The sequence below is a fragment of the Corylus avellana genome, chromosome 5 (assembly GCF_965113065.1).
Source record: "Corylus avellana chromosome 5, dhCorAvel1.hap1.2, whole genome shotgun sequence".
Classification (NCBI taxonomy): domain Eukaryota; kingdom Viridiplantae; phylum Streptophyta; class Magnoliopsida; order Fagales; family Betulaceae; genus Corylus; species Corylus avellana.
The window spans coordinates 15293965-15365532 of NC_142494.1; the positions used below are offsets into that span (position 1 = coordinate 15293965).

At 35.4% G+C, this 71568-nt stretch overlaps 7 protein-coding genes and 4 pseudogenes across 15 annotated transcripts in view; 8 read left to right on the plus strand and 3 right to left on the minus strand.

The window, feature by feature from the left end:
- Positions 1-7419: 7419 nt before the first annotated feature.
- Positions 7420-8031, minus strand: LOC132181887 (tetrahydroberberine oxidase pseudogene; annotated as a pseudogene).
- Positions 8032-12992: 4961 nt separating this feature from the next.
- Positions 12993-13985, plus strand: LOC148585833 (uncharacterized; annotated as a pseudogene).
- Positions 13986-13995: 10 nt separating this feature from the next.
- Positions 13996-16516, plus strand: LOC132181888 (uncharacterized). The gene is made up of 3 exons (XM_059595117.2): positions 13996-14500; positions 14583-16154; positions 16275-16516. The coding sequence occupies exons 1-3, from the start codon at positions 13996-13998 to the stop codon at positions 16514-16516; spliced, it is 2319 nt and encodes a 772-aa protein (XP_059451100.2).
- Positions 16517-16867: 351 nt separating this feature from the next.
- LOC148585834 (uncharacterized) lies at positions 16868-17479 on the plus strand. The gene has a single exon (XM_088516781.1). The coding sequence runs from the start codon at positions 16868-16870 to the stop codon at positions 17477-17479; it is 612 nt and encodes a 203-aa protein (XP_088372907.1).
- A 112-nt stretch (positions 17480-17591) lies between these two features.
- Positions 17592-18810, plus strand: LOC132181889 (replication protein A 70 kDa DNA-binding subunit B-like; annotated as a pseudogene).
- Positions 18811-19936, plus strand: LOC148585835 (replication protein A 70 kDa DNA-binding subunit B). Its single transcript, XM_088516782.1, is given in 6 exon segments — positions 18811-18957; positions 19052-19132; positions 19134-19210; positions 19296-19416; positions 19518-19673; positions 19763-19936. Coding segments are annotated over 6 exon segments (756 nt in total).
- Positions 19937-25063: 5127 nt separating this feature from the next.
- On the plus strand, positions 25064-39443 carry LOC132181068 (uncharacterized). 4 transcript variants are annotated; one of them, XM_059594120.2, is made up of 9 exons: positions 25067-25361; positions 26197-26838; positions 30047-30235; positions 30403-30494; positions 32305-32364; positions 32489-32558; positions 36764-36967; positions 38140-38567; positions 39055-39136. In XM_059594120.2, the coding sequence occupies exons 2-8, from the start codon at positions 26197-26199 to the stop codon at positions 38524-38526; spliced, it is 1644 nt and encodes a 547-aa protein (XP_059450103.2). In that variant the 5' UTR covers positions 25067-25361; the 3' UTR covers positions 38527-38567; positions 39055-39136. The 4 variants fall into 4 exon arrangements, with proteins under 4 accessions (XP_059450104.2, XP_059450105.2, XP_059450103.2 ...); XM_059594119.2 differs by having other exon boundaries at positions 25068-25361; positions 38140-38485; positions 39055-39443; XM_059594121.2 differs by lacking the exon at positions 38140-38567 and having other exon boundaries at positions 25064-25361; positions 39055-39443.
- Positions 39444-40478: 1035 nt separating this feature from the next.
- On the minus strand, positions 40479-42382 carry LOC148585836 (uncharacterized). Its single transcript, XM_088516783.1, has 3 exons — positions 42080-42382; positions 40697-41978; positions 40479-40561 (listed from the first exon to the last, which is right to left on the minus strand). The coding sequence occupies exons 1-3, from the start codon at positions 42380-42382 to the stop codon at positions 40479-40481; spliced, it is 1668 nt and encodes a 555-aa protein (XP_088372909.1).
- A 5786-nt stretch (positions 42383-48168) lies between these two features.
- On the plus strand, positions 48169-51577 carry LOC148585837 (uncharacterized; annotated as a pseudogene).
- A 9598-nt stretch (positions 51578-61175) lies between these two features.
- LOC132181521 (two-pore potassium channel 3-like) lies at positions 61176-64648 on the plus strand. The gene is made up of 2 exons (XM_059594773.2): positions 61176-62224; positions 64084-64648. Exons 1-2 carry the CDS (start codon positions 61179-61181, stop codon positions 64226-64228), a joined length of 1191 nt encoding a protein of 396 aa, XP_059450756.2. The 5' UTR covers positions 61176-61178; the 3' UTR covers positions 64229-64648.
- Positions 64649-64689: 41 nt separating this feature from the next.
- The window catches only part of LOC132181522 (forkhead-associated domain protein), a 13032-nt gene continuing 6153 nt past the window's right edge, over positions 64690-71568 (minus strand). For 3 of the 6 annotated variants that reach the window (XM_059594778.2, XM_059594777.2, XM_059594774.2), the window contains exons 3-4: positions 68382-68857; positions 67989-68245 (exon numbers count right to left, since the gene is read on the minus strand). In XM_059594778.2, the coding sequence (XP_059450761.1) occupies positions 68206-68245; positions 68382-68857 (516 nt within the window). In that variant the 3' untranslated portion in view covers positions 67989-68205. Of the gene's footprint in view, positions 64875-64951; positions 65096-67988; positions 68246-68381; positions 68858-71568 lie in introns of those variants that run through there. The other 3 variants (XR_009440268.2, XM_059594776.2, XM_088516883.1) reach the window with 3 other exon arrangements.

A 71568-nucleotide genomic window follows, 5' to 3' on the forward strand; every position in this document is an offset into this window, starting at 1 on the left:
CAACATAAAGCATACAGCTCTAAAAATTATAGCTAAAAGTTATGAAGGTTACAAAGTCATAAAAATGACTTCAAGTTTCCACTAATCAATGTACAATTACATTTAAAGAACAAATCTGCTTCGTTGACATAGGTAGCACAAATACAAAACAAAAATAAAAAATAACTAGAAACTAAAAATCCAGCAATAAGGGTTAAGCCCCCAAGCTGATCTACTACATCCTCAACCCGAAGGCCAGGACAAACAAAATAAAAAACAAAAAACAAAAACCCCACAAGCAGCAGCAGAGGAGCATGGCATCGTAGATATCCTTTTAGAAAACACGTCTTGGCCGAAGAAGACGATCAAATTTAAGGTTGAAGAAACTAGATCTGGATGTAGATCTAAACATAGATCTACAAACTAAATCTAAAACAACCTGTCATAAGCGGAGACCAGTGGAGCCTATAGAGAAGACACCGAGCACTACTATCGTGAAAGTGGAGGATGGAAGATCTAGATCTAAAACTTAAAAGAATATATATATATATATATATATATATATAGAGAGAGAGAGAGAGAGAGAGAGAGAGCATGTTGGTGTAACAAAACAATATCATAGATATAATGAGAAATTTCTTCTATCCAAATTTAATCTATACTTTGTTTAACTTTTGAATGTCATCATTCCAATCAGTTTCCAGATCTATAGCATATTATGGTGAATCATGTCTCTGGTCGCTGCCCGATCCATCACAACTTTCTTGACTAGAGAGTGATTTTTGGGGTTTTCCATCTTCATTACAAGTGCATTCTCAAATGCAATCTCCTTCGCTACCTCTACCATCAATGACAATTATTTCATATGCCTAATAATTCATTCGCTATCAGCCAATGATTGACTTCCATAAAAGAACCAGAGAGAAAACAAAAAACAGACCAGAGATCTAAAATCGTTACTCTTAAGGAGTTCTACCACCTAGTCTAAACGTGTCCCATCTATTGAGAAACCACCTTAAATGTGGGAAGGAATTATGAGCTAGACTCTCAATCATATTAACTGTAAAAGAATCGTTTGCATATGAAGCTTGTTGACCATCATTGAAAACATTTAGTTTCATTTTCATACTTCCAAAGGATAGCTTCATAACCATATTCCAACAATTTATGATAACATTGGATGTAGCAAAAATGGACATCCCAAGATAATAAGAATATGATTCCTAAGATTTTGAATAGGTTGTGTAACACCCCACTCCATGTGGTATAATATTGTCCACTTTGGGCCTCAGCTCACACGATTTTTGTTATTGGATTTACCCTAAAAGGCCTCATACCATTTAGAGAAAGCATGCTCTATATAAATAAATCCTCTTTCTCACACCCAAGCAATATGGGACGCTACAATCACCCCCCTCTTAGGACCATCATCCTCTCTGACAACTCTTATGGGCTTCTGCACGTTCCCCTTATCTCAGGCTGGCTTTGACTTTGATGCCATATGTAACACCACATCCTAAATGATATGATATTGTCCGCTTTGGATTAAGTCCACCCTAAATGATATGATATTGTCCACTTTGGGCCAAGCCCGCACGGTTTTGTTATTTTGTTTACTTCAAAATGTCTCATACCATTTAGAGAGTAGCATGCTCTATATAAGCACATCTCACTTTCTCATACACATCGCAATGTGGGACGCCACATAGAGGAGATGTGGTTATGTATCAATGACAACCATGCCAACATGGAGTTACTTGACAATTACATCGAATCTAATCGATGGTACACTTGACTTGCATAAGGTATTAATCTTCCAAATGAGCTATATTATCTTAAAGTTAGAGACTGCAACAAGACGGCTAGATTTTAACATCATGGGTTGCTAATTATGAGATGATAGTCTCGTCTAGATTATAGTAATTAATAGTGTTGGGAATAGGATTGCAAATCAGATATTTGCGTAGCGAAAGAAATCGAATTCCCATGCAGCCACTCCTAGCTTTGGGCAAAAATCTTTTTGCTTTTCCAAGAATATGTTTTTTCTTGTTCAAGAACACGAAGAACAATTTATTCTTTCTTCAAGAACAAGAAGAACAAGTTCTTCTTTCTTCAAGAACACGATAAATCTCAAGGATATAGAGACATCTAGATCTTCTCACCAATGACTGATAATAACCAAGAGAGTGTGGGCTCTTACTTGGCTCTTCAAATCTTAAATTTTTGTTCTTCGTGAGTTAACACAAAGAACTATTAATTCTCAGAGAGAACTTGATAGATTGAATTAAGTAATTTGAGAGCCTAGGCTCTTCTCTATTTATAGGCTTAGCAGGGAAACAGAGAATTAGATTTAATCAATGTGGGACAAAAGAATATTAGAAGACATAGTCCAACTAAGACTACTATAGGGGAGTGGACAACTAGGGCTAGGAAAAACCCTAGCCTCCAATCCTATAAGGGCCATGCATTCCCATGCCCTGGAACTAGGTTTTACCCCAGGCCTTTCTCCTTACCTCTAATACATAAACCCAGTGAATAGTCTCTGGCCTTATGTTTTCCACTTATGCTCATTGGGCCTCTAGGTTTTATCCTAAGCCCAATTGCACCAAATCTCTATAGCCCATGTTTTAAATAAATAAAACACTTAGCCCAATAAATAAGAAATCTTGAAGGTTAAATAACATCAGCTTGGTGATGGACCTAAAGGAAAAAATATTATTGGCTTAAATATGTTCGTAATCATGTCTTTTTGACATTTATTACGCAACGATATTTTAATCACAATTAATTCCACTAAATGATTGTAACTAAAATTCAATAAATATTTTTTATTAGACAATTAATCCCTTGACTTTGACTTATGATTCCTCCATGAAATATTCCGCAACAAAATTAAGGCTAAGGATATTGTCACTTAACTCTCTACATCTTTATTTTTGAATCACTGATTTTATGTTTATTCTCATATATGTGAAAAACACATGTATATATTTTGGTATGCCAACCAAAATGCTTCGAGTGAAGACTCTGAAAGGAAATTTCTTATCTCTTTATTCTCTAATAAAAGATTTGGATTCCCTCTTGAAATCGGCATTCCCACAATGGTAGATGTGATTACCCAATGTACTGAGCACTATTGACCAATGATAGGTCTCACCCTTTGATACATCTAAGTAATCAACACTTCACATTTTAGTTCACGAACTTCTCAAGATTTAGAATCAAAGTCTAAATAGTTTTTAAGAAGTTTATTGTCTTTCCTTAATATACAGTATCTTTATGAAAAGACAACACATATATTCATTACAAACATTTGAATGTCAACATAGATATAAAATCATTGGGATTCAGGGCATAATCACAAGAAACAGTGTATCGCCTTGGCCATGGGCCCTGCTCCCTACGGAGGGTGTTTTTTAATTGCATAGATTGAGTTGTTGTTACATTATCATAATATATGTTTTATTTTGGGTTTCATATATATTGATTTGCTAAATAGATATATGACCTAATATTTTTAGTTTATCCATCATATGATCCTCATACATTGCCTGCATATTATATTAGTCCTATATTTGTTATAATTGAATTATATCAGAGACAAGAATATTGTGATGCCCTGAAATTCAAAAACCCTAAAAAGAGTTTACTAATTAAAAACAATTATTGTATTCAAATAATTTCATAACATTCCATTAATTTTAAAATGTTTTAATTACAACCATGCAAGTGTTACTCCTTTCAAGGAAACCTTTTTATTTGAAAACAGCCCCCCAAACCCAACTTCAACCTTTGACCAAACATTTGATAGGGGACCACTGAACGTTCAAGCTGAACATTTAGTGCGAACGTTCGACAACCAACCTTAGAACTGTTGGATATTGACCAAACTTTTGACCTGCAAACTTAGAACCACTATGTAATAGTACACCGAACGTTTAAGCATAGTATAGAACGTTCGATGCAAGTTTGAAAAGAAATTTAAACCCATTATCCACTTTTTTAGGCCATGGCACGCCTCTCATGTAATGCCCCCAAAATTGGCCTTAACCATTCTGGTAGGGTTACTGACAATTCCTCTAATTGAGTTAATTGGTAACTAACTGAAGGGATCGTCTGTCTAGCATACTCAGAGTAAATGTAGTGGAAGGTAAAATTGACAAATATGAAATATCTAAAATAAATCATAAGACATGCATGTACTATCATTAGTCACAGATTGTGAGCTACTAATCGAAATATAGTTATTCTATTCAAACTTGATAGAGTCTTCATGCTTCTTTCCTTTAAAACCCCTCTTAAAATAGATAATATGACAAGCTGCAAACGCTACGTAAGTCTGAGACTTAATAAGTAAATTCCACAATTGAGTATAGAAGGAGCTTCAGCTTATATGCAGTAATAGACATGTATTTACTTTGGTAAACAACTGAGGTGTTGCATCTGTTATTATACTGTAAAAGTATAATTTTGGTTTTAGAGATGTGTATGTGTAATTTCAGCGACAATTGCCTATACGTTTTAATGAAGAAAACTAATGCTTTGATAAGTCATAACTATCATATATGGTTTACCCAAGATATTACCCATTCTCAACAGGGTTGGCACTATCCCGAGGGATTCGTAATACAACACCAATGCCTCGGCTATTGTACACTACCTGTGGCATCCCACATCGCCTAAGTAAGGAGATGGAGATGTGCTTATATGTATACTTACACCTTTCATGACAACAATGCATTTTAAAGTCATGATGGTCATGATCCTATCAGAACTCCGCAGTTAAGCGAGCTTATGCGAGAGTCGTACAAGAATTGGTGACCTCGTGTGCAGTCTAGTTCGAGGGAGCCAAAAGCAGACAATATTATCTATCAATGGGGTGGTATGTTACAAATGGTATAAGAGTCATTGCCTAGCCTGAGATGGGGGAAGCGTGCACAAGCCATGAAAGTTGCTAGCGGGCACTCACTGGGACGCCAAGAATGGGCTAATCCCATTGCGGTCCCCAAAGGGGACATTGGATTCTAAGAGGAGGTGATTGTGGAGTCCTACATTGCCTGATATAGAGATGGAGATGTGCTTATATGTATATTTACACCATTCATTACAACAACGCGTTTTGAAGTCGTGCTGATCATGGTCTCATCAGAACTCTGCAGTTAAGCGAACTTATACGGGGGTAGTACAAGGATGGGTGACTGTAAATCGTATATATATATATATATATATATATATATATATATATATATATATATATATATATATATATATATTGGTTCTAAAATTCGGATTCTCAGAAAAGTTAACTTAGATACTTCAAAATATACAAAGGAAATATTTGTTTTTAATGGAAACAACGTTTTGAGTTGGAATAATCTTTAACACCAAATGTAATAACCAAGTCATAAGAAATGATAGTTTAAAACTTGCATAAGGTAGTCAAATTCATTTTCGCTTCAAATTCATTTCAAAATACAAGAGTACCCACTACCCAAAAATACAATTACTAAGTGCATCGGCGTAACCTAGCTACCCTAACTAATACTAGCTAACTAAATACCCAATTCTAAATGAAAACAGCTATTACTACTAGATTATTCCTCGGCAGAATATTCCAACGAATCTTCCTCAACCATAACCATAGCCTCATAGTCACTATTAATACTTAGAAAGAAAGCAATTCTTTGGCAATTTGTCCCTGTCAGCAGTGTCCTAGCTTTCAGCAATCGCACTTCCTCTCATTCCATCTTTGTGTACTAAGATAAGGATTATGCTCCCCTAGGATTGGTGGAAAATCCCATATTCTTGATACACTACGGTGCTTCCACTGCCATTGTCTTCATACCGTTGTGATTCTGCTGTCCATCCATCTTCTAAGTATCATTAGTAGCATGGGCCACCCAAGGTCGAATTTGGTCGGGCTATTAGTGTTATGGATGGTAACAAACAATAGTCAGGACATCAGTATTGTATTACAGGTCCCTCGGGACAACGTCAACCCTGCTGAGAATGGATAATATCTCGAGTAGACCATGCATGATAGTTATGACCTAATTATGACATTGGTTTTTTTGCATTAAAACTTACAGACGATTGTCGCTGGGATTATACATACACTTCTTAAAAACAAAACAATATACTTTTATGGTGTAATGGTAGAGGAAATACCTAATATGTTTGTGAAAACACACATTTACTTCTACATTAATAACAGAAGCTCATTTCATACTCAACCATGAGATTTACTTATTAAATCATAGATGTACGTAGTAATTGCGACTTGTTAGGTTGTCTGTTTTAGATGTACCTAGTAATTACGACTTGTTAGGTTGTCTGTTTTAAGATTTAGAGGATCTACTAAGATGAAGAAGCTAAGAGTATGTTTCGCAGTAACAAGTTTGATTGGAATGACTATTTTGCTTAGATGTTCCAAGTCTATGATTGATTGTATTACTTGCATATTTTATGATTTTTAGATATCCCAGATCTTTTATTTTCACATTCCGCTTCTATTTACTCTGAGTGTGTTAGATAGATGATCCCTTTTGTTAGTTACTAGTTAACTGAACTAGAAGCATTGCCAGTAACCCCACCAAAATGGTTCAGTCCAGTTTTGGGGGTGTTACATGGTTATCGATTATTAACAGTTAATAACCGCCTATCTGTGCATTTCTAGTTCCTTCGTCTAGAAGAATGTCGGGGTGTGAGGATTGGGTATGACATAGTTGGGATACTCGATAGATGTTGTCTTCCGAAGAGTCCGTTTGAAATTGCGATTTTAAATCGTGCGATTTGAAAACATGATTTTAAAAACACAGTTAAGTGTGTGATAAAATCGTTGTTTAGCCTTTGAAATTGTGCATTTTTAAAAACACATCTCATCGATTGCGATTTGAAAACACAAATTTTTCGATGTTTCCAAATCGAAATTTTAAGGAAAAATTACACTTTACCCCCCCCCCCTCCCCCGACGCAGCGCTGCTTCAATTGGCTGGAAAATTCGATTAGTGAGAAGGAAGAATACAATGGTGTTAGATTATGGTAAATCAGAAAGTTGTTTGAATGAGGTTTTGAGGAAGAAGAAGCTCTGGATGGGGTGATGATGTTGAGTTTGAGCTCTGTTGCTTGAAGTTCATATGTTTCACTACTGTAAATATTTTTCTATAAATTCAGACGCTGCTACCATAGTAATCATGGGAAGCAAATCAAAACAAATTTTAGTATAAATCTTTTATAAGGAATTCTTTGCACTAATTTTGTGCTGCATGAAGTTGAAAAGGGATGTGAAAAGTTGCATTGATCATGCTAGTAAAAACAAGGGCTAATAGAGGACTAATATGGGATCATTTTTAGTTTCGAATTCTTGCTTTAATTAAGCATTGGTGACTGTTAATGGTATAATCACCACACATGCAACAACTCTAAGTGTTAGTGGTATAATCACCACGCATTCTTGTCCGCAACATATTGCCATTGATGAACAATGTCGGTGGCACTGTGTTCCAAGGTTTTTTCTACTCTAAAAACCGTGACAATTTCTGGGACAACAGCCAGCTTGATTTTCCAAGAAAGTACTTCGACACCTACTGTTGGACAAACGCCGGTCGGGAAGCGATGGATCTTGCTCTTCTCTACTATTCTATAGAAAAGCTCGCCGAGCGTTGCTCCAGACTCAGCCCAAGCACTTTCATATTCGATGTTCACAGTAATAGATCTTAGATTGAACATGTCGAGGATTATGAACGGGGCGTTCGACACATATGAAAGGCTGTCGTAGTCGTGGTCACCGCTGCAGATCCGGATTTTGAGGCTGTGGATTTTAGAACAGAGTATCGATGCTTGGATGTGAGAAACGTGGTTGGGGGCTACTATGAACAATGGTTTTGTGGTTGTCGGTGACGTGAATCTGAGGTTTCTTATGTACGACTGCAAGACAGTTGTGAAGGAAGAGTTGATAGGATAGAAGGTGACTAAAGAGATTGGCAGGGAGGACTGAGAGTGGGCAGAAAGACATTGAAGAAAGCTCTCTTGGTCTGTATGTGAAGCTGCCATTGAAACTTGTAGTCATCGAAAGTCGTTGAAGTCCACGTCTTTGTCTGAGATGGAAGAGATGAATGAGTTTGGAGAGCAAGTTCATCGAGTTTGGAAGCAACCCGGTTAAAGAATTGTGAGAAACGGCCAGCAGTGACGTTGGAAGGGATGGGGGTATTTTGGGTAGTAAAAGGCCATAAGTGATCTCGTGCAACGCACGTGATCATTGTTCTGTTAGTCAAAGCGGCTTTGACTGACGGAATAGCTGAATTGAAAAAAATTGGAATTTTGTGGGGGTAGATTGCAAAAATTGAAACTTTAGGGGTCAAATTGAAAATCATTGCCAACTTGAAAGGGGTAAAATGTAATTTTCTCAAATTTTTTTAAGACACTTCTAACTATATATATATAAAAGCCGAGTTTTGACGTAGAAGTGCTTAGAATTGCGACACATGTCCATATTTTTTAATTGTTGTTTAATTTTTTTAAAAATAAAAATCTTAAATTTTATTTTGTATCATTAATTTATTAAAAGATTTGGAGGTTCAAAATTTTATTTTTTTGTTCACTATGTATGAACCGGAAAAATAAAAATCTTAAATTTTATTTTGTATCATTAATTTATTAAAAGATTTGCAGGTTCAAAATTTTGTTTTTTTGTCCACTATGTATGAATTGGAAAAATAAAAATCTTCAATTTTATTTTATATCATTAATTTATTAAAAAATTTGAACCGGCGTTTCAAATTTTATTTCGGTTAAAAAAATTGAACCGGTTCAATTTGTTAAAAAATGTATCTCTTCTTCCAACGTTTCTTTCTTCTCTGTTTTCCTCCTCTTCCTCAAGGCATGCTCTCTCTCTTTTTCCTCTTCTTCCAACGTTTTCCTTTTTTTCTCTCTTTTTCTATCTCTCTGTTTTTAGGGTTTTCTGTTTCTTTGTTCAAAGAATGGAATTGGGTATCTCAGCAAAGCCTTTGGAAAGCCTTTGGGTATTTCTTCCTCAAGGCATGTGCTCTCTCTCTCTCTCTCTCTCTTTCCTCTTCTTCCAACGTTTTCCTCTTTTTCTCTCTTTTTCTATGTATCTGTTTTTAGGCTTTTTTATAACGGTTTGTTAAAATTTACCGCTTCATTTATATTTCCCACCCTCTCTAGGATGTTCTCCACCGACCTCAATTTCTCAATTTCTACTTTTTCTATCTCTCTGTTTTTAGGGTTTTCTATAACGGTTTGTTAAAATTTACCACTTCGTTTATATTTCCCACCCTCTCTAGGATTTTCTCCACCGACCTCAATTTCTCAATTTCTAATCAATCCCTCCTTCTCTAGGATTCTCTCCGCCGACTTCAATCTCTATATAACTCAACCTGGGCTTCTCCACTCTCCACCGTCTCTTGATCTTGATCTCTGCATCAGGTTAGTTTCTTTGACTGTGTTCAGATATGGATTTTATATATTAAATTTGCGTCTTTATATATATGAAATTTTATTGAGTTCAAAGATGGGTTTTATATATTAAATCTTTTAGTTCAGTCTCCATATATGCATGTCTTCCTGTCAGTTCCAACATGTCTTTTAAGATTCCCGATAGTGCTCAATAGGATCCATCCAACTCTGCAGAAGCTAAATCCACATATAAGATGTTTGTATTGGCAGGGAACTTTGCCTGCAAACTTGAATACAGAAAATATGGTTTTTAATTTGGTTTATGAGAGGAATGTAGAATTAGTTAACTGTTTTTTTTCTGAATCGTTTCAATTAGGACATTATGTAAATTTTGAATTAATATGATGTGGAACTAAGAACTTTTTAGGATTAAGAATTTGATTTTGGCAAATAGCAGAGATTTACTATGATAAACCGGTTTTTTTATTTTTTTTATTTTTTTTTATTTATGTAGTTTCTTTACTTTATTTTGTATCATTAAGGAAAATTGGGAGTTTGAAGATGGATATGTGATTTAGGGTTCCGATTTTAGGGATTTTGGGCTTTGAAGGGGTATGAGAAAAAGAAGATAACCTAGGATATACCTATTACTCTGTTTTTCTAATGATTAATGGGAATTGGGATGAGTATTAAATATGCTTGATTCTATATATGGGTTATATAATTTTAGTTTATTTGGAAGCAAACATATATTCCCGATAGTGCTCAATAGGATCCATCCAACTCTGCAGAAGCTAAATCCACATATAAGATGTTTGTATTGGCAGGGAACTTTGCCTGCAAACTTGGATACATAAAATATGGTTTTTAATTTGGTTTATTAGAGGAATGTAGAATTATTAGTTAATTTGGTTTATGAGAGGAATGTAGAATTAGTTAACTGTTTTTATCTGAATCGTTTCAATTAGGACATTACGTAAATTTTGAAGTAATATGATGTGGAACTAAGAACTTTTTAGGATTAGGAATTTGATTTTGACAAATAGCAGAGATTTACTATGATAAACCGGTTTTTATTATTATTTTTTATTTATGTAGTTTCTTTACTTTATTTTGTATCATTAAGGAAAATTGGGAGTTTGAAGATGGATATGTGATTTAGGGTTCCGATTTTAGGGATTTTGGGCTTTGAAGGGGTATGAGAATTATTCTGTTTTTCTAATGATTAATGGGAATTGGGATGAGTATTAAATATGCTTGATTCTATATATGAGTTATATAATTTTAGTTTAGTTGGAAGCAACCATATATTCCCAATAGTGCTCAATAGGATCCATCCAACTCTGCAAAAGCTAAATCCACATATACGATGTTTGTATTGGCAAGGAACTTTGCCTGCAAACTTGGATACAGAAAATATGGTTTTTAATTTGGTTTATGGGAGGAATGTAGAATTATTAGTTAATTTGGTTTTTAATTTGGTTTATGAGAGGAATGTAGAATTAGTTAACTGTTTTTATCTGAATCGTTTCAATTAGGACATTATGTAAATTTTGAAGTAATATGATGTGGAACTAAGAACTTTTTAGGATTAGGAATTTGATTTTGACAAATAGCAGAGATTTACTATGATAAACCGGTTTTTTTTTTTTTTTGTTATTAATTTTTTTATTTATGAAGTTTCTTTACTTTATTTTGTATCATTAATTTATTAAAATATTTTCACGTTCAATTTTTTTTTTCTCAGTATGTATTTGTGTATGTTCAATTTAGAATTAAGATAATAATTTGTTTTTTAATTAACACATATTTTATGATTCGGTATTAAGTCTTTTTTGTTTTTGTTATGTTTTTTTTTTTCTTCAATTAGTACTCTTTTTATATGTTATTTCTTAGATAAAAACTGCAACTTCATAAGTAATACATTGTTTCTATTTTCATTATTCTTCTTACATTTTTTATTTCATTATTCTTCTTACATCATACGTTTAACTTTATTGTTTGTTTTAACAAATAAAGAAATTATATTTTTTGTCTCGCATGGATATGTCTTAAGCTTTATTTTTAATGGCATGGATATATTTTAAGCTTTATTTTTAAAAGACAATATATCAACCTTTTTTAACGGCCCATAAACTGTTGTTGTTTTTAAATACAACAATAAAAAATAAAATAAAAAAAGTTTAAAAATCAAAAATTTTATTTATATAGTTTCTTTATTTTTTATTGTAAATTTAATTTACTAAAGGAATTGCATGTTCAATTTCTTCTTTTTTCTTTTAGTATGTATGTATGTTTTTTTTTTTTTTTTTTTTTCATTAGTATTTTATTTGTATGTTTTTTCTTTGATAAAATTTTCAACTTCGTAAATAATAATTTGTTTCTATATATATACTTTATATTTTGTTCTTCTTCTTATTCAGTTTTTTTTTTTTTTTTGAAACATTAATCTCTTAATTTTCCTAATTTCTTACTGCATAAATATTCTAATTTATAAATGAAGTGTTATTTGACAATATGGTGTTAAATGATACGATTTAGAAATTTATTGTTCAAAATATATCAGTCTTTTTACTTTATTGTCTGCTAAAACAAGACTAAACAATTAGATGTTTCGTTTTCCATGTATCATTTATAAATTTTAAAATAGTAGTTTCTTAGGAATTATAAGACATTACTCAAAAAACATGAAAATACACCAATGCACACTACTATCATTTATAACATAAATCACAGAAACTATTTACAATCTGCATTATAATATTATGTAAATTGTCTCTAAAATTAATGTTTGTAACTCTTGAATACAGGTGATTACTTTTGCGTTCTTTGGAAATAATTTGCAATAGGAGTTAAGGTATTTTCATTATTTTTCTTAAATTTTTCATTAGTTTGTTTACTTTGTTTTGTAGCAGTAATTTCTTTTTGTTGTGAGTGTACAAATTTCTCAATATATTTTGTATGTATTATATTGCATTATGTTGACTATACTCTTTAGTTAAAGTCCATATTATATATTTTAGTTGAATTTGATGTACTAAATGATAGGATTTATAGATTTGTCATTAATTTTTTTTTCCTTGCAATTATGCAATAGAAACAAAATGGAAAATACAAGACTTTCACGACAAAGAAGGCGGACGATTATGAATGCAAAAAAAAATCGAGAACGTAGTAGTGTGGGTAGTGAAAGTATCTCTAGGCAAGTTAGGGATTGCGACAACGTTCAACCAACGGATTCAATTGGTCAAAGTATGACAAATAATAGGAATGAAATGGAAAATACAAGACTTTCACGACAGAGAAGGCGAATGATTATGAATGCAAAAAAAAAAATTGAGGACGTAGTAGTGTGGGTAGTGGAAGTATCTCTAGGCAAGTTAGGGATTGCGACAACGTTCAACCAACGAATTCAATTGGTCAAAGTATGACAAGTAATAGGAACAAAATGGAAAATGAGAGACCTTCACAACATAAACGTTCAAATCGAGGAGTTATTAGTGTGGATAATGGAAGTGGATCTAGCCAAGTTAGGGATTTCAATTGCGTTCAACCAACATATTCAACTGGTCAAAGTATGACAGAAGGTGGATCCAGCTATGGCTCAGGCAGAGAAGATGTTCCAAGTAAATGACTTAACTAAATTTATTTGATAAACAATATGAAAAGTTTAGAACAACATTAAATTTAATCCAATATTTCTTTCTTTTTTTACTTCTATTTCATACAAGAAAATTTGTTGAACCTTGGAATTTTGGTGAACCATCATGTGTATGTGAATATTGTGGTGCGATAGTATGGTATGAAGAAAGAACAACAAAATCTAGGAAGCCTCCTAATCCTAAATTTTCTCTATGTTGTATGGAAGGTCAAGTCAAGTTGCCTTTGCTTAAGAAACTACCTGTTATTCTTGAAGACTTGCTAAATCCTGCTGGTGGGCAACGTTCAAAAAGCTTTAAGGCACAAATAAGAAGTTATAATTCTATGTTTGCTATGACATCAATGGGTGGGAATGTGGATAATAGAATTAACGATGGAGGAGGTCGTTATATTTTCGCCTTAATGGTCAAAACCACCATAGAATTGGATCATTACTCCCAGGTGATGGCTTGAACCAGCATTTTGCGCAGTTATATTTTTACGACACTGCAAATGAAGTTTCGAATAGAATGAATTTCTTGAATCGCTCTGACAATAACGTTGATCAATCTATTGTTGATGTCTTGGTCCAAATGCTAAATGAAACAAATGTATTGGTGAAGGTCTTTCGTATGGCTAGAGATCGTTTTAGAGGAGATAATGTGCACCACTTAAGATTACGTATTATTGAATCACGATCAACCGATGGAAGAGAGCACAATCTTCCCACATGTTCTGAAATTACTGCAATTATCGTGGGTGACATTGGTGTTGAGAATGCACACCGTGATGTTATTGTAGATTATAAAGAAGGTGGATTACAGAGGATCAACGAGTTGCATCCGTCATATATGGCATTGCAGTATCCTCTTCTATTTTCATATGGAGAGGATGGATTTAGGCTTGGCATTTTACATAGAAGTGTTAATGAAACTAGACATAACACAAAATAGTTATGTAACAATGAGGGAGTACTATGTGTACCGGTTGCAAAACCGTCAAGGTGAAGGAAATACTTTGATATATGGTGGCCGCTTATTTCAGCAGTTTGTTGTTGATGCATACATATGTATTGAAGGAATGCGGCTTATGTGGGTAAGACGTAACCAAAGTGCATTGATGATTGAATTGTATAATGGATTGAGGGATGCAGTTATGAGGGGAGATATCACACCTGCTTCTATTGGGAAAAGAATTGTTTTACCTTCGACTTTCACGGGAAGCCCAAGATATATGATTGAGAATTATCAAGATGCAATGACAATTTGTAGATGGGCAGGCTATCCTGATTTATTTATTACTTTCACTTGCAATGCGAAATGGCCGGAGATTAAAAGCTTTCTATCTATGAATCTTGATCAGAAACCTGAGGATCAGCCTGATATACTTGCAAGAGTCTTTAAGATCAAGCTCGATCAGCTATTATATGACTTAAAGCATGGCCGACACTTTGGGAGATTACTAGCTGGTATTCTAAACTAACCATTTTTGTTATCTTCTACTTTTTAATTTTTATACGCAACATAATTAAATTCTTATTGTGCTTACAGTTGTCTATACTATTGAATACCAAAAGAGAGGATTGCCTCATGCTCATATATTGCTTTTTCTACATCCTGAGAACAAACATCCAACACCAATAGAAATAGATAGGATAATCTCAACAGAAGTTCCAGATTTGAACAAAGATCCTCAAGCTTATGATGTTGTCAAACAATTTATGGTACATGCTCCTTACGGCTCTATAAATCCAAAATCAAGTTGTATGATTGGCAACAAATGTAGCAAGCATTTTCCAAAGAGATTTTACTCTGAAACTACAGTTGATGAAGATGGCTTTCCAGTGTATAAAAGGAGGAACAATGGAAGATTTGTTGAAAAAAATAGTGTCAAACTTGACAATCGATTTATAGTTCCTCACAATATTGACTTACTGGTGAAATATCAGTCACATATAAATGTTGAATGGTGCAATCGTTCAAGGTCTATCAAGTACTTATTCAAATATATAAATAAAGGACCTGATCGTGCAACTTTAATTCTTGAAGAAAATCTACATGTCGATGGATCTACTGGAATGCAACATGCGACAGATATTGATGAAATAAAAGCATATTTAGCTTGCAGATATGTGTCGGCTATAGAGGCATGTTGGAGAATCTTTCAGATTGAAATCCATTATCGAGAACCTACAGTTGAGAGACTGAATTTTCATCTTGAAAATGAACAACTAGTCATGTTTGATGATTTGGATTATTTAGTTATTGTTTTGAATCAGCCGAATATTAGAAGGACTAAATTTACTGAATGGATGAAAACAAATGCTTTGTATGAAGAAGCAAGAGAATTGACTTATTCTGATTTCCCTTCCAAATGGGTTTGGCATAACAAAGACAAGGAATGGAAATTGAGGAAGCAAAGAATATGTGTAGGACGGATATTTTACTCTCTTCCTGAAAGTGGTGAACGATTTTATTTGCGAATGTTACTTAACATTGTTAAAGGACCTCGGTCTTTTGAGGAAATAAGAACTGTAAATAGTGTGTTGTACCCATCTTTCAAGTTAGCATGTTACGCTCTTGGTTTGCTTGATGATGATAAAGAGTGGCATGAAGCTTTAAATCATGCATCATATTGGGCTTCAAGGAAGCAACTTTGTGAACTTTTTGCAACAATGTTGATTTTTTGTGAGGTTCTTGACCCTTACAAATTATGGATTTCAAATTGGAAATTGTTATCTGAAGATATTCTGCAGCGAGAAAGAAGTATTTTACGATATAATGACCTACATCTTAGTGACTCGCAATTACAAGACTATGCACTTTGTGATATCGAACGGTTATTGAACAAAAATGCAAGGTCTTTGAGAGAATTTGAGACAATGCCATATCCAAACACATTACTTCTTAGTCAAAGTAACAATAGATTATTGCAAGAAGAATTGGATTATGATAGGGTTGTTTTGGCAGAGGAACATATCAAACTTCTTAAGGGTCTAAATTATGAACAAAGAAAGATATATGATGCAGTAATTGGATCAGTAACAGAAAAAAAGGGTGGTGTTTTCTTCGTTTATAGACATGGCGGCACTGGAAAGACTTATCTATGGAGAACCTTGATATGTTGATTGCGCTCAAAAGGGAAAATAGTCATTGCGGTTGCATCATCTGGGATTGTAGCATTGTTGTTACCTAGCGGAAGAACTGCTCATTCAAGGTTTCAAATGTCGATTAATGTAACAGATAGCTCAACTTGTGGGTTTAAGCAAGGTTCACAACTTGCAAAACTAATGGCAAGAATGGATCTAATAATTTGGGACGAAGCTCCTATGACTCATAGAAATTGTTTTGAAGCTGTTGATCGTTCTCTAAGAGATATTTTACGTTTTAGTGATCCACAAAGTGGAGAAAAACCCTTCGGAGGAAAGACAATTATTCTTGGTGGTGATTTCCGACAAATATTACCGGTTGTATCTAAAGGCTGAAGAGAAGAAATAGTTGAGGCATCAGTTAACAGGTCTTCATTATGGAAGTATTGTACAATTTTTACTTTGACAAAAAATATGAAACTTGAACAAAATCCCGATGATAATGCTGTAAAAGAATTTGCATAATGGATTTTGAAAATAGGTGAGGGCGAATTAAATGATAGTGAAGGTGAAGCGTTAATTAAGATACCATTTGAGTTACTAATTCCACATGGTAGTCATCCTATTAATGATATTGTCAATGCTATCTATCCCGAGTTGCAAACTAAATACACCGATGCAAAGTATTTAGAAGATAGAGCGATTTTAGCTCCAACAAACGATGTCGTGCAAGACATAAATGACCACATGATTAATCTTATTAATGAAGGTGAAGAAACATATCTCAGTGCAGATTCAATATGTAAAGCTGCAAGCAACATTCAAGATCACGAGCTTATGTATCCAGTGGAATTCTTAAATTCATTGAAGTTTCCAAGTATTCCAAACCATAAACTCAGACTCAAAGTTAGAATCCCTATAATGTTACTTCGTAATTTAAATCAGAGTGCTGGACTTTGCAATGGCACTAGACTTTTGGTTACTCAATTATCAAAGTGGGTGTTAGAAGCTAAAATCATATCGGGAACTCATGTTGGACATAAAGTATTCATTCCACGAATAATTTTATCTCCTTCTGATTCTAAATTGCCTTTTGTACTGAAAAGAAGACAATTTCCAGTATCTATTTGCTTTGCTATGACTATTAATAAAAGTCAAGCTCAGTCATTGCAACGTGTAGGGCTTTTTCTACCTAAACCTGTCTTCAGCCATGGTCAATTATATGTCGCTATATCTAGGGTTACAAGTAGAAATGGCCTTAGAGTATTTATTGCAGATGAACATTATGGTGACCATTTTCATACAAAAAATATAGTATACAACAAAATTTTCAATAATTTACCTAGAGGTAACTTTTAGCATAGATTTGAGTCTTACATTGTAACTTGATTTGAAATGCCAAGATTTTTTCCTAGAAATATAAGTAAACCTAACTAATATGAATTTTGTGTAGGTACAGAATCATATCAACATGACTTACACACCTCTGAATCAAATATCAACTGAGAAAGACTCATGGAATGTGAAAGTTAGAATAATAAGGATGTGGGATGCAGTTAACGTAGCGAATGGCAATGAGCTTATTAACCTTGATATGATAATGGCATGAAAATGTAAGTTGGTATTCATTTTTTTCTCAATTAAATCATTTTCAAATATGAAATAATAAATTCGTGAAACAATTTTTTTTTTCTTTCTTTTTTAGGGAACACTATTACATGCATGTATTAGAAAGAATTTCGCTCAGCGTTTTCGACCTCTCTTCAATGAAGGATGTATTTATGCGGTCAAAAATTTTATAGTCGAGGAATATAGAGCGAAGTACCGTCCAGTGCATAACCATGTTAAACTTCTTTTTATGTCGACAACATCAGTCTCTAAGATTCATGGAGTAGATCATTCCATACCTCAACATGGATTTAAGTTGGCTGATTATGAAACCATAACGAGTCGTTACAATGACGTTACTTATTTGACTGGTATATCAATCCTTTATTTTCATATATTTGAAAATATATTTACAAATTATTCAAAATGATACAAAATGAAAATTCAATACTAACTTTATTTGAATCAATTTCATTGATTTGCAGATGTAATTGGCAGGTTAGAATCAATTGGAGTTATTGAGGAGATTAATTCAAAAGGTCATCTGACAAAAATTCAAAAAATTAAGTTGTTACTGGAAGAGTAAGACATAATTTTTATTTTCATGTCAAATACATTAAGTTATTGAACCCTAAAAACCATAACTTCATATCAAATAAAGATAACAGAAAGTAAAAATTGAGATTTTAACTTATAGTTATCTACCATGTCAGAAACATATCTTTGCAAACAACTTTGTGAGGATCTACAGCATTGCAAATAGATGAGGATTTCTATAATAATTATACAAGGCCATTCATTGTAATAGTAACTTCAACTACTGTGAAAACTTTCAGAGGTAAGTATTTTACTCACTATATTTAAAAATCATATAATGTGTATTTCATTTTGCATATGTTAATGGATTTATCTTTGAAAATTTTGTAGACGAATACAACTTATCATCAACAAGCGCAACAAGGGTGTACATCAACCTTAAAATACCTGAAGTTTCCAGAGTTCTTGACAAGTATAAATATTCACAAATTATTTTATTTCTTTTACAAAGAAAATGGAAACTAAACCAATATATATATTTTTGAATGAATAGGTTGAACAATGTCACGATAACGGAAGTTAAGGAATTGAAGAAAGAACGGCCACCAATTATACCAGACAAAGAACTAGCCTTGCATAATAGAAAGACTATTGCTGAAATAAAACAAATGGATTGGAAACCAGAGATAAAGGTATGAGCCCTAATTCTAAGATCTAAATCTTAACCTATAATATCACAATATTGTATCATTTATTTTTACTTTTTAAAAAAACTTAATATCGCAGGAAGTATTAATTACATGTTTATGCAATGTCAATAGAATAGACACCAAGTTTGGATGGTACTATATTGGGTGTCTTACATGCAAAAACGAAGGTTAAGATTATAGGAGGATCTTTTTGGTGTGAACGTTGTAAAGCAAAACCTAAATATTCTGTACCAAGGTAAAAAAAAAAAAAAATTTACCATTTAATATATATGTATATAAATATATGGTTCCGACTAATAATCAATTTGGAAATGAAGCAGGTATAAGATACAAATAGAAGTATTCGATACAACTGATTCAACAACATTTATTGTGTTTGACAAAGAGGCTGAACAACTTATAGGCAAGACAGCGAAGGAACTTGCAAACATGCAAGATGAGGTAACAAAAAACTAAAAAATTCACATTACCATTACATAAACAAAAAACAATACAACATACTCTAACCTATTATAACATTATTCTCTTTTATATTTATATAGGATTTGAAGGACAATATGTTACCAAGAGAAATTGAAACAATTGTTTCCAAATAACATATATTTCAATTGCGGCTCAATGATTATAATTTGAAAAGATGATTGGAGAATTATACTGTTTCAAGAATTTTTGAACCACATGTTTCAAATATCCAAAAGGTACCATTTCATTCTATGTTTTTTTTTTTAATCTACACATTATTTTCCTACAAATTTATGCATCTTCTAATGAAATTTAATGATTACAGGAAACTCCATTAAATCAACACATGCCTCTAATTACAATACTTGAGGGATCCAACTCTGAAAACGAAGACTTCACTCAAAGTTCTTCAATGTCTTTTTCCTTACCTATCAAAGATATAGAAACAGATGATGATGAGCCGATCAAATTGCTTTGCAAAAGAAAGCGACATACTTAACACAAGACTTTGATCAACAAAAAGTTCCAAAACATTGATTGAGAAATAGTTCAAGAATTTTTTTTTTAATGCATTCTTTTTCTTTTTTGCTTTAATTAGAATTCAGACTGTTGTCAATTTATCTTTTTAAGGTTCAAAAGCATCATGCTTACAAACTAAGTAAATTGTATGGGACATTTTGATCGAATATAATTACTACAATATAATAGTTGCAAATGAAGATGTTGATGTAATTGTTCTTAATATTAATATTACTGTAATTGTTCTTAAGTTTTCTCAGCACTCAATGAATCGACAAAGTTTCCTACCAGTTTAAGTTTTTGGGGCTTTCGGGATAAGTGAACAACCCCGCGCATGGTGCAGGCTCTAAGCTAGTATAATATATAATAGGAGAGTTTTAGATAGGAGTCTCTAAAATTTTAACAAGTGACATCACATATGTTTGCCACGTGTCTCTTTTAAGAGAGTTTTAAACAGGAGTCTCTAAAATTTTGACAAGTGCCAATCCTGTGCATAACGGTTTCCACAATTCTACCCTGCCAAAGTTTTTAAACGACAAAACATCGTTTCAGATTTCTATAAGTCAATCATTGGGTTTTAGAAGAAGAAGAAAAATTGCCTGAAGCAAGAGGTTTTCACAATTCTACCTTGCCTGAAGACGCCGGCGTTCCTACCACCGTAGCAAGCCCAAAAAATCAAGAAAAGGTCCATGTCCAGTCCAAAAACTCTAGAATGTTGAACTAGCAATTCTGACACCTCCACTTAATTCCGCCCCTGACAATGCCTTGATCAGAAGAAAAGTCGGAGATTTTCCTCCGATGCACACCAAGGTTAGATACAAAATTGATGCTAGGGGTGGACATTTTATCCTTTTACCGCCTACCAATTTGCCACTGGCAAATGCAGATTAGCAGGCGAAAGAAAAAACAAGATTTTCGACTTTGTGAAATTGGAAGAAGGAAGAAAATATAAGTTGTTGGTTTTCTGACTCGACATGACAACATAATTATAAAAGAAGTTAAAAATTATTTATTCAAACTGCATCGTTTAACTCTTTGTTGATCTAAGTTAGTAAGTTTTGCATTTATTTCATCAACGGGTGTTTAATTGTCCCCTGTTTTTTTCAAGTAACTTTCGTTTCTTTGGAAGATAAAAGAAGGAGAAGAAGAAGAAGAATTGCCTGAAGCAAGAGGTTGTTGCAGATATCAGTGATCTTTTCGGAGTAAACTATAGAATTCATAGAGAGAATATGATGAGTATTGAGACGCCGACGTTTGTACCACTGTAACAAGTCCAAAAATCTCACGCCTACTGCAAATAGATTTTGTTTCGTTCAGCTAATTTTAATGGCATTTTGGTTCAGGGTATTTCGCATCTTTCTCACTTCCGCTTTATGTTCTTTTTTCCTTTGTAAATGGCAGCTATCATCTGGGCAAGGATTTACATGTGCAAAAACTTTGATTTCCTGCTTCTGCAATTCAGGTAAGACCTAAGTCTTCTTTTAAAACCATGCTTGGCTCCTGAGAAACCAAAAAAAAAAAAAAAAAAAAAAACAGAAAAAGGAATATATATATATATATATATATATATATATATATATATATATATATATAGTTTGATGCTTATTTAAAATGGTTTTTTGTTAGTGGGTAATGATGGAAGTTGTTTATATATATAATAGGAGAGTTTTAGACAGGAGAGTCTAAGAGTTTGACACGTGGCATTCTATTTATCTGACAAATTATTATATTAAATAAAACTGTGCGTTTGAAACTACCCTCTTTCTCATTCTCAACTGCCATATCTAATCTAATATATATATATGATGATTAGATTAGATTAGATTAGATAATATATATATATATAAGCCGAGTTATGACGTAGAGAGGCTAATATTGTGACATGTGGCGTCTTTTTATGAAGACAATTGTCCATGTCCATGTCCATGTTTAAGTGTAAAACAAACGTTTAGTTTTTTTAAAACCAAAACAAGGCTTTGGTGAAACGTTGTACCTTCAGTTATTTTTCAAAATAACTTATCCAATAAATAGTAAATCAAACCTCTTTTAAAACAACGTATCTAAATCAAACCTCTTTTTCATACCTCTCTCCTCACTTTGCTTCTCTCCTAAATGTCTATGGCATGCGGTTATTCCAATATAGAGCATCTCAAGGGGACAACTATGGAGAAGAAGATGGCTTCGAGATGTTCTACATGGACATCCCTTTCTCTGCATTCTCACCGTTGCTGGCCACCACGAGCCACCGGCAAATGTACTCAACTTGATCGCCATGGTCGTTTGAACTGCTTTCTCTATTGGTTTGGATCCTCCACAAACCAAAAGTTTTAGCATACTTAGCAGACTGCACTGTTTCATTGAAGTGTTTCGCGTAGGATTCAAAGTAGTCGATAAACTGATATTTTGTGGGATATTCCGAAAACTCCTCTGGGAATGGAAAGTTGGGTAGTTGGAAAAATTGTTTGGGGAGATGAAGCAAGCTTGAGGCGATCATACGTTTGGTTTTGCCACAGAGAGGCAAAGCAAAAGCAATTAGAAATTAAGAGAGAAAGAAAAAGATGAACCATCACGGTTTGGCTCTCATCCAATCGAGTTTTGAAGGTTCCCATTTTTTTCACTTAAATAAATTTTGATTTTGATTTTTTTTAAATTCTTGTGATGTATATTTTCGGTTGTTGTTGGTGTCAATTTGACTAAGAAAATTACTCTTTTCAAATTCATCAGTTTTTGACTTGGTTTAAAACTCCATGTTTCACACTTTTACGCAAACACCAGTCCCCTCTTTTTCACGAATACAAATTTGGATTTTTTTTTTCCTATTCTATTCTTCATTGTGATCTATATTTCGGTAGTTTTTGGTACTAATTTGATTAAGAAAATTATTCTTTTTAAATTTGTTTTGGACTTGGTTTAAAACACCATGTTTTTCATTTTCACTCAAACACCACTTCCCCTCTTTTCCACGTATAGAAATTTGGATTTTGTTTTGTTTTGTTTTTGTTTTTGTTTTTGTTTTTTTTTTTTTTTCTATTCAAAGCGGGAAAGGGGGATTTGGATTTGGTTTAAAACACCATGTTTCACACTTTACCAAATTCCCTCTCATTAAACGTAAGTTTTAAACTAAATGTCAGATTTACATTTCGAATGTAAGTTTTGCTTTGAACTCTCTTCGACGACGAATTTTCAGTTTCTTTCCCTGATCAATAGAGATTCATGAAGATGTATTTTGTTTGTTAAATGTAGGTTACTTTACATTTGCAGGCCGTCTTAAAATTAAGAGAATGATAAATAAACCATTTGTTTCTTTATTTTTTGTTGTTATGTGTTATTTTTTCTATTTATTTTTTGTACTAACTTTTATATTATTTTTTTAACTTCTGTTCTAAAAGTAGTTTCATTTATTATTATATATTGAGATTTGAGAAGATGTTTTTTTTTTAAAAAAAATCTGTATTTGGCAAGACTTTTTTGTATACATGTGAATTTAATTGAAACCAAGAAAGTACACAGAAAAGAAATTAATTTATTTTCTATTACATTACTATTTTTTATTTTTCTGCAACAAATACAAAAAGACAATTAATTTTGATGAAGTTCTGAAAATTGTATTTGGAGAATACAAATACAACTGCTCTAACAACCGATCAAGAATATATATAAAATTCTAATCCATATTGCGACGCATTCCATGCATGTGAATGTAACTTTTTTTTTTTTTTTTTTTTTTTTTTAAAAAAAAAATTTATTTATAATTTTTAGATTTTGTTCATCCATTTTAATGAAGATTTTGTTTATTTTATATTTCTTAAAAAAAATTGTTTATTTTGTTCTGTATTTATTTCGAATGTTCAAAATTATATGAGTTTTATTTGTATTGAAATATAATAGGTCTATATTTTAATTCATTTGAATGTTTTACGGGATTTTTTTTTTTTTTTTTTTTTTTTTCTCATTATGTGCGACTTACTCGGATTTTCATGCATTTTTGGAATTTTTCTTTTCTTCTCTTCTTAAGAGCAAAAGAAGGAAAAAAAAAAAGAATTATTTGATTGTTGTACATAAAAGGAACATAAAATCTTTCAAAACACTAATTGTATAATGAAGCATTGAACCTGATGTGAGATGATTTATTTGATTGCCTTAAATGTTGAGTGAAATTATTTGTTTTTGTTTATTTTGCTCTATATATATATATATATTTTTTTTTTTCTAAATGTTCAGAATTTATGAATTTTATTTGTATTAAGATATAACAGATATCACACCATGTGTTCTCAATCTCTTATCAAGGATCGATTTTAATTGTTGTTAATTTGCAATTAGTTTATTTGATGAAATATGTGTTTTTCTTTAAAAAAAATGTTTGGGTTTTGAAATTTGCATTTGAAGGGGTGTGTTCCGAGAGAATGATAAATGATGTAGCAAAGAAGTAAATAGTCTATTTAAATTTTATTTTTTGTGGTTATGTGCTTTTGATTCCATTTTTTGTCTCTATTTTTTGTTTTAATTTTTATAATATTTTTTACTGTAAAAGTAGTTTTTTTTTTTTTTAACGTTATTATATATACAAACGATTGTTGAAAGAAAAAATATCTAATTGACATGGCTACTTTCTATACCTATGAATTTCATTTGAATTGAGAAAAGTATATGGAAAAAAAACTTTATAATGCGAAAGTATGATTGGAAGAAAAAAAGCTCTATTTGATTGGACTTCATCCTATACCTTATGAATTCCATTGCTTATGTTTTTGTTTATGCTTTTGAGTAAAGAAGAAAGATAAATGATATAATTCATTTATTTTTTAACCATGATTTAATGACAGTTTTTTATTTTGGGTAGCCAATTAATTAATTGAATGAGGAGAAAGAAATTGGTTAGTGTAATTTCTCAAACTTCTCTATTTGAAAGTATTTTAAATAAACTTCTCTCTCAATGCTTTTTTTTTTTTTTTTTTTTGTCATTTATACATCTTATTATTTTCTGTCCTATCATTTTTTAAAACAATCCGTGCATTGCACGAGGTACAAGCTCGTTTTATTTAAAATGCACTTTTGAATTAACTATACACTAACAAAATCCCAATGCAAATTAAAAAACGATCTAAAACTCATACACCAACTCAAGACCAACTGCCATCCTATAGCATTCATTCAGGGTGGGACCTGAGGACATCACTTGGCGGGTTGCTCTCGGCAGCACCATCTACCATCCTGAAGTTTCTCAAATGTGATCGTCTAAATTCTGCATGGCTAATTAAGTAGCAACCCCACCGAGACATGCCGCTATCTAATATCCAAGCGCTTCTTGGATTTCCTCTTTCTTGAAGACATTTGTTTGGGTTTGGCCCTTTCATCAAGTTGCAAAACTCGTCAGATTACTAGTTACTCTCGCTCTCTCTCTGGTAAGCTTTCTTTGATTAACATACCCTTTATCTTTCATTGGGAAATTCAGATTTGTGAGGAGGAATTTTGTTTTTGTTTTTATGTGTCGTCTTATTTTTTGGTTTCCAGGAAATGGGTATTAGACTAAGTAAACATTTTCTTTCTGATTGTGTATTTTCTGCTGAAATTGCTTTTACATTTGTATGCTTTTGCATGTGAAGGATCTTTGCTTGAATTTGATTAAATAATTAGTAGTAGATGGAGTGAAGCAGTTGAAGTGTAACAGTGTCACATTAGACAAAGAACGTTCTGGATGCAATTGAAAAATCCTATCATTTGTTGGTTTGCTTGTTTGAAATGAAGCTACCTGTGACTTCCTCATTTTTAGATTCTGATATTCTATTATTTTGATATTTTTGATGTTGTTTCCAACAATTTGGGTGTCTTACTTCTAATTGCAAATTGTTACCTTTGGCTTAGAATATGCTAATTGTAAGCAACTTAAATAGTGGTCATTAAGCCTCATTGGTTATATTTCCCCTTTTGGCAAAGGAATATCTAGTAACATCATTGTGGTTCTTTTTGTTATTACTATTATTATATTATACTTCATTGGTTAGATTTCCCCTTTTGGCAAGGAATATCTATTAACATCATTGTGGTTGTTGTTGTTATTATTATTATACTAAAAAGCTTGGTCGTGATAATTAATTTTGGGCTAGGTGACAAATTAAGATGGAAATTGGCACATGATTGTGGTCTTGGTTTAATAAATTTCTGTTTTTCACCATATGCATTTCGGTTTCTTTTAACTGAATGTTGGGGTTCCTTAACATGCTTTTACTTGCTCATTAGATGAAAGGCGATGTGAGCAATGAAATGAAGAAGCAAGAGAATCATAGAAACCACATTAGTAGAGATGCCACACTGGGGGGTGATCTTTGGACTGATGGACTTATTTGTGCTTTTGAATTTGTTCAAGGCCATGGGAAGATCCAGCTAGGACAAGATGCTATTAGAGAGGTGCCATCAAATGAACTAAATAGTCGTGTACCCCTAAAGGAGGAGAAATTTTGTAAATCTTCACCCCAATTAAAATATGGAACTGGTGATACCGATATGCATGATGATCATAGTTATAGCCAGGACAATCTCTCAAGCCATTTCCATAAGAAGAAAGATTTTCCAAGAAGTTACTGGATGCCAATAGGCTGGGCTAGAATTACTGAACTTATCCAGAAAGTGCAAGTTTATGCTGGCTGGGCCTCGCAGTTGGTCGACTTCACAGATAATGAAGATGATGTTCCTGTTGCAGACGTGGCAACTCCTTACTGGGAACATGCGGTTGGGCCCACTTGGTGGTGTCATGTAGCAGCAGGTCATCCAAACATCAATGACTGGCTGAATAATGCTCAGTGGTTGCATCCTGCTATCTGTATTGCTTTGCGAGATGAAAGTAGGCTGATAAGTGAGCGAATGAAGTACCTTCTTTATGAGGTAAAGCACTTGTTTTATATTCAATGCTGCTGCATGGTAAAACTAGGGAAAGAACAGAAAAATTTCAATTTGATATTAGCATTTGTTTTAGGGGTATTTAAGCTTTCGAGGGGAAAGAAATCATATCATTTTTTTTTTAAGTATAATCTAAAAGGACAGGCCTATCTTATAAATTGAATCATAGAGCTATCCATATAAATTGAATGATTGTCCAAAAAGGTCGTCATTGCTAATTCTGATGCCAAGAAATTGGTTAAAAATAAAAATTAAAAGATAATACCAGTCATAAGAAATCAGCTCATATGCAGAAAATAAAGGGTAATTACACTTTACCTATCTGTGGTCTTGGTTGAGTTGGATTTGTTAACCTATGGTTAAAAAACTTTACACTTTCCCCTATATGAAGGGACATCTTTTTATCTTTTTCAGCTCAAAACAGAAATTCAGATTTAAAATGCATGCCCTGAAAAAAAAACCTAGAAAACAAAATAGCAACCTATTAAAATTTGAATAAATTACACTGATGAGCCAAAAGGAAATATAATTAGACCTTCTGTGAGTAAAATGTAATTTGTTAAATCACAAGTTAGCAATTTGAACTTGACTCAAACCACAGGTGGGTGAAGTGAAATTTCTGGAAACAAAATTTGGTCATTCCTAGTAATATGCTACATAAAAAATGGTATAAGCTCCATTCAAACGCATAGAGTTGGAAAACAGCTTCATTGCATGTATTAATCTTCAAATGCATTCTAAATCTATACCTTGGTATGGATTTAATGTGAAAATTGTTTGACAATAAATATGATGCGGTTATTTTTGTGAATGTTAGAGCATATCATGGCATGAGGTGCCCATAAAGGCTCTCCATTGCTTATTTGAGTATCTAGGGGATGTTTTGTGGATAGTCAACTTGATGGATGACGAGGTGAATGTGATTGCAAATTTTTATTTTTATTTTATTTTTTTTTAAATTAAAATTTTATTTTTTTTGTGTTGGGGTAAAAAACAAATTTCAAGTTCTTATACAAAAACATGCTTTTATGTAGTATTACTCATGTCCAAAATTTACAATATAACTCAAAACCAGATATAGAAATATAGATTATCAACTTTGAAAGCATATGTTAAAAAAAAAGAAAAAAAAAAAAAGAAAAAAAAAAAAGAGAAAAAAAAATACGTAAGGGAAATCATGGCTCAAAAGACTTATAAAAGTAGAGTAAAACCTGGGTTTTAAAAGGTAAGTCGGCTCACAAATAAAACAGTTTGTCGCACCTTCGATCAATGGAAGATCAATCAAGTATGAATCGAATTGTAGGGTTTCAGAATCACATATGTTCGATCGATTGTACTATGATCAAAGTGTCGATCTAACTCTTGAGTTTCAGTATGACACCTGATGCACACATTCTTCGATCGTGGGAACCTTTGAACTTCTCCAGAACTAGTATGACACTTGATGCACATCTTCGATTGACCGAGCATCGACTGTGAGATCAATTGAACTTCTCTAGAATTTGTATGAGGGCCTTTTGTAGTCGATCGAACCTCTTTGGAATTTGTATGTGAACTGTCATAATGGTTCAGTCAATCGGGCATCGATCGTACATCAATTGAAGTCTTGAATTCTTCAATTTTAGCCTTCTCTTGATATGACATTTAACCCTAACTCAAGACCTAAACATTACAACCCAGATTCCATTTTTTGACACATGAATTTGCCAACAATTAAAACTGAACAATATGTATGGTCGGGAAATGACACATCATGTTAAATAAAAAATACTGAGTTTGAGTTGGGCTTTTGTCCCACCTCTTAACACAATGTGGGGTTCTTGGTTGCAGTATTCTAGCTGAAGCCTGACCTCAAATGTGAAAGAGAGCTTGAGTTAGGTCAGGGTTAACCTGTCCAACTCAGCCGTGGATCTGATCTGGAAGGTATTTGGAGGTTGGAGAGGCAGATCTCCTTGTTTGAGTAGGCAATAGAATCTGTCCAAACTGTTTGCTATCATTGTGGGTTGACAGTTCACTTGTTTCACTAATTATCTGTTGCTGTAATTGGTCTAGTTGGTTACCTATTTTCTATAGAAGGAGCTATCTTAAGAACCTTTCCAATTTGATGAGTAGCTTTCCAAGGAATCAGAAAACATTTTGAGTTACCAATAGGAATCAAATCTTCCCTCAAATGACTATATGAAGCCAAACTTGGGCTACATAAGGTATGATTTGCAAGGCTTGCAGATTTTAGGTCAGAGGAGATTGTACAGTTTTCAAATCTTCTATTAAGGTTGTTTTGTGTAAGGCTAATATGTTATTTTTTATCAAAGTACATTTTAAGGTGAGGCTACTTTGGCAAAAAAAAAAAAAAAAGGAGCCTCCATGGACTTTAACACCATTTATAGGAGGCTAAGAATGCAGTTTCTCTTAGAAAGAGTCAGAATGCTTCCTCTTCCTAGTTGAAATGGGACCAATCATCTTTTTAGAGTTTGGCGAAGACAGCAGTTCTCGAGTTCAATAATAAATTATTTCGATTTGTTAGGTAAGATATTGCTGTACCAATGCAACATACTTGAATCATCCTATTTGGATGGTTAATAAATAGAGAGAAACATGAGGCTCTATTACGAGTCTCTTTCCCCATGCATAACTATTGAATGCTCCAAAACTTTGACTGAGACCATAATATATAACCCAAGTGGTCAGAGCGGGACTCCAACCGAAAGGCACTGCAGCTCGCCTATGTGTTAAATATCAAACATAAAACACTTGCAAAAAAGAAAGAAAGTTTCAGAGTGCACTCTGGTTGGTTCTACCAAGTTGCCTTTCTTCATTTCTAACCTTGCCTCACCCAAGCATTGGCTTAGGACAAATTTGGAGGGGATGGATCCTTTATAAATGGGCTAGGAAAGGAAAGTTCCCATCTCAAAGTCTCCCAATACCATCTCTAAGGTTCTTTGTGAGCAGCCCTTTTTGGGTGTTTCTTAACCATAAAAATACTATCTAGATTCTGAATGTGCTGAGGACACTGACGATGGAGAGAGTGATTTCTTGTCTTGTAGTTGTGATGCACCTTATGGCTCTTAGTTATATTTAGTGGATAAAATTTGATCTCTTTAATCAGGTTTGTCTCATCTTTGTCTAGGATTGTCATCTATGTACCCTTTACTCGGGTTTTAATGCAATTGGCTGTTCTCTTATTCCTGGACAGGTTCCTGTTAGAGTTGCTGGGGGGCTATTATTTGAGCTCCTTGGCCAATCAGCTGGGGATCCATTTGTTGAGGAAGATGACACTCCCATTGTTCTTCGATCATGGTTGGCACAGAACTTTCTAGTAACAGCATTGCATGTCAAAGGGTCAGCATCTAATATTAATGTGCTAGGTATTGCAGAAGTCCAGGTTCGTTCATGCTCAATCAAAAGTTTGTTGATGGTCATGATACATACCTTTTGTCAGAACAGTTGGTTATAATTCAGTTTCAATGCTCTATAATAGAGTTCTGTATCATGTTTCCATGCTTTGTAATTGAGTTTTGCCTCATGATTTTGATGCGGTGCCTTGCTCAGGAACTGCTTGCTGTTGGAGGTACAAATATACCAAGAACTGCTCATGAAATCACAGCACATCTTGCTTGCCGCCTTGCCCGATGGGATGATAGGTGATTTTGTCCCCATTTGTGATCCAACTCATCCAAATTATTATTACTTCCCATTCAATTTATATTTAGCTACTAGGTGAAGATAGGTCAATGAATCTCTTGTAAAGAATTACATCCTCATCCAAATAAAAACTTAAGAAAACAACTTAAGAAAATTTTCAGAGTTTTGCAAATGCAATGAAAAATAACATTCTTCTTTACATGCTGTGTGCATGACAATTATAACTAATGATGCCAAATCAGAAGCTCATACTCACATGTTGGAGAGTTTCTTCTCCCCTCCCCCTGGTGTTGGGATGCATTCAGTCAAGCCCACAACAACACACCGACACAGCACATTCAAGCCCACAACAGATCCTCTTTTCCTGTGACAGCAGCATTTCTATCCGTGTTTCATGCTGATAGAACAGCTCCATGTTTTTTGCTGACTGGAAACTTTGTTTCATGTGAGAAGCCGCTGAAGTCTCTTCACTTTCTTCCTTTGCATTTATGTGTATCACTCTATGCAAAGAGCTTTCTAAGCTTTCCTTTTGTGTTGCTTTAGTTCTCTAAACTCATTGTAAAAGAGTCTCTGCACTTTATCTATAAATGCAAATGAACTACTCTGTTATTTGGTAAGCAACCAAAACAGAGATTATCTAAACTCTTTCACCTGGTTGGTTTTCAATTCCCTTAAAAATTTCAGACAGTTGTAAAGCAGAGCATCTCTAAGTGATTATTTATACATTCCAGTTTTTCTTTCCTGTGCCTTGTTCCGAACCAGAATTTTTAACTGGTCAAAATCAAGGTATAACTGTGCACACGTCAAGCTAGAAGAATTATTTTCTGATTAATATGCTGCATTAAGTGGAAATTTTGTAAAATGAAGATTGATTGGAATTTCCTGGAGTGCTCTCAGGTCTGGCAATTGTTTTGATTTTTTGGATACCGTGTAAAGTTCTTCACTTGAATCCAGTTAATTTTTTGAAGTGATGTTTGGTTTGGGTGATTCTTTTATACTTTAATGCCTATCCTTTGAACAGGACATTTGCTAATTTCTGTAGAGCATATTAGTTGTAAGTTTTGCTGCTTTTAGAAATACGTTACCTAAGAGTTTGTATTATGGCTTATATATATTTTACCATCCCAAAATCTATGGTAGGTTTTGTATTATGGCTTATATATATTTTACCATCTCAAAGTCTGGTAGGTTTCGGTCCGTCGTTATACTCCGACTTTATGCAATCAAGTCCCTTGATTTCTCCTAATTATTTCAATAAAATCCAATTAAAGATTGATGTTAATGAAATTGACAAATTTGATGCACGCCTTTCCTAAACAACTTTTTTTTATTAATAATAGATACTGTGGTAGCATTGTGGATCCTACTTGGCCTTCTCCACTACCAATGCGAACTTCATGTAACTCTAACTGATGGTAGCTTTCAGCGTTGACAATGCAATTCACCTTCAAAGTGGTTAAATTCATTTTCACAGCAGCTATTCTGAGTTAAAAAAGTCCTTGTTGAGACTGAAGTCATCAAATTGCTGTAAATGAAGAAAATTTAGGACTTGATTGCTCAATCTAGAAGTATAGGGGCTTAATTGAAATCTATCCCGAAATTATAGGATTATGAAATGGTTTTAAGCCTCAAGTATTCTGTTATACCCAAAACACATTTCCTTTTGGATTCGTTGGATCCTGGACTTACAGCCTTACTTTTGTCATGCTGTTCATAGTTATCAATTTCTAATTTGCTGTCTGTTTGACAGTCAAATGATCTTATGAGGTTTTCGACTTGGTATCCTCTTTATTATCTTTAATATTACAGGTTATTTCGCAAATATATCTTTGGAGCTGCAGATGAAGTTGAGTTGAAGTTTATGGACAGGTGCTTTCATGCAAATAGAACAATTTCATCTTCATGACTTTGAGTTCCACTTGAAGTCTGTTATTGCCTGCACATGACCAGTTTTTGTGTATACATGATGTTAACATTTCTCACTTATGAATAGGAGAAACCATGAAGATTTGCATCTATTTAGTGTAATTCTGAATCAGGAGATCAGAAGGTTATCAACCCAGGTACTCTTTGCTTTATGCTTGCAGAAAGATTAATTTTACATGGAAAGAAGTCAATAGAAGTTTGCCTGTTGAATGTAGCATTATTGAGTATGAAGAAACAATTTATAATTAATGAAGCAGACATTACCTTTTATATAAGATAGATAGGCTACAATATCTGCTTTGTAGTTTTGTTTAGTTTACTTATTTGCTCATCTGTTGCTCCACCCGAATGTTTTGTGAAGAAAAGTTTTGTTCAAATTTTTTTTCCACCGAATAAAATTTGCTTTCAAATTGTGTAAAGTTAGGGCAGCAATTTCAACTTGTTCTTCATTCCTATTTTATAGAAAGACGCAAAAGGAGTTTAATGAATTATGTGGAGGTGCACTAAAGAAATTCTAAAAGAAACAGAAAATGAAGGAATACGTTATCCTAGAGTATAAGCCATCTGCAAAATCAAGTAATGATATGGAGTAAATGATTATGACAGATAGGAGAAGTCAGGAAAATGAGCTTGATGCGATTCACATAAATCTCTACATCCTCAAATGTTTGGTTGGTCCTCTCACATCAGGTACTCCACATGAGATATAACGAAAGCTCTCCAAGTTGCACTATTATGTCCTCCAAATCTCTTGTTCCAAATTTTGAACCTTCCAACCACGGTTGATGGCCACAATAGGACAATCTGCTAGGAAATGATCTACACTTGCACATACAATGCCAGTTACTCTTTATTTTTGTTTCCATTGAGATCTCTGCCCAAAGAAGCCATCCCAAGCAAAGCAAAAAAGAAAAGTGAAAAGAAGGATCCAAAATAGGAGGCAGATAAGCATGCCCGGTACTTCTCCATGGAAAAATAATCTCTATTATCAACTTGTAGTTCTTTGTAGTGGTACTTGTCATCAAACCTGGTTTATTTCTGTCACACCTCATCATTGTCATCAACTCAATGAACTCCCTCCCTTTCTGTCTTTAGCTAATAGTTGATAAATCTTCAAGAAATACCTGAGAAAATATTTTAAGCTATTCTTGCATCTTCATCAAAAGCTAAGATATGATATTAACATATCATAAATGCCGTTATATGGACAATTGTGATGGTCGTTTCCAAGCTGGATGGTAAAACTAATGTATTGTAGTGTTTTCCTGGAGAATTGTGATGGTAGTTACCAAGCTGGTCTGTAAAGCTAATGGAATGTAGTGTTTCTTGTGGAAACTTTGTTTAGATTGACAGATTAGAATATAATTAACTGTAAATTTGCCAAAAAAAAAAAAAAAAAAAAAAAAAAAATTATGGCTCATAAAGCTTGGACCTTGTCACCAATAAGTCTGTGGTTGTGAAGATCTGTCTGCCAAAAGGGAAGCACTAAGGTGCTCCAATTAATAACCATTGCTAATTTCTTAACCATCTTGAAAAAGAAGGAAGCTGGCCAGGGCACTTATGTTGAATATATGCCTTTACTAGACACGTCTCTCCAGTGAAGGAAAAAGCTAAAACTTGCTTGTCCATTTGTATTTTAGCATGATATCTGTTGTCTTGAGAGATAGGATCTAGACCATCCACTTCCCAATTGTGAGCCAAGCGAATAAAGCTAACATTCCATTGAAGAGAACCACTCGAACAATCTAAATTAACTGCAATAGGCGTATCCTTCACACGAGCAATGTTATATAAAATTGGAAATGCTTCATTGAGACTCGACTCTCCACACCACACATTATCCCGGAATTTGGTCTTGGACTCATCTCCCGGATCAAATCTGATATGGCTAGAAAACAGCCTTCACCTCTTTCTAATATACTTCCACAACCCCACCCCATGCGAGCCTGGGGAATCAATAGAGCACCACCCACCCCCAGTCACAACAACTTTCCACCAAGCTTCTTTCTCATGCACATAATGCTACAACCACTTCCCTAATAGGGCTCTATTGAACAATCTCAAGTTCCAAATCCCTAAGCCTCCCTTAGAAATAGGAGAGCAAACCTTGGGTCAACTAACCAGGTGATATTTAAATTTTTCACCTATCCTACCCTATAAGAAATCTCGTGTAGGAATGGGAAAGAGAGACATGAAATACATAGGTAAGTTGGAGAGACTGCTCTTTATGAGGGTAACCCTACCACCCTTGGACAGATACATCCTTTCCAATTAGCCAACTGATGCTCAATCTTTTCCACAATGCCATCCCATATAGACTTGGCCTTAAAGCAAGCCCCCAGAGGGAGACCAAGATGCTTCAAGGGTAAAGAGGACGTCCCACAACCCAGAATGCCAGATAGCTCATCCACATTATCCACATTTCCCATAGGAACCAAAACTGACTTGGCCAGATTCACCTTAAAACCAGAAACAACTTCAAAACATATGAATAAAACCCACAGGGAGCGAAGGTGATCGGAGTTGGCGCCACAAAAGACCAAAGTATCATCTGCAAACAACAAATGAGAAATATAAACCAGCTTGGATAGTCTAGATCCCACATACAAGCCTAAGAGAAAACCACTCTCAATAGCAGCAGTGATCATTTTACTTAAAGCCCCCATGACAATTACAAACAAAAAAGAAGACAAAGGATCGCCCTGCCTCACCCCACGAGAGCTACTGAAGAAGTCGGATGGAGTACCATTAACCAAGACGGAGAAGCGCACCGACGAAATGCAATGCGCTATCCAAGAGCACCATTTCTCTCCAAAACCACACATTCTTAGCAAATACAACAATAACTTCCAATTGATGTGATCGTAGGTGTAACACCCTACTTCAAGTGGTATGATATTGTTTGCTTTGGGCTAAGCCATCACGATTTTATTATTGGGTTTACCTCAAAAGGCCTCATACTATTTAGAGAGATCATATTCTATATAAACACATCATCTTTTCTACACTCAGGCAATGTGGGACATCACAATCACCCGTCTTGGGACCCAACGTCCCCTTATGGGCTTGTGCATGCTCCCCCTATCTCAGGCTAGGCTATGACTCTGATTCCATATGTAACACCCCACTCCAAGTAGTATGATATTGTCCGCTTTGGGCTAAGTCTGCATGATTTTATTATTGAGTTTATTTCAAAAGGCCTCATTCCATTTAGAGAAAGTATATTTCATATAAACACATCATCTTTTCCACACCTAGGCAATGTGAGATGTTACAATAGGCCTTCTCCATATCCAGCTTGGAAAGCACCCCTAGTACACCACACTTGATATGACTATCCAAACATTCTTTAGCAATAAGAATTGAATCCAGAATTTGCCTACCTTTAACAAAAAGTGTTATGAGGCTTTGAGATAACCATCTCCACTATCCTTCTTATTCTATTGGCAAGAACTTTAGTAATCTACAACCCTCCTCACAAGACTAATAGGACGGAAGTCCTATGATCAAATGCCCTAGGCTTCTTTGGAATTAGAGCAATAAACATGGCATTAAGGCTTTTTTCAAACTTACCACGAGCATAGAAGTCTGAAAAAAACCCCATAATATCAGTCCTGATCACATCCCAGCAGTCTTGAAAGAAAGCTATGGAGAAACCACTCGGACCTAGAGCAATATCTCTATTCATATCTTTACCACCTCTAACACATTCCTTTCCTTGAACGGGAGTTCAAAAGGATGTGATATTACATAACGTTCAGCAGAAAATGATTCAAAAATCAGTTTTTTTTTTTTTTTTTTCTAAAAAAATTCATGTCGATGTAGTATTAAGTGTGTTACATGATTTAACAGCGTGATACCCTATGGCTTGTAGGAAATATAGTCAATTATTGTTGATATGTAACCTTATCTCACTGCATTATTGTAATGAAATGAGATTGAAATGTGAGGAAAACTATGAAATGGAATAGAGCTACAGATTCTGTGTAGCTCGTTCCTCCTTCGTCATTAAATAGGAGCCAAAATACAAATTTTAGGAATATTCTGTTCAGCTATAGGGACAGCTCACTAGACACCTGGTCTTCTCCTAGAAGGCTAGGTCTAGGGTTTCTAAAATTAATATGCTAGAACATTGCCTAATCAAAAGAAAAATGCATCTAACAAAGTTTTATAAACTTTCCCGCTCTAGTTTAGAAAATACTACTGAGAAGATTACACAAGAACTTTTTAGTTTTGCAACGGTGTACATATTTTCTATCTATTGTTGCATGAGAAGTATACTGTTCAGGTCACTTGTGCAATAATAATGTATTTACCTCCTTTCTTATGGTTTTCTCTGCAGGTTATCAGAGTGAAATGGTCACTCCATGCAAGAGAGGAAATTGTGTTTGAGCTACTTCAACATTTGAGTGGGACTACGACAAGGGACTTGCTAGAAGGAATAAGAAAGAGTACGAGGGAAATGATTGAAGAGCAAGAAGCAGTTCGTGATCGATTATTCACAATTCAAGATGTCATGCAGAGCACAGTTCGTGCATGGTTGCAGGTTCACAAATTCTATTGTCAAGTTCTGTTAACATCCATTTCATATAGATTCTTCTTAAGTCTGCCTCCTATATTGGTAGTTGCAAAATGTTGTTCGTACATGAATCTGGCAGTTATGCTGATTCTTTGTTGCTTTTGTTAAGAAATATATTCTTCACGATGTTAAATTTACTCCAAAGTTCAGTTGATCAACATTGTCTGGCCATATCTTGTATATGGCTCATGTTGGGTTGCTTTCAAGCCCTTATCATGACCCTTCTTCATACTCGTTTAAGGATATGCCATATAAGCCTCCCTTGGCGATATATGAATAGCTTCTGCATTTTTCATTTACAATAACACTGCACTAAAATACCAGTGAATTTGTACTTTCAGACTTTGATCTGTAGCATTTAGTTTAGTAAACAATATAGTACTTGGGCAGTTTGATAGGTCACTGTATAAAAGCCTTTACTTAAAAAGAGAAAGAAAAACTAACAATTATGACTACTAAGAAATTTTAAATTGAAAGATATTGGGAGCAATTTGGATAATATTTAAACTAGAAATTCTTGTTGGTTTTGTTGACAAGATTAGTCTTGCATCATTGATTGTTTTTTTAATCCAATCAGGTGGAACTGCAGATTTGTGTTTCATAAAAAATTTAAGACCTGTATACACTTCCTGTATACTTGGGACTTCTTTTTTTCCAATAAAATATTCATATTGCTCGTCAACAAAAACAAATTTAAGACTGTTGTCACAGTATTTTCATTTATGATCTCCCTAAAACATTTATCATTTTCCTCAACTATTTGAAGAGTTTGAGAGAAACATCTGGTGGCAATGGACTAATATTGTAGACCTTAACATTTAAAGCTGAAGGATAACTATGTTCACATGCAATCATGAACCGTGTCTGTGGAATGGGATCCTCTCCATTTCACTTTTGGTGAAATGGAGGTGGATCCCATTCCGGTTGGTTGAAATTTGAGGGGCAAAATTGTAATTTCACTTTTGGTGGACAATTTTGCCCCTCAAAAGCAACCAACCGGTTCCTCTCCATTTCATTTGAAATGGAGTGGATCCATATGGGGTTAATTAGGGCTTAGTTTTGACGATGTCGAATTTTTTTATATATAAATATTTTTACATTATTGTTTCCTCACAGTATATCACTGGTTCTAATTCTAGGACAGAAGCCTCACAGTTACACATAACTTAGGAGTTTTTGGCGGATGTGGGCTTGTTCTTTCCATCATCACTGGACTTTTTGGGATCAATTTGGATGGTATGCCAGGAGCTGAAGAGTCACCATATGCATTTCTTATGTTTTCTGCCATCCTCGTCTTGCTTGGAATCATGTTAATTGCAGTTGGGTTGATCTACCTTGGGTTAAGAAAACCCATTATTGAAGAGGATGTTCAAGTAAGAAAATTAGAGCTCCAAGAGCTGGTTAGGATGTTTCAGCATGAAGCAGAATCCCATGCACAAGTTCGAAAAACTATTCCTCAAACCAATATGCCTCCAGCTCCTGCAGGTAGACTCCCTGGTGGTGCAGGTTATGTTCTCATCAGCTAAACAAGGAATGTGACTAAACTGCAGCACCTTATAGCTATAAGGTTTTTTTTATCCTAAATATAATTAAGTAGAGGTCACTTTGTGATGATATTCCGAGTAATTGCTAACCAGTATTTAGTAATCAGCTTGTATTTCTTTGACAAACCTCATAATCTCGACTGCAGCTTTTCGAAGTAGTAATGTTTTCATGTTAGAAGTACAAAAGGCATGATAGTTTCTTAGTGGGACAGTGACCAAGATTGCTGGAAAAATATGAACTATTCAGTGCTAAAATTTGTTAAAAAAGATTAATGATGACCCACAAAAAGAAATTTAAATGCAGTCCGGCCCCTCAAAGTTGGAACTTTTAGTGTTGTCCCTGGATCTCATTGAAAGCTTGTTTAGATCATAATCAAATGCAGATGAAGTTGATTGCATCTTATTTGGCTCTACCTACTGCATGCATCCTAAAATTTTCTGTCAGTAAATGTCATCCAGCCCTTTTCCAGAGGTAGTGGCATCGGTAGATATTAATGATTGTTTATGCAGATTTTTGGACGGCCAGACCGGTGATGGATAACTTGCAAAACAGAGAAAATAGTCACTCAGAAGTCTGTTGATCCTTGGGAAGATGGTAGACACTCTGATGCTTAAGTAAGTAAAGGCTCTTAGAGAAAATTGAATAGAGGACGTGGGAGAGGAGAGAATGAACATAATCACTACTTGGGGCTGTATCCCTTTTAATGGGAGAGACTCTTTGTCCAATATCGTAGTCTTGACGAGGTGTGATTTTCCTTATAGAGTGATTTATCATGTGTATTGTAATAATGGCCACATAGGTGTATAGTGTCTATGTGGAGAAAATTCTAAGATTTTTTGTTTTTGGTAGCCTGATTATTATCTTCATGCAGAGGTCGCCTGAGTGGAGTTCACCTATAATTTATATTTCCCACACTGATGATGGGCTGGATTTTTGAGATGAGAATTAGACTAAGTTGCTCATCTCTAGTCGACTTGATGATCTTCTTAAAGATATATCCCTTAAGGACTCATGGGTTGAGAGATGAGAAAGTGGCAATCTTGCTACTCCCTCTTCTTCATTCTCAAATGTTTTCACTCTTTATATGAAATTGTTCACGGTTGTAGTCATCGGTGTTAGAAAATAAAGTATTGGGAATTCCAGAATTAAAGAAAGTAGAGCTGAAAATTCTGGACGGTAAGGCAAATTTGAATCTCTCTTTGACAAATATTGCCTTTTACTTATAGAAATACAATAAGTCTTGCAAAGGGATCACATCAATTATGTTCTCAGAATACAATACTGACCGAATAATAGTTTGTAAATTGCATACTCTGAACGCTATTATGAACAAGAAAAATGTGCAACAGCAAACCAAAAGAGTCTAGTTGCAGTTTATGACCGTTAAAATATGAATGTTGAAGAAATGGTTATGTATGTAAAATTCGAACAAAAAGATGGTCGTTGGTATAGCAATTATACATGTCCGAAAATGCACACGAAAATAATAAGCTTGTGGCTTGTGTGCGGCAAAGTGCAAAGTGCCAGTGCTACACATTGGGAGACATAAGATTTAGGGCCTGTTTGAGATTGCGTTTGAGAAGTCTAAAAGTGTATTTAACATTCAAAAAGTCTGTTTGAAAAAAAATTAATTTCTAAAATATAAAAACTATGATAAATTCGGCGGTAATAAATATTCAGTTGGTAGTGAGACTAAATGGTAAAATCCAAATCATTGAGATTTGAAAAAATCTATAAAATTCCAAGAATTCTGTATAGCATATATGATCTATCCTTAAAAGATATTTAATGTTGTTCAGATTGTATTTAGACTAAATTTAAAATAAATATTGGAGCAAGATTATTTCTCTAACAAAACTATTCTTTATTGCCACTTGTTGAATTATTTCACGAAAATTAAAGTTCTCTTATTGGAAAATTTCAACTTTTCTTTTTACGCTTTGTCCCACATTGAAAAGTTAGAAGAACTTCTTGTGCTATCTTGGGGATCATCTTTCATTAAGAGTCTGTTTGGAACTGCGTTTGAGAAATAGAGTTTTTAAGTTAAAAAACGTTTTTTAGCAAAAACTTCATTTTTAAGCTTTTAACAAAAGTGTATTTTTACCATTTTTAGGCTTTTTGGACCCTTAAAAGCGATTTTAATTTTTTTACCAAACAAGGCCTCGGCAGGTTCCCCTTTTAGGGGATCTTTAGTTCGGCTACCCACTACACCTACCGTCAAAGAGGCAAGCTCCAACTTCTTGAGGGAAATGTTATAACATTTTCTTGCTGCAGCTTGATCTCCTCTCAACTCTCCAACTCCTTCCTCGTAAGTTGAGGTCACAGCCTTCAACTTATTGAGGGATGGTCGACCGATAATCGCATTATATGCTGATGGTTGGTCGATCACCAAGAAGTCCACCATAGTTGTGGACTGCCTAGGAGTTGTCCCTATTGTAACCGGGAGGAAGATCAGTCCCATCGGTCGGACTTGTTCCCCAGCAAACCCTACTAATGGGGCATCAAACGGTTGTATCCTGTCTCGGTCAACGTCCATCTGTTTGAAGACCGGCCAGTACAGAATATCTGCCAAACTACCATTATCTACCAAGACTCGGTGGATTTTATGGTTGGCAACCGTTAAAGTAACTACCAATGCATCATCATGGGGGAAGATTACCCCCCTAGTGTCCTCTTCAGAGAAAGATATAGCCATGACCTCTTTCTTTGCTACTTTTGAAGGTCTTCCTATCGACAGCACTTTATCATCAGCCTTTGTCTTCCTCACGTAGGCTTTTCTGGACGAACTAGAAACTCCTCCACCTGCCAATCCCCCCGAAATAGTGTGGATCTCTCTTACAACATCCTGATGGCGAGGCTGATGGAATTCTCTGTCTCGCCTTGGTTCCACCAGCTGGTCCTGGACCGGCTCAGCATACTGATCTTCTCTCGGCCTTGCCTCTCGGTTTCTGGGAGCTTCTCGGTCTCCTTCCAGTAACAGAGGCTCTTCATTTCTTCGTTGATTCCTCTCACCCGCTAGGAATTTCACCAACCTTCCGTTTCTAATATGATTCTCAATCTCTTGTCTCAGTGTTATGCATTCCTCAGTTAAATGACCATGATCACGATGATACTCGCAATACTTTTGAGGATCACGTCTCTTAGGGTCGCCTTTCAGCTTGCCTGGCCATTTGAAGGCAGGATCCCTCCTTATCTCCATGAATACTTCAGTCATGCTAGTATTTAGTGGAGTAAACTTTGGATTCTGCAATTTTCGAGGGTCCATTCTAGGATATGATGGGGCCACCTTCTCCGACCTTTTCACATTCTTCTCCTCCTTCTTTTCAGCACTTGCCGGTGCTACCTTCTCCTTACTACCCTTGGCTTCGAGTTCTTCCTTCTGGTTCTTCATGAGAGCCTTGACGGTCTCTTCTTGATTAATGTACTCATTAGCCTTTTTTATAAACTGACCGAAGTCACTAACTTAGTACTTTTTGACAGTTCAGCCATCTAGGGCCCTTCAGCCCTTACTCCATGCATCAGAGCATCAAGTACTATCTGCTCGGGAGGATTTTCAATCATCAACTTCTCCTGGTTAAATCTGAGCATGAACTCTTTTAGTGACTCCTCCTTCCCCTGAACTAGAGACAATAAATAAGATGGATTCTTCTTCCTCTTCCGGGTAGCCAAAAACTGACTCAAGAAGAGACGCCCGAGAGTCTTGAAATCATCTATTGAATTGGCTGGAAGTTTGCCGAACCAATCTTTAGCTACTCCTGCTAAAGTTAAGGGAAAAACCCTACTGGAAATTGCGTTCGGGGTCCCATGAAGAATGAAATGCACACGAAGACTTTCCATGTGTTCAGTTGGATCCCTAGTGCCATCATAGAGATTGACTCAGGGCATCTTGAATTTATCGGGGAGAGGAAAATTCATGACCCGAAGGGTAAAGGGGAGACTTGTGTTTTCCATAAGTTCCCCCGCATTGGTTTGATCTCCGCCATCAACTATTTGACGAGCCATTTCGTCGCATTTCTTCTTAAGCTCCTGCAACTCGGCGTTAACGTTGCTCTCGTTATATCCTTCAGTGCGACGGTCCTCCTGGCGGACAGACTGCTCCCTTCGAGATCTAGTGTGACGAGACCTTTCGTTCTGGACAGTATTATGATGGCTGGCCTGAGCTGAGCTTACCTCGTCTTCTTCCTCTAAACCTTGGGGCCTCTTTCCCCTATGGATCTTGGCACGTCTTTCCCTCTCGCGCCTCTCTTCTTGCCTCTTTGTCCTTCTTTCCTCGCGCTCTTAATCCCTTCGCCTATTTCTGCCTTCGGCAATCGTGAACCTTGTGGCGAGGTCTTCGTTCTGCTTCAGCAAAGCCTTCATGGATTCAGTCATCTGCTTCATGAAATCTGCTAACTCAGGAGGAGCTCCAGTGGCCCCAAGAGGTACGCCGAGCTGTCGCACGGATTGGGAGCGTGTATTCACCATACCTAGAATAATGAGAATTGATCAAAATGAAGGAAATAGTTTTTCCACAGACGGCGCCAAACTGTTGATACACAGTTTTTTGGGATGGTGACGTGGCACACCTTCAGGTGGTGCGATCAGCTTCGGTGATATTTCAGACTACACACAGAAGAGAAGAAATAGGATTAGAGCCCCCGGTGGTGTCCCGGCGGGGGAGCTCCGATGCCTAAGTTAGAAACTGAGGGAAGAGTGGTTAAGCAATCAAAGTTTTTAAAGTCAAGATTGCACTCACCTTTGATGGAAATCGAGAGCTGTATTTATAGGCATGGAGTAGAGTTTGTTTCCCGCATATCTTGGGACTCTTATCCCTGAATATCTGGTTTGCAGTTATTCTGATAAGGGAGGAATCTTGGGATGAGGTAGTAAAGCCTTCGTTTGAATTATATTGCCTTTTTGAATTTGAATAGCCTCTTATCCCGCTAGTACAGGGATTGTTTGTAGAAGGCTTATTTCGAATGTAGGATAATGTTTACTGAAATGAGTTTGAATCTTTGCATATCCTTAACTGTATAATGGCAACTTTACCCTTGGTATTTTGATTTATTTGCATTCGGAGTAGTGTCTCGGATCTGACATCTGACTCCTATCCGAGGAACGGTCTCGGAGTCATATCCCGAGACCCTGCTGGTTTACGAGGCCTTCTCGGGGAAAGCTATTCCGAGGCCTTGTCGGATATTCTGTTTAGTCAAGATTGGGTCTGGAGTCCATTGGGTTTCAATAGCGGATCCATGACCCAACACAATCTATCCTCCGAAAATATCAATTTTCCTTTTTTTTTAGTTTGAATTTAATGATTTATGACAGTTTTAGAATCTTTGTTCCATTTTCAAACTTCATGGTCCATCTTTTCTTTTCTTGGTTTTTTGTTTCCTGAAACCTCTATAAAATGAATTACTGACATGTATTAGTACCAAATCCACACCAATAATTATGATGGATTCTCACTAAAACATGTAACCTTTAAACCAAAGGATAAAACTTTTAGCTAAATGTTTGAATGCCAGATACTTGGGCAATTTCTTAACTAACTACAAAAATTATGTTGGTTAGTAACGTGTTAACTATTCATTACTTTTTGGCACGTTACAAATTAGTAACGTGTCAAAGAGTGACAAATTTACTAATTATTTTAGTAACGTGTGAAATTATACACGTTACAAATTTGTAACGTGTCAGTTCGACACGTTACAAATTAGTAACATGCCAAACTGACACGTTACAAATTTGTAACGTGTCAAACTAACACGTTAGTAATTTGTAACGTGTCGAACTGACACGTTACAAATTTGTAACGTGTCAGTTTGGCACGTTACTAATTTGTAACGTGTCATTTTGGCCCGTTACTAATTTTTTTGTCAAATTAATTAACTCCATTAATATTATTTGGTTACATATTTGTTATTTTAAAATATATATATATATATATATATATATATATATATAGAAAAATACTAGCAACTCTGTATATAGTCTAGAATATTATTTCTAAAAATCACAATTGAATACTTTAATTATCATTACAATATGATAAATATATCAAATGGAAAGCTTTATCTATATACTAGTACAGTAATATGAATAATTTAATTTGTACTTGAGCAACAATTGGATCTCTTCGTAGCTACTTTAATATATGTTATTATAAAATATAACAAAATTATTATGAAAACTAAATAAATCATTTTAGTATATGCATGTTGTCAATTTATTTAAAAATTTGAAAGAAAAAAAACAAATCTTGAAACTAGCTAACACTCACTTTTTAATATCTCTCAAATTAAATATTGCATTAATATCTACTCAAATTACAAAAAAAGTTTGTAAGGTAACCCTCTTTGAACTAAAATGATAAAAATACCTCTATAACAAATGTAGGGAAAAATACATAAAATCAAGAAAGACATTATTTAAAAATTGGTAACCCATTTCAGCGAGTAATGGGTTAGCATAATTATATGACCATGGGCGGACTCACATATACCATTGGGGGGCCCCAAAAGTTTTAAAATTCTTCTTATAATATGTAAAAGACAAATTATATATTTCTATGTGATTATGTATTTATTTAAGTTCATTTCCTCAAGTCGAAATAATATAGTTTTAGTCTTTGTATATGACAATTTTATACATCCAGATGGAAGAAATTTTTCCGACACAATTTTTTACAGAATAAAATCTTAGTCCAACAAGCGTTTTTCCGACACTATATATATATATATATATATATATATATATATATATATTGACACAATATACATTTTTTGACACTATATAGATATATTTTTTTAAAAAAAAAAAAAAATTCAAAATAATTATTTTTAGCAACTTAGTAACGTGCCACGTGTGGCACGTTACCAATTAGTAACGTGCCACACTAAGTTGCTAAAATTTGTCTTAGTTTGAGCTGGCCACTACTGCACGACTTTCCCCCAAATTTCTCCTCTGTTTTCCCTCTTCTTTTTCTTCCTTTTCTTTCCCTCCAGTCCAGCGCGCCAGCACCGTGTATATCACCCCAAACAGTGATTTTTTTTCTCTCTTCCTCCTCCGGCCATTTGGTTCTCCTCCGGCGTTGCTGCATTTCTGCTCGTAGCTCCTCCCACGCGTGCGCCCTGCCTCCTCTCTCCCCCGCTCGTTTCCTCTCTTCTATGGTTGCCGGCGTTGTCTCCCTCCTGGCGGCCTCTGTCACTCCGGCGGTGTCGAACCCAGGTGACTCTCCGACACTCTCTCCCTCTCCAATACTATACTGCAGGTAGATACTCAAATTTCTCAGATTTGATGTTTGAGAAATTTGATATAGGAGTGAAAAGAAACCCATTTTGATTTCTCAAATTTGTTTAGCTTTTGTTTGATTTCCTGCAACCATTATCGTTTGAATGGCATATTATTAGTTAATTTTTAGGCTTTTGTTTGATTTCTTGATATTATTGTTTGAACGAATTGGAACGAATCATGTTGAAGTTAAATGGTGAAAATTGTTATGGTTTTCTCTAACTATTCTAAGACGTCCTTGTGGCTTGAAATCAAAAACAGCTTGACTACTGGGGAGAGATTGCTAAATTGGCTGGGGTCATTGGAGAGACACGTTATGCTCTCTCTGCAGAGGGTGTATAGAAGGAAGGGATCATCTCTTTTTTTAGTGTAGTTTCGATAAGAGAATCTGGAATAGGTATTAAGATTTGTGATAGATAATCTCTCAAAGGAAAAAGCTTAAGAGTAATCTTGTGTAAATTATCTTTTGGGGCTGTAGTTGATCACATTTGCAGGCAAATTAATGAAATAAGGCATGGTAATGTGGTGAAACTAGAGAAGCAGATTCTCAATTGAATTTATTGGGAAATCAGAACTCAAGTAATGAGTGCTGGGAAATTCAAGAAATTAACAATAAATAAGCATCTGTGTTGTAGATGGGGGTTTCAAGGTTGAATAGGCATATTAGGAGTCTTGGGGGTTTTGGTTGATTTCTTGATATTATTGTTTGAATGGCATATTAGGAGTCTTGGGGGTTTTGGTTGATTTATTGATATTATTGTTTGAATGGCATATTAGGAGTCTTGGGGGTTTTGCTTGATTTCTTGATACTATTGTTTGAATGGCATATTAGGAGTCTTGGAGGTTTTGATTGATTTCTTGATAGGGTCGTTTGAATGGCATATTAGGAGTCTTGGGGGTTTTGGTTGATTTCTTGCTAGGGTCATTTGAATGGCATATTAGGAGTCTTGGGGGGTTTTGCTTGATTTCTTGATATTATTGTTTGAATGGCATATTAGGAGTCTTGGGGGTTTTGGTCGATTTCTTGATAGGGTCGTTTGAATGGCATATTATTTGTTAATTTTTAGGCCTTTGTTTGATTTCTTGATATTATTGTTTGAATGGCATATTAGGAGTCTTGAGGGTTTTGCTTGATTTCCTAATATTATTGTTTGAATGGCATATTAGGAGTCTTGGGGATTTTGGTTGATTTCTTGCTAGGGTCGTTTGAATGGCATATTAGGAGTCTTGGGGGTTTTGCTTGATTTCTTGATATGTATACTGTAGTGTATTTTCCTTGAATACTGTAAAAATTACTTGAATGGTTGAGGCTAGTGTATCTTCATTCCACATTCATTCATTTTTTTATTTTCAATTTAGTACTTTTGTTTAGGGTCCTCATAACAAATGTAGTTAAATTAATTAGTGGGCAATATTTTCGATATGGTTATTATAAAACTAATTTCAACTTACCTAATGTACGTAGTAACGTTATGGACAAGAGTTGGATGACGAAGTCTAGGGGTACGAAGGAATACAGAGACGGGTGTAAATCATTTGTAGACTTTGCAGTTAGGAATTGTAGAACTCCAGATGGACTTATTGCGTGCCCTTGTAAGATGTGTCGAAACAACAGGAAACACCCGCCAGGGTTGGTTTATGAGCACTTGACAGGGGGGAAAGGAATGTGGCCACAATACCAACAATGGATTTTTCACGGCGAGAGGCCTATAAGAGCTCCAGTTGAGGACGCTCATTTGAACCGTCCGACCGTACGTGCGGGTGAAAGCGGAGAACAAGGTGGAAATATGCACAGCCTGTTGCGTGATTTATTTGGCATGCACGAAGACAGGGAAGACAATTGTGAGCGTCATGTCGAGATGGAAGGTGAGGAAGAATACATTGTGCATGATGAAGCCGATGAATGTGACGTACGAAAGTACGAGTACTTACTTAAAAACGCGGACCAGCCACTTCATGAGAAGACCAAACACAGTAAACTGAGTGCTACTGTACATTTGTATAACTTGAAGTGTGTAGGTGGAGTTAGTAATACGATATTCTCAGCTTTCCTAGATTTCATCAATCAGTTGCTTCCTGTAGATGATGGGGGTTTGCCCGGTAATACATATGAGGCGAAAAGGTTTCTAAGGGATATGGGACTCGGGTATGAGAAGATACCGGCTTGTCGTAATAATTGTATGTTGTTCTGGAAGGACAATAAGGATTTAGAATTATGTGTTAAATGTGGAGAATCTAAATGGAAGGAAGAAATCTATTTAGACGAGGATGGGCAGCCCATAACGTTGAGTAAGCGTCCAATGAAAGTGTTGTGGTGGTTTCCAATCATACCACAGCTACAAAAGTTGTTTATGTCGCAGCATACCGTGCTCCATATGAGATGGCATGCAGACGGCCGCACAAAAGATGGTGTGTTGAGACATCCGGCCGACGGTGAAGCGTGGAAGTCGTTTGATAATTTATATCCGGATTTTTCAGCGGACATCAAGAATGTAAGGCTTGGCCTCACCTAAGATGGATTTAATCCTTTTGGAAACTTGAGCACATCCCACAGTACTTGGCCTGTAATGCTAGTACCATACAAATCTGCCTCCTTGGATGTGCATGAAACAAACTTCTTTTATATTATCTTTGATTATTCCAGGTCCAAGTTCACCTGGAATGGATATAGATGTTTACCTGCAACCTTTAATTGAAGAATTACATGAACTATGGAATGTAGGAGTACAAACATTTGATGTCTCCCTGAAAAAGAATTTTATGCTCAGAGCACAGTTGATGTGGACAATTAATGACTTCCCCGCATACGGAAACTTGTCCGGGTGGCCCACCGGGGGTGGAAAGGCATGCCCTTGCTGTATGCATGCAACAAAGTCTAGACGGTTAAAACACGGGAAAAAATTTTGCTTTATGGGGCATAGGCGATACTTGCCCATGGATCATCCGTGGAGGCGGAACAAAAGAACTTTTGACGGTAGCCAAGAACTAGAATGTGCCCCCGATGTGCCAAGTGGAGATGAAATCCTAAAACAGTTAGAAGGGATGGTATTTGGGGATGAGAGCGCCGGTAAGTCAAAGCCCATTGATAAATCAAATAGGAAGAGGACTCATAATGATAATGTAGTGTGGAAGAAGAAAAATATTTTTTTTAGGTTGCCGTACTGGAAAGATAATTTATTACGGCACAATCTTGATGTTATGCACATAGAAAAAAATGTGATGGACAACATAATAAGCACACTATTGGGTATCAAAGGGAAAACAAAGGACAACCTTGAAGCACGTAAAGATTTGCAAGAAATGGGTTTGAGACCTACACTTCATCCGTTCACGACAAATGGGATAATCTATATGCCCCCAGTTTGCCACACGATGTCCAATGAAGATAAAACTAGTTTCTTGAAAGTTCTTCGAAATGTTAGGGTGCCCGACGGATATGCCTCGAACATTCCAAGTGTGTACATCTTAAAGACCGATCGATTTCAGGAATGAAGAGCCATGACAATCACGTATTGATGCAACAACTTCTCCCTATTGCATTGCGTGCCACATCACTGCCAGATAAAGTTGTTAGACCTCTTGTTGAAATGTCTGCAATCTTCAGAGGCATTTGTTCGACGGCATTGACTGCAGAGGATATGAACCGTATTGAGAGTGATGTCTATATCACTTTGTGCAAGATGGAGCAGGTATTTCCACCTGGGTTTTTCACGAGCATGGTTCATCTTGTCGTGCATCTTGTCCGTGAATGCCGCCTCGGTGGACCTGTACAATATAGGTGGATGTATCCGGGAGAGAGGTAAAGTTAATTCGATGCAAGACTTACATTTTTTCGCTCTTCATTTATTTAAAAACAACTAAATCCAATGATTGACTGGTTTGATATATAGGAGTCTTGGGGGTTTCAAATCTAATGTGCGAAATAAAGCGGCTCCTGAGGGCTGCATTGCGGAGGGGTATATTGCAATTGAGTTGGTGACGTTTTGCTCTCATTATTTAGATAACGTACTGACATTTCACAATAGGCCGCAAAGAAACCCCGATGGGTCTAAAGGGGCGGGCACACGAGTCGACCTCGACAAACGCACATTGACTCAGATCCACCGTTATATTATGTTTAACTCGGACGAGTTTCTCCAATTACGGATGTAAGTCAGTTCATAGCATAGAATGTTCATTTATCTTACACCCTTAGTTGTATCTTATGATTTTCATATTAAATTTGAAATTGTAGGATGCACATGGATACATTTAGAGAACCCAGAATTAGGGGGCGACTGACGGATGATCAGTTGGAAACCCAACATGTTGAGCAATTTTACCATTGGTACCGTGACTATGTAAGAGTAATGTCATATGTGCCTATTAAATTTTTTGTATTTGCTTCTTATTTGCTATTCCCTCATCACACTAACTGTGCGACTTTCATTATATTATACTCGCAGGTCGATCGTTTGGACGATTGACGTAGAAATGAAATGGGTTAGAAACTAGTAATACATTGTAGAGGGCCGATGATCTCAGCAGTCCAGTATAATAGATATGTTGTGAACGGCAAGTTGTTTTGTACGGTTGCACATGATGTGGGAAAGAGGTCGCAGAACAGTGGGGTGTGCGTGCCGACTGTTGATGGCGAAATATACTTCGGGAAACTAACCCAAATACTTGAGGTGGAGTATTATGATAGGACGAAGTATGTTATGTTTAAGTGTGATTGGGCGGACAACACATTGGACAGGGGATACAAGGTGGACAAGTATGACTTAACATTTGTGAACTTTAAAAACCTTGTCCATACGGGAGAGTTGATTACTGATGAACCGTATGTGCTGACATCTCAAGTGGAACAAGTTTTTTACGTCAAAGATGAAAGGAACCCAGATTGGGCTTGTGCTGTAAGGACAAAACCTAGAAACGTATACGACGTTGGTCAGGGCCAAGGGCCTCATGATGATCATGTCAACTACCACGAGAATGAGCCATTATTATTGAACAGAGATCCTGTTGATCCGCAAGATGACGTCGAATACGTTCGACAAGATTTAGCACCGATCGAAGCGTATGTTATCATATTATATTTCAATATTGTGTACATGTTTGGTTTTGTTATCTATTTATACATTGATTGTCATTCATTGGTTTGATAACATAGATTTAAACATTGATTGTATATCTGATACATTGTATAGATTACTAATCCCGCGCTCGTTTATTTCGCAGGGTACTATGAGTAATCGAGGGAGGACAAAAAGAGGACGAGGGACACCGTCTTTTACGCAACAGACTACAGGTGGACGTGGGTCGAGACTGTTTGACTCTAATGACAGTGAGGCGCAGGACATTGCTATGCTACTGAGTCAGCAGCCAGGGTATCGACCGATGCTTTCAGAGCATGTAGACGAGCAACCCCTTGCGACACATAATTATATCTTCAATGTTGAAGATATTCCAGGCTCCTCGAGTCAAATAGACCCAGATTTGCTTGACCCATCCCGTCGGACAGGCCTTACCCAGTTCGGGCAATCTCCAGATTTGCAATTCCCGCCGGCAAATTTGACCCAGATTGGTTGCTTGCTGCACGACTTTTTTGATTGCCCGCCAAATAGCAGAGCACGCTTGGATGATAGTGATATGCAGGCAGATGAGGACATTAAGGATGAGACAGATGACTTATTGGAGGGCCAGCCTGCTGGACCTGCTGGGCAAGTGTTGGGTGTCAGCGAGGTTCGCACAATAGGTATGTATGGTAGTCAATGTTGAAATAAGTATGTATTTGTTTATATGTTTTATTCTATATATAAGCATTCACTTCCGATTAATGTTGGTATTTTTTTTTTATTTTTGTGTGTTAAACATCAATGCAAATTCACGAAATAATATTGAAGTGTTGCATATAAATACGTCGCGCAAGGTATGGGACATCCCCCTCGGGAAAAGGATTGTGATGGAGTAAAATGGATCGCGGCAGCCAGTAGGACTAAGCGGGTCAAAATTTAGACGGGTGATGGGCAAGACTGTCAGGGGTGGGGCTTTCCTTAGGATATCAGACGACTGGGTGAAGGTACCTAACAACACGAAGGAGGACTTGTGGAGCTCATTGATGGTATGTGAAACGTCACGAAATTCTCAATTTACAATCAATTGGACATAGCAGCTATTTTACTTATTATGTGAACCGATTAGTTGATGGGGAAAGTATAATATATGTGTCATAATTTCTCAATTTCAAACTTATGCAGACGCAGTTTTATATCCTGCCTGGGTTGGACATTGCGGCGATCAAGAAGGACGCATTTCGTGACATGGGCGACAAGTTGAGGCGTTGGAGACATGACTTTAGAGCGAAACTCCGTATTCAACGAGGTGAGACGCCTGCGATAGTCAAGCAAAGGATGTCCCAGCTCCTTAAACAGTACAACACGGACGACGTGGATATATTATTGGAGCAATGGTGCGATCCAGCATATCAAGTAGGTCACTAAGTTAATTTTAATTGTGTAGTTTCAGTAACGGTTTAATATTATGAAGATGTGTCACAAATTAATAACGTATATGTGTTGTGTACGCGTTGGACTTTGCTCAGCATATGAAAGAGATACGAGCCAAGAATAACATACCACACTGCACCGGCTCGAAGAGTTTGGCAAGGTTATGCAATGAAGAGGTATGTCTATCATTTACCATTTATATACATATATATGTCATCATTAATTTAATATACATACTAATATGGATCGTGTTATGGGTTTTTAATTGCAGCTAATTAATACGGGCAAGACTCTTACACGAGCTAGGGCTTACATCAAGACCCACCGAAAGACAGACGGTACCTACCCAAATCGGGTGGTCGAGGAAAGAGTTGTATGTTGTTTACACCCTTCATCTTTTTATTTGTATTTGAGTATAGAAAATTTATTTAGGATTAACACATAAATAATAATGATTGGATGTAATGTAACATACAGTTGTTGATGGAGGAGCTAGTGGAAAACGATCCTGCAGAATTGGTAGACGACGCTCCTCATGGGACTATTCGGTGGGCACCGAACGATGTATACGCCCAAGTGCACAACTCTAAGCCAGAATATGCGGGTCGTGTTCGGGGGGTAAGTAAGAATATTCTTCCTGTGCACGGAAACATCTACTCTTACTATAAACCATCCTCAGAGAACCCAAGAAGCCCCAATGTCCCGCAAATGATTGAAAGAGCACTCGGAGCTGAACGGGAGCAGCACAGGATAGATATGGCAGCATAGTTGGCCCAGCAGAGGGCTGAGATTACTGCGGAGTTTACCGCACAGATGGTTGCACAGATGGCGGCGTATGAGGCCCGACTTCGTGTGCTTGAGGGCTCGAGACATGTCTCTGAGCCGGAGGTGACCGATGTTAGAGCTCCACAGGACTTAAAGTCCCCAGTCCGTCCGATTGTGAGGTCCTCAGTAGCTAGCGGACCAGGTAAAACTATATTAGTTTTTGTTTCTCTTAAAGTAATACAAGTAACTTCTTAAATGACTATCAGTTTTATAGTTAATAAATTTGTTTGGTAATTACACTTTGTTTGTATGCTTTTGGAACACATGCATGTGTATAACACATTTATACTGTAATATGTGTAGATGACGAAAGGCTAGAAGCTGAGGATGACAATCAAAACGAATACCCACAACGAACCCCGAATGGACAAAAGTCTCGCTTATCAAGACATTGTACTACTGGTTCAGCAAGCCTGTATGTATACATATGACTTATTTCAGACAAGTTATTATTGAATATTTATAAATAGCGTATATATTTAACTCTAAATACTTGAAAATTAGGAATACAAATTAATATGTGTTGTGGTTGTGGAAATGCTGGATACGCGTAGATCATATATATGCTTTGTAATTTTAGATCATTTTCACAGTTTGAATGGATTATCATTGAAACTATAGTGTTGTACCCTGAGGTGTGTGTTGGCAGTGTAGCGATAGCGTTGAAGTTATTTATCGTCTGTTCATTCACTTCACTAAACCTAAATAGTGTTAAGTATGACGTTTGTATAGTTTGATGAAGTTAATCGCTTAGGACTTGATGATTCCTGATTGATTGTTCGAGTGTTTGTTTGCTGACTAATTGTTGTGTAATCATTTGCAGTGAGTGCGGAGAAGTTGACCCGTTATGATGGTGTTCACCAGATTTTTTGTTGGGGTGTTTGTACGTAATGTACTCGAGAATCACTTAAGCTGTATGTTTAAGGTTTTGTTAATGTATATGTATATAGTTATAATTATTTGTGGACAGTGACGTATATATATCAATTTTTGTGGACATGAAATGGGTATATGTTGTGAACAATGTGATATGACTTGAGAAATGGATGTATGTTGATAGCAACTGATGATGTATGTTGACAATCAGGTGTACAAATAAACAAATTTTGGAGAAAATAATTTAATTTTTTTTTATTTTTTTATTTTTATGCAATACTTAGTAACGTGTCAAAAACTGACACGTTACTAAGTAGTAACGTGTCAGTTTATGGCACGTTACTAAACTGGATTTAGCAACAATCAAATTCGTAACACGCCAGACACGTTACTAAATTTTAGTAACATGTTAACCCTAGTGACACGTTACTAAATTACTGTTACTAACCAACATAATTTTTGTAGTGTTATAATGACCATTCTCCTTACAATAGAAGCATAATCCTTTGGCTTTGCCTTTGAACTTCTTCCCAGTTTTATTGATACCAATGGCAAAGGTATTGCCATTTTTCTTGGATTCATTCTTCCCTTTGCCTTTCGGCTTTGAGCAAAAAGTGCTACCAACCACCATTTCCATCATGTTTTCTGCTGCGTTCCTCATCATTTCAGACAATGAGCAAATTTCTTTGCCTTAGACTTATGTCTGAATTCCTCATACGAGTTTCTAACGGAGCTTAGGATTTCATGAATTCTAGATTGACTATCCAATTCAGCAATCAGCAAATCAACCTGTTTCAGCTTGACAATCTAACTATCATTAGAAACTGCATCATTCATTTCGGTATCATATTCTTGTTTGAGAATAGGATAGTGTTTCCCAAACTTTGCCTCCTAACTATTCCAGCATATCTAAAGCATATTTGAAGTTTTTCAACTTCTCATAAAACTCAGGTGTTAGTGATGTCAAAATGAACTCAGGTGTTAGTCCACTAGAAAAATCAAACAGTAATGTTATACAAGCGCTAAAAACTATAATATGTAGCAAATTGATTTCAACAATAATTTTTTGACCTTACTGGGATTGGAATAGGTTCCAAATGTTCCAAACTATCAATCAACATATGTATAACTTGATTTTGAGTTGGATATGAGGCTTTGTAGTTGGCCGGAGTTAATGACACCACACCAAGAAAAAGTAGGAATTCAATTGAACTACCTACTCTTTTGCTATTTATTTATTTTTGGTTAAATTTACTTTACTCCCCTAAAGTCTCAGGAGTTTTTCAATTTGAACTTCGATGTTTAAAAGTTGGCAATGTCTAATGTTTCAAAAATTTTCAATTCAGACCCTCCGTTACTAATTTTCGTCTAATTGGACGGAAATCATCTTACCTGTGTCTCACGTTGGATTTTGATGTCCTTTATTCTAATTTTACACTCATTAAAACCTATAAAATTACGTAATTACCCTCAATTTCATAAGTTTTAATAAGAGTAATTACGTAATTTTATAGGTTTTAATGATGGTAAAATTTGAATAAAGGGCATCAAAATCTCATGTAAAACGCACGTGGAATGATTTATGTCTCATTAGACGGAAATTAGTAACGGAGGGTCTAAATTGAAAATTTTTGAAACATTAGGGGGTACATTGCCAATTTTTAAACAATAGGGTTCGAATTAAAAAACTCCTAAAACTTCTGGGGAAAAATTGAATTATCCCTTTTCTTATTGAAAAAAAAAAAAAAAAAAAGGGACAAATCATGAGCAAACATACTCAAATATCTCAAATATGATTTCTCTTGGAATCCTTCCCTTATTCAATGTTATGAGAGAAAAATAAATAAATAAATAAATTAAAATGTATTTTAGAAATTATTTTTAAAAAATTATTATTTAAAACCACAATATTAATTAAATGATTTAAAAAATAAATAATTCGTGCTTTGAGTCAAACGCATTACGTTACAACCAAAATAAGTATTCCATTCATAATCATATTCCACACTAGACGTATCCCAAGTTTAAATCTGTTCTCCTACAAACACAATTACTTCAAAGTTCAAAAAAAAAAAACCTGGAGGTGTATTATTTTTAATAAATTTTTTTTTCAAAATTTTCGAAGTTGCATTCCAGCGCACACTTCAACCATATGCAATACTTTTATTTGAAGTCAGTTATTTGTTAAATTATCAGTTATTCTAAAACTTTAAACTCATTTTTAATAGGTGAGACCCAACACATGAAATATTTAATTTTAAATGGGGGTAAATTGATAGGGTCAAGGTTCAAACTCACCATCTTTGACTCTGATACCATGTTAAATTGCCAATTATTCTAAAAGTTTAAGCCGATAAAAAAAAATGTAATTTTAATCATTTAATCAACATATTAACACTATCCATCAAAATGGCTTTGAAAATCATAGAAATTGCTTAAATTTTTATAAAAGATTATTTTATGTTCTTCCAAGTGGGTCATGTCACAAGCTCGTGTCAACATTGCCAGGAAGGATGTTAACCACACCATCCACAACAGCAAAATGTTCATGCTCAGATCTTACACTTTGTTTTCTTCTATTTCTCGGACTAACATTACTATGATTGCAATGATTGCATAATATATATATATATAAGCAAAAAAATAAATAAATAAAAAACTTTCAAGAGAATAGCATCTCTTTACGACATGACAACCATCCAATGATTGCATCTCTTCCAAAGAATTGCATCACTTGTGCCGAAAGGGGCAACTCTGCATCTATGAAATGAGGCAGTGGCCCAATATGTTTTTCTATATATATATAATATAATATAATATAACTTGACTTATTAATATTATAATACCAAAAAAAATCTATTTGGTTTAGATTTCTATCATATTTTAATTTATGCTTATATATTATATATTATATAAGCATTATTTTTTTGAAAGGGACATTATATAAGCATTACTGAGATACATTAAAGGGACATTTGTCAATCTCAATTCTAAGCTGTTCCCTTGAAAGTTTTTGCTTTTATATATATAATATTTGTTAAGAGATATGTTACGGTTTTTCTTGGTGTTCTCCTAGTTCTTTTGTAGATTTTATTTTTTTTAAAAGAAATAGAAAAAAAAAAAATTACCCCATTGATCTCTCATATTGTTTTTAGAAAAAAAAAATATATATATCTATTTAGGATCAAGAAACACCAAAAGAGCAGCACGGGCAATCGTGGCATTTCTCATTTGTTAACGGTCACATATAACCATAGTAGTATAAATAAGGAATGCTATAAATATGTAGCATTTCTCAAAATAAATATTTTTCAAAATTACCATTGAATTTGTAAGATTTACATGTTTCTCAAATTTAATGATAATTTTAAAAAGTAAAAAGATGAGAGATGAACGACTATGAAAAGAAATAGGTGTTTGGTTGGGGTCCCTGAACCCTTTTAGTTGGAATCCCGTAGGAAACACAATTATCGCTAGGTACTAGCTGCAAATTTGACAGTCAAGTAGAGGATTATTTATTTATTTTAGGGTTAAATACTAAAATTCCCCTTAGGATTTGAACTCTTTATTTTTTACTAATAGGTTTTCATTTTTATCGCAAGCGGTACATGTAGTTTTCATAGAGACGAAAATAGTACCTCCGTTAAAATTCTGTCCAAAACTTAACGGAACGCCATGCCACACCAATCAGAGTGCGCTACGTGTTTTATAATTAATTTTTCGAATTTTTTTTTTTTAAAAAGAATTAAAAGTATTAAAAAATATTTTTTTTTTTTAAAAAAAATAAAATTTTGTGGTGGCTTGGCCATGGAGTGACCCGGCATTTATTGGCCGGTTCTCGCCACCCCACGGCCAGATGGGGGTGGCCGCCCCAAACCCACTACAGATGATAATGGCTTCTCCAGGTGCTCACCTGCTTGGCATATTGAATTCGTTAACACAATGCCATTTCCAAAGTACCCTTTTGGCATGGTGGGTTGAATTTAGGCCTTCCATCAACAGCAAACGGGAGCTTTGTCTGTTGATCAGGTAAAAACTCAAGTGCTTGAGTTCTAGCTTTCCACACAAACGCAGAGAGGGCTTCAAATGTAGTGCACATGTCATGAACCCCATTTTCCGTGGCTTTCATCTTTAGCTGGTCTAGTTTGTCAGGGTCAAAACAGAAACACTTGTAGATTGCTGCAGATGGCTGTACTGGTGCTGTGCTTAAGCTTGTGTCAAGGGGTCAAAATTTTTCTTTTTTTGTTTTGAAAAAAAAAAAAAAATTAATATTTTTAATATTTAAAAAAAAATCAAAAAATTAATTATAAGACACGTGGCGTAATTTGATTGGTGTTGACGTGACATTTCATTAAGTTTTGGAAAAAATTTTAATAGATGTACTATTTCTATCTTTATGACAACCACATGTACCTTCTGTGATAAAAATAAAAATTTAAAAGACAAAAAGTAAAGAATTCAAACTTTAAGGAGTTTTTTAGTATTTAATTCTTTATTTTATTTTAATTTTTCTCTAGAGTTTAACTTTTGTCCGGATCTGACTTGGCATAAAAGTGTGTTTTACAGCACCTAATAATATGCTGACGCCTCAGATAAAACAAAAAAAATTGCACAAACATACCATATAACAAAGTGATGATAGAAAGAACACGGGCGTGATGTACACCTGTATTTTTTAATATTTTTTTTATAATTAAAATACTAAAATATATTATTTTAATATTAAAAAAAATATTAAAAAACACGTTGCACCCGTGTTCTCTCTATCATCACTCCCATACAACAAGCACACCGTATCAAAAGACCAAGCCTTTCTTCTCAAGGCCATTTCTTGCTGCAGTAGTTTGATTGCAGGTCTTCTCTGTAGACCAAAGGAGGCTTGGCTTCAAAACCCACGTGGGTCTGGCCGGCAAGGAAGCAGAAGGCGACGACCCGCGTGGGTCACGGCCAGAAACCCACGCGGGTCTGGCCGTGACCCACGGCTGGGTCTGGCCATGCGGTGGCCCGCGAGAGACACAAGCGGTGAGACTGAGAAAGAGGGAACTGTGAGAGAGAGGAGGACAGTGACTGAGTGTGAGAAAATGGGTTTGAGGAACACTGTGAGCGATGACAGAGAAGTTGGGTATTTGATTTTGGGTGTTCTTAATCGAGTGGGTAGTGCTATGTTCTTTGTGATGGTCTGGCCGAATGGGGTTCGGGATGGATTTTAATGGGTTGATTGTTGAGATTTTCTCTGGGTATCGCGATTTGGGTTCTTTGGGAGGGTGGATTTTTGAGTAAACTATGTTGTAAAGCCGGTCTCTTTCTTCAATACCAGAAGTCTTCGTCGATTTTCCAAACTCAGCAAATATAACTGGCATGCGAAGGACATTCTGCGCATCTTCTATATGATCCATATTTGCAGATAGAGACCAAGAGTTTTGCCTGTAAAAAACGAAAATGGGTTTTGTATGCCATATTCTACCCTGTAAAAAACGAAAGAAAAAGAGGGTTTTGCATGCTTGAGAAAAGATAGAAAGAGAGAAACTGGATGGAAGAAAGAAGATGGGTTCAGAGAAGAAATTGAAAAAAGAAGATGGGTTCAGCGTGGCTATGGAGTTTCGGGGATGAAGAAGAAAGGGCTGCAAAATAATCTTGTGTTTTCAATCTTATTCTATAAAATAAGCTTAGATGAGTTTAGCTTACGTGTCAAAAATGTATTGGGTGCTGTATTTACGCCTGATCTGGACCATAGGGCTCTCTTTTTTCTAATCCACCGTCAAGGACGATAATCTATGGGAATGGAAGTGACTTACCAAAAATATCAACGAGGACTTCTAGTTCTTTTTTATGTAGCGTCACAATTTTCAGGATTTTCAAATATATATTAAATAAATGATACTCACGTTTGGCACGCCCAAATAGTTACTCCTATTTCCCAAATGTGGTTGACTATAAAAGTGTCATTGATTTTCACACCGAGCCTTAATAATAAGGAGAAACTTCATTAAGGACCTCAAATTTTTATCCGTTTTGAAATATTCTTCCTGAACTTTAAAATTTCTCAATTTAGTTTCCTGAACTTTCAATTGCTTTCAATTTGGACCTTTCCGTTAATTTTAGCCGTTAAAAATTCAAAAAAAGACCAAAATATTCATGATTTTTGTTTTTTTTTTTTTTAATAAAAAAACGTTTTAGAAGTTGGAGTTTTATACAAAAGTCAAGGGTATAAACGTTATGTGACGTTTAAAATCTGACGGAGGGGTCCAAATTGAAAGCAATTGAAAGTTCAGGAGACTAAATTGAGAGATTTTGAAATTCAAGGGTATTTCAAAACGGGTGAAAGTTTGAAGGTCCTTAGTAAAGTTTCTCCTAATAATAAGTAAACTTTTCAATTTTTGAATGTGAATTCAACGCTTAATAAAAAAATAAAGGATTGAGGTTCATTAGCCCGATTGGTTTAATTAAACTGGTTAGTTTAGGATCGATCTATATAGTCTTAGCTTTGATATGATTCAAATCTGACACTTATGTAGACAATTTTTTACATGACCCATAAATTCGACACAAATTCAATACAAAATTAAAACATTATAGTTGACCCGTTTAATTAATAAATTAGTTTAGGGTTTACCTATATATTATTTATACACATATTTCGACATGACGTGAACTAAACACGCAAACGAAAATTGTCACCCCTAATGGTAAGTTTAACATCGGATAAAAATCTCAATGCACGAATAGGTGAGTCTCACAACTTAAAATTTATTTGAATAGATGGTCGTATATCGACATGCTCCCAGTAAATTGCTGAAGATCAAAATCTGTTGCTCATATTAGATGAAACACGTGAACACGCATCGGCCGGCAAGAGGCTCCAAGAAAGTAGTGGCGTAAAACGGAAGTAACCGACGCAGTTGGGCAATTACAACTACCAGTATTGAACTGATGAGTGGCAGTTGGAACCGGTTATATATTTACGGTTTCTCCATGATCCATATGACTCTTAGATAAGCAAGCGCAACCAATCAAAACCGTTTTCATTTCTTCAACGCATTGACTTGTAGTTGGAGTGGAAACCATTTTTTTCTTTTCTTTTTTGTTTTGTTTTGTTTTTTTTTTTTTCGAATTCAAGAAGACAAGGTAGTTCTTGTACAAGATTTTGCAGCTTTTTCATTCATATTATGCAAATGGATGAAGCTCTTCTCCCAAGAACAGGAGTAGAAGAAGAAGAGCCTATTAGGCCATCACCAAGGAGAGAATTTCCTCCATCCTACCTTGATATTGGACTTGGCCCCTCCAGACGCCAATCAGCAGCACATCTTATAACAAATGATGGCATTATTCCAATCATCACAACACCCATGTCCTCCTCCTATGTCAACCTTATTGCCAACTTCAGCATCGACAAAAAGAGACTACGTCTCGCCCGCCGCTCGCACTCCGCCCCGTCTGTATTTACCGACATCCGGGATGATTTTCACGACTCCATCGACCCCCGGCCGCCACCAAAATCGACCCCCTTAATCGTCCGGCAAGCCTTCGTTGGTGTCATTCTGTATATCATTCTTGTGGTTACAATATTTTTGACAAGTGGGAGCTTCAAGGGTTGTACTACTTTTAAGCCTGTGGATGCCCTGTACTTCACTGTGGTCACTCTTTGCACTATTGGGTATGGTGACATTGTTCCAGACACCACATTCACAAAGCTATTCACTTGTGTTTTCATTCTAGTTGGTTTTGGATTCATTGACATTCTGCTCAATGGGTTGGTGACATACATCTGTGACCGGCAGGAGGCCGTCTTGTTGAGCGCCGTCGATGAGAATAAGTTCAACTCAATGGTCCGAGCATACATGGTGGATACAGAGAAAGGAAGAATGAGAATAAGAATCAAGGTAGGCTTAGCTTTGGCCGTTGTGATTGGGTGTATTGCTATAGGGACAATTATGGTGCATTTCCTAGAGGATATGAGTTGGGTAAATAGCTTTTATCTCTCAGTAACTTCAGTGACAACAGTAGGATATGGGGATTATGCTTTTACAACCACCAGAGGAAGATGTTTTGCAGTAATTTGGCTATTAGTTAGTACGTTCGCTGTTGCCAGGGCATTTCTATACCTTGCTGAGCTTAGGATTGACAAGAGGAATCGCAGGATTGCAAAATGGGTTCTTCAGAAGAAGATTACTGTGGGGGATTTGGTAGCTGCAGATCTTGATAATGACGGATCTATCAGGTATTTATGCTTTTTTTTTTTTTTTTTTTTTTTTTTTTATTGTTTAGCATATTCAAGTTTTCCTCATCTTTTGTCACTGCAGAAAATAATTGGGTTTAATTGATAATTTAGTGCATTTAACAATAGATGGAAATTACTGATGCAGAAATTTGGTGTGAAATCTGAAAAAAAAAGAGACTACCAACCCAACTCATATCCTCTAGGAAATGCAATTTAGCCCTAAAAGTGTTCATGAAATTAGTGATGATCATTAATAGGAAAGACAATTTGGCAGAAAAGAATCAATAGGAAGGAGCCTAATGAAAATAATTACCCTTCCATGGAACATTGTCGGTCCTTCAATATTTAGAATTTCTTCTAGGTTTCTTCAAAAGATGATACTGGAGATCTACACTGTGGAGTGAAAGAGATATTCTACACCATACTGAAAAATGCCAGATAAAGCTTACTGCTCATACTCTTTATATTATAGTAGAGAGTGGTATAAAATTTCAAGAACAACAAAACTTGTGTTCACAGGGAGTCAGAATGGCTATCTGAACCAATAGAGAGGTTCAAAGGGAAATGGCGCATCTCTAGGTGACTCAGTAAGCTATTAAAAGCATATGAAAAATCAGCAGAGTTTTGAAGAGTAATTCCAAGAAAACACAACCCATTGTGAGGAAGTACTGATTAATTAGCTTTAGAACATATGGATCCAAAAATTAGTTATCCAAAAGGGGATGATATTCCAGTTTAAGAATAGGAAGGTGGCAGTTTCTTTGTGCTAAGAATGGATACTTCTTGGTGTTTGCCAGAATTTCGATTTGACGCAATGTAATGAAAAACCAGATATGAGGCAGGTAGATGACTTTGCTGTTTGGTAAGTGCACTCTCTAATTTGGAAAAGGAAGCACAATTTTAGTGTTAGACAATAGCAATTGGTGGATCAGAGAGGCTAGTGTTAAGGCATTTATCATTTACAGAGAACCAATTGGTCAATTGGGCATATGACAAAATATGGTGGGTACTAATATGTTGGGTGGTTTTAGGTCTTTCTCAATCTCAAAAGTTAGCTCAAGAGGTGAGGCTTTTCGTCACACTTATAAAGTGAGCACCAGCCCCTTTTACAACCGATATGGGATAACTCCAACAATCTTCCTCTCATACATCGGGCCATGGGTCGGAGCAGAGATAACCCATTTCTCCCGTGAACTGTTGGGCCGAGACTTGTTGGATGAATCTGAGCTCTGATACTAGTGTTGGGTGGTGTTTGGCCTCTCTTAACCCAAAAAGCTAGCTTAAGAGGTAAGCCTCACACTTATAAAAGTGACCACTAACCCCTTCCACAACCGCCGTTTGTAACCCCAACATAATATGATAGCTGAAGTGCAATACATTTGGAAAGAACATGTGCCTCAGGAAGTAAAAGCTAGCTGGTTTTAATTGGAATTGGAATGAGTTTAGCTTATGCATCTGTATTGCATCTGAAAATGGGTGTTTAATCATACATTGTGCACTGTTATATTTAGCTTATGCATCTGTATTGCAAGTCTGCAAACTGCTGCTCTTTTAATGGGCAATTTGCAAATTATACAATGGGAGAGTTGAAGATGCATACTTTATGTCAGTAGTTCACCTTACTAGTATCAGATTATTGGAGAACAGCATCAACAAAACAAAATTATGTATTTAATACAGATTAACAGATTATCTTGTAGTTTCACAGGTTTGTCATTTCTTATTCTAGGACATTGCACATACTTTTTCTCAATTTTTTTTTTTCAGAGTTTTGATTGATTTTTCATTTTTTTTTTTTTCAACTTCTCTGTTCCTGAAATAATATTGGTGATATTGTCTTTCATGTTTTGTTGCTATAGTAAATCCGAGTTCGTCATATACAAGCTTAAGGAGATGGGAAAGATAACAGAGAAAGACATCTTGCTGATTGGCAAACAATTTGATTTGCTGGATAATACCAATTGTGGCAAAATTACTCTGGCGGATCTCATGGAAGGCGACTGACTCAAACATGGTTTCCCAAATGGAAACGAATGATAATGGCATCCGGGATTATTGCCTCAGTGACAGCCAACACCAAGACCTCTCAAAACCTGGTACAGAAGAAGCAAACAATGTGAGGATGTCCAATTATACCTAGTCAAACACAAGCCAAACGAGGCCGTTGATCCCATCGAGTAATTCTAGAAGTCCTCCTTATATATCTCATTCAGCGACAACGAGATTAGATGGTTACGCTTGTGGGGGCTATTTTTCGCAAATGCGTTCATATATACATAGGGATGATCCATGATCTCAATTCATTGTTACTCCTTACAATTTGTTCTTATCTCATCCTAAAGAATGTATATCCTATATCATCAATGTAAGTCAAAACTTCCCAATACGTAAATAGCAGAAACATGAATACTCCAGAGAGACAGATTGCATTATCGTTTCCCAATTCTAGCAGTGAAGTGCTGTAGCTCTCTTATACAAAAAATCAGGTGCTGATTTTGGTATATCTATCATCAGCTACCAAAAATTGATCTACAAATCACATGTTCTGCAATTTTGTTCCAATAGAAGAGTTTATAAGCTTCAAATTCAGCCTTGTCAGCTTTCACCCTCAGGTTTGTGCACAAATCATGCCTTTGCTTTTGTGTAGCAGCTGCCATTTGAAAAAAAAAAAAAAAAAAAAAAACAAACAAACAAACAAATTCTGATGAGAAATCAAAATGTGCACAAATGGAAAAAATAACAATAAAATCAATATCAACGATTAAGAATTGCAGGTACCATCGAAGCCAATGTTTTCATCTGAACAAACCAACTTCTGGAAAAAATCCTTAGCATCATTCCCTTAAAAGAAGGCTGTAAGAAAGAGGAATCCTATTTTGGACATGTAACCCGAAAATATCAGTTCTTTTTTCCTTTAGGGAAAATACATTTAGCGCCCTTCAAACTTGCACCCTCTGACACTTATACCTCAAAAGTTTAAAAAGTGACACTCAACTCCTTTCAACTATCACTTTGTTATAGTGTTTTTGTAAGTAATTTTAATGTCATTAAAAAAGTACAAAATAGCGCAACTTTAGTACATATGAACTATACAAGAGCAGCTTTAATTTGAAGAAAAAGACAAACAAAAGTTCAAAAAACATGCAAAACTAGAAACAGGTAAACTATGATGTGTTGATATCTAAGTATAGAAGGTGTCGCTACATCTTCAAAGCTTCGAGCATTCCACTCTCTCCAAAGGTACCACATTAAACACAACATCCATACTTCAATAATTGTACCACATCCTACATGTCCTTCCCAACTCATCAACATATCTATCACCCGTCTAAGCATAGCCCAATCTACACCAAACAAATTAAGAATTGAACTCCATAACTCTCTTGTTACTTCACAATGAATCAATAAGTGATCAATGGACTCTCAACTTTTCTTGCACATGCAACACTACATTTCTCTTTGTTAAATTATCAAGCGTCAATCTTTTCCCTAAACTCTATTACAATTAACACATTCCGTTAGCATTTTCTGTCAAATTGGATGAAAATTGTGCCACATGACTTTTTGGATAAATTTCCCCAAATGCCCCTAAACATTATTAAAAAAAAGAAAAAGAAAAAACAAATAAAACAAAAACTTCATGGTGGCTGAACCACCCCCTAATGGCTGTGGGGTGGTTCGGTCACCCCCTTTCCATTTTTGGGGTACTCTAAACTTTCATTTACCCTATTCCAAGTACTCATGTAAGACATGGGACCCATCCATGCTTAAAATCTTAGAAGCTTTCAAGCAATCCTTGTAGCAGCTTCTTTCACAGGATCAATCTCTTCACAAGCTCATAAACATGTTTAACCGGACAAGATCCTTCAGAGAGATTTGCACCCTAACCTGCCAAAATCTTCCCAATATCTGAGAGACAAGGTTTGGCAATGGTCCCATTTAAAGCAAGTTCACTGGTTTCTTTACTTGACTGACCGATGAGAATTGCAAGAGAGGCTTCCAACAGCGGACAACAAATTACATTAGCCACAAATGGTGCAAAGGCAAACCAACAATCTATTGCTGAATAACTTATCAAGCTTTCAACAGCCGAGAAGTTTAACATTCAATTTTTTTTTTTTTTTTTAATTTATTTATTTTTATGTTTTTAATAGTTTTTAGGGGCAGTTTCAACAAAGCAACTTCAGCAAAGGGGATACTTTGTAAAAAAAAAAAAAAGTAACGTGCGTGTCATGTCACATAATTTTTGTCCAATTTGACAAAAAAATGTTGATAGAAGCTGTTAACCATAACAAAGTGGTAATTGGAGGGGACTGAGTGTCACTTTTTAAAGTCTGGAAGTATAAGTGCCAAAAGGGTGTACGTTTGAAGAGGCTAAGGTATTTTTCCATTTTTCTTTTCTTTTCTTTCCCCCCCCCCCCCCCCCCCCCCCAACCCCAAACACACACAAACTAACACCCATTTGCACTTGCAACCATTAACTATAACTCATTGCAACTCGTTCTCCCAAATTATCATTTTGTTTCAAGTAGCATTCTGGATCGAATTTGGCTGTTAGTTGTGATGGACAGAGTCACAGTGAGAGTTGCAAGTAACGTAGAGGCTATTTTCATGACATTTATCCTTTTAGGGTTGTTAGATGAGCATATTAGGGCTAACAAGGGTTAATTACACTTTGTCCCCCAAACTAACCCTCTATTTGCAATTACACCCAAAATGTGTCACGTGCCAAGGACGTGTAGAATTTTTCAGCTACATTTAACGGTCAGATCTGACTCAAGGTGCTGCTACTCGGAACAAAGTAGTAGTTTGGGGAAATGAGTTGCAATGAATCATAGTTTACGGGTTTAAGTACAAATGGCGTGTTGTTTGAGAGAGCAAAGTATAATTAACCCTTTTTCAGGGGGGGAGGGAGTGTGAAATAACTAATTAACGAGTATGTAAGGAAGCGAAACCCATTGGAAGTATACAAAAGAATAAAGAACGAAAGATAAATATTTTCATTCAACAGATCCAAGAAATTCAATATAGAAGAAAGAGAAAAATGGTTAGTTGCCGCCATCCGCTCATAAAGCAATCTCAAGCACAGAAACTCGAATTTTATAGCTGGAAGCTCCACACACACGCACAGATATATGCTTTTTCGATCAACAGCAAGATTGTTTTCATAGTCAGTTTGGCGCTCACACAAAGGAATTTCACATTTCCATTCTCCAGTTTGCTAAGCACTATATTTTTCTGTTATATCCTCCTTTTGTTTCTTAAAATGGAGAAGTTCACTTTTAGGAACACAAGATAACAGAGAACACAGAACAATTAAATCAGGAATTGGTTTGCACCAAAAAAAAAGAAAAAAAAAAAAGGAATTGGTTCTCAATACAGAATCAAAAAAGTTGGCCATCAGCTAGTGAATTGACATGATTACAACATTTTCTCCATGAGACGAGATTCTCGGGTCCTACTCCTATTCCATTGTTTTGTGATAACTAGGTTGCTTTACATATTGTGTCTAATTGAGTTTTTTATGAAAGAACCAAATATATTGAGATTAATTGTGATTTTATTAGAAATAAGAAACTCATTAGAGATATATCTACATCATTTGTGAACTCTGAAGATCAATTAATTGACATGTTTACAAAATCTATGCCGAAAGCAATTAGAGTTTAACTGTTCCAAGCTAGATTTATGTGATATATATGCTCTATCTTGAGGGGGAGTATTAGAAGAGATAGAAGAATCTGTTAGTAATAGGGATTTAGGGATTTGTGACATGGGTATTTTGGTCATTGTATTGATCTTTACAAATATATAAAGGGGGTGAGAGGGGCTAAGAAAGTTTTGGCTAAGCCGTCTCTCTTTCTCTCTAGTATTTTTCACGCAATTACTACAACACTGCTCTTATCTGGAAATGCTACTTTCTCATACATGAAGTTAATCCTCACCTGCTTGTAGAAAACTGAATACCACAAAATGAAATATCATCTGGTCTCCACCTTTGTCAATTTAATACTGGTAATTCTGTGAGCAAAAAATAATGATTACTCAATAATAAATTAATAATTAATATTCATGTGTAATAATAATATGTCTAGGCAATAATCATGATCGCTTCAAAATCTTGAACACCAACTTTTAAGCTGATTAATAAGCATACCTCTTTCTAATGCCACGGATGCCCTCAAGAAGTTCCAGTGTTTCCTGCACCCTTGAATTTTTTTCTGTCTCATTGCTATCTAGTATCAAGGTTGAGACCCTCAAAATGGTCAGAAGTTCTGCTTCAATATTGCTGAGATCTTGATCCAAACGTTCCAAGAAGTCCTCATAAGAAGATATTCCATTCAAGCTACTGATAATGTCATCTTCATTCTGAATGCCCACACTCAGAGAAGCTTCAAGATCCTCTGGCACCTTATCAACAGGTAAGCTTTCTCGACTCTCTGAATAGGGTTGCAAATCTTCTCTGCCGTCAAGTTCCAGCATATTAGGCTCAAATTCTTTGTTCTCATTCAGATCTTCTGTCTTTTCCTGCTTTGGTGATATAATCCGAACAGGACTGGGTGCATCTTCTCTACCGACTTCAAGATCCAAAGAAACATTCCCAACTAGCTGATTTTCTTTCAGCGATATGGCCTGAAACCAAATTAGGCTTCTTTTGATCATATTGTGAACTGAAAGATTATGCTCTTGAATAAGATCAGGCAAAAATATAGAAGTTGAAAATAAAAGAAAACCGGTGACACGAAAAGAGTACAAACACAATTAAAGTCAAGCACAAGCAGCTTTTTAGTATCAAACTGTATTGATTGCAAAGGGTGACCTCTCAGGTCATAAAGGCACTTACATGCAAGTTATATAGAAAATTGTCTTATTTGGTTGTAAAGCAAGTACAAGCTATATAAAATACGAATTTATTTCATTAAATCTACCATTTCTTTATGTGAGCCTGTGACTTAGGATACCCTCTTAAGGAATTATATTTACATGAACTTGGTTTGCATAACAAGTGCTAAGGAGCCAGATTGGTTTAAGCCATAGCCCATAGGGAAAAGGGAACATAGATGAATTGTCAAACTATCTAATATCTCTTCCTCTCTAAGCTACGGTCAAATGAAATGCATATGTAACATGGCATGTCTGACATACTATCACCAGTCAAACACTATTTGGCCGCACTTGCTACAAGGATAAGGCTTATTAGACTTTTTTTCTTTTTTTTTATTTAAAAAAAATGCTACAAGTGAGGCAAAGTTTCAGATAGAAGCTCGGAAGGCTTTTATACATTGAGCAAATATCACATCTCATTTACACTAATATTTGCTACATACTCGCGAAATGTTTGTGTACATATCTTCTCTTTGTGTCAAACCAAGAAAAACTGTTTCAGGTTGTTCTCTGTGAAAGAAGTAAAGACTTCAATAATGTTACAAACTTGTTTGATCTTAATGTACCTGTTTTGTCCTCCAATCTTTAAATTTAAAAGGGTTAATTGCACTTAAACCCTCCCCAACTACAACTCATTTACACATTACTCCCACAAACTCTACCATCTGTCACTTTTTTTTTTTTTTTTTTTTAATTAGTAATGCATATCATTAATAAGTGCAGAGAGGTGCAACCCTAGTACACAAGATGTATACAAGAGATAATCCCCATTACTGACTAAAAGAATAAAAAAAAAATCCACATTCAAAAAAGTTACAAAAATGAGAAATATTACATGCCTCTGTCCATATATAAAGCGATTTGACCCAGATGTTTTTGAGTTCTTCCATCGACTTCTCACGATCTTCAAAACATCTTACATTCCATTCTCTCCATATGCTACACATTAAGTACAAAGGAGATATCCTCCAAGCGGCTAAAATTGAATGACTAACCAACTGACCTCACCACAATCTAACAACTCTATCACCCTTCTAGGTATTACCCATTCTATTCCGAAAAGGCTGAAAGTCACACTCCATAATTCTCTTGCCACTTTACAAAGGAGAAGAAGATAATCTATGAATTCCCGACTCCTTATACATGCAACATCAATCTAGCACTATTACTCTTCTCTTCCTTAAGCTATCCAAAGTCAAAATCTTATGAAGACTGTCAACCACATAAAGAAACTTACCCTGAATGGAACATTTACTTTCCAAATACTCTTCCAAGGAAAAGATGAACCTTCTAAACTAGATAACTCATGAAAAAACGGCCTCACTTCAAACTTTCTCCTCTTTGAAGGGATCCACCAAATACAATCCTCACTACCTTTTCTCAATCAAAGGGAATACAACCCTGTACAGATCGCATAGAAGATACATTCCACTAAATATTACTATTGGAAAACTGCAAATTATTTGCAACCCATGCCTCCTTACAATGAGCAATACTAAACGACTCTGGAAAAGATTCCTTTAATGGATGATCCCCGCACCATAAATCGAACAGAACCTAATCTTAGTTCCATCTTCCACTTCATATCTGACAAATCTTGAAAAAAAATCCCACCCCCTCCTGATATGTTTTCACACTTTAAATTCAAAGGGTCCCTCTACCTCCTTAGAATACCAACCTCTCAGCTCATACTTTCATATTTTGCTTCCACCACCAATCGCCATGAAGCCTACCTATTTGTAGTGTAACGTCATAACCATTTACACCCATCAGTGCTTGATTAAAGTTAGTCAAGTTTCTTACCCTTAAACCACCAATTGCTTTGGAGAACAAATTTTTGACCATTTAACCATATAGAGCTTAAACTCCTCATTTATACCTCCCCATAGAAAATTTCACTGAAGTTTCTTAAGCCTATTAGCCACACCAATTGGAATAGGAAACAGTTACAAATAGTATGTGGGCAAGTTGGACAAAGTACTTTTGATCAAGGTCAACCTACCTCCCTTAGACAAATATAGCATCTTACAACCAGCCAACCACCTCTCCATTTATTGACAATGTCGTTTCAAATCGAAGTAGACTTACCAAAAATATAGAAGTAGACTTGTATGGTGCACCCAAATAATTTCTTCAGTAACAAAGCCACGCTAAACCCAATAATTATTGCAAACTTTCTACACCATCCACCTCACCAATTGTAAAGATCTCTGATATCGATAAATTAACCTTTAACCCCGATACTGCTTCAGAGCATAACAAGAGACATCTCAGAGTATGAAGATGTTCACAATTAGCCTTGCAAAATGTCAATGTTTCATCAGCAAACAACAGATGCAAACACAACCATTTCTACATAATTTCTTGACCCTACGAAAAAACTAGCTAAAAGCCCCCTATCTACTGTGGCTAACATTATCCAACTTCGACCCTTTATAACAACTACAAAAAGTAGAGGG

Excerpts from the sequence above, each read along its gene's own strand:
- LOC132181888 (XM_059595117.2), top strand. The coding sequence starts at position 13,996 with ATGAGGGAGTACTATGTGTACCGGTTGCAAAACCGTCAAGGTGAAGGA. Across the intron at positions 14,501-14,582 it reads CTTTGGGAGATTACTAGCTG|TTGTCTATACTATTGAATAC; the intron begins GTATTCTAAACT and ends TTGTGCTTACAG. Across the intron at positions 16,155-16,274 it reads TCTATGGAGAACCTTGATAT|ATAGCTCAACTTGTGGGTTT; the intron begins GTTGATTGCGCT and ends TTAATGTAACAG.
- LOC148585834 (XM_088516781.1), top strand. The coding sequence starts at position 16,868 with ATGATTAATCTTATTAATGAAGGTGAAGAAACATATCTCAGTGCAGAT.
- LOC132181521 (XM_059594773.2), top strand. The coding sequence starts at position 61,179 with ATGGATGAAGCTCTTCTCCCAAGAACAGGAGTAGAAGAAGAAGAGCCT. Across the intron at positions 62,225-64,083 it reads GATAATGACGGATCTATCAG|TAAATCCGAGTTCGTCATAT; the intron begins GTATTTATGCTT and ends TTGTTGCTATAG.
- LOC148585836 (XM_088516783.1), bottom strand. The coding sequence starts at position 42,382 with ATGGAAAGTCTTCGTGTGCATTTCATTCTTCATGGGACCCCGAACGCA. Across the intron at positions 41,979-42,079 it reads AAAATCCTCCCGAGCAGATA|GCTAATGAGTACATTAATCA; the intron begins GTACTTGATGCT and ends TTTATAAAAAAG. Across the intron at positions 40,562-40,696 it reads ACCTGCCGAGGCCTTGTTTG|TTCCAAACAGACTCTTAATG; the intron begins GTAAAAAAATTA and ends TCTCAAACGCAG.
- LOC132181068 (XM_059594119.2), top strand. The coding sequence starts at position 26,197 with ATGAAAGGCGATGTGAGCAATGAAATGAAGAAGCAAGAGAATCATAGA. Across the intron at positions 26,839-30,046 it reads TGAAGTACCTTCTTTATGAG|GTTCCTGTTAGAGTTGCTGG; the intron begins GTAAAGCACTTG and ends ATTCCTGGACAG. Across the intron at positions 32,365-32,488 it reads GAGTTGAAGTTTATGGACAG|GAGAAACCATGAAGATTTGC; the intron begins GTGCTTTCATGC and ends ACTTATGAATAG.